Genomic DNA, 72,089 nt, shown 5'->3' on the forward strand with positions numbered 1-72,089 from the left:
TATATCAATATCAATATCAATGATTCCATAACCCAACCCTACGACGAATAGAAACACACCATATGCCACATAGAACGAACCACATAACTTGAACACCACCCATGAATTACACAAGCCATAAATAATCATACCAAGAAACCATTGAACTTGAAAGGCATATATAGCCGTGCATCCAAAACCTTGAATACTTAATTAAACCACGATTGCATATATACACGTACGTTGTTTTCCGGCTTTTAACTTCCAAAAGAGTACGCTTTTAAATTGTTAGGGAACATGATACGTTAGTTAATTGTCTACAAACTTTTCTACAAACTTAACACAATCTATAAGCTCGGTAACAGCAGGATATATTCAAGCAATAATATTATTCAGAAATTTCAAAGACAGCTAGTTCTTAAACATCTTTTTTTTTTTTTTTCCTTTTCTTTTAAACCTATCCAGATTAATGTTCATAATTAAACACTATCATCTCCAAATAAGATAAACCAAATATGGAAAACTTACAAGCTAGACTACTCGTGGGTACCTCACAATTGAGCCCTTATGTTTTTTGAAAATCTCGATCATAGCTTCATGATATGGCGCAGCCTCTTCTTTATCGTGTTTATCATAATCAATCTCATGATCATTGATAAACCTATCATAATTTCCATCATCGGGAAGATGATCATTTTCTGTTAAAAATAAAGTTACCCCTTTCATGACGTACCCTGAAACCGGCAATTCCAACAAGGGGGGGGGGGGGGGGGGGGGGGGGGGGTAACACTGACTCACCCTAGCTATCAAGAAATTTTACAGGTTTCGAGTTTCTCAACTCATCAATTTTTTCACGACCGTTCACATAAACTCTGCCACAATTACCCGAATCCGTAATGCATATCTTTTCTAACAATGGAATATTAATTTTAGTGATATGCGACAAGACCTTAACTCTCAAAACCGCATCTAGCAAACAACCCAAAGCAGATGAAACTTGCTTGGTGCCTCCACATTATGTTTATTTTCCTCATATAATAACAATCCTTAGTTATTTTTATCGTAAATTGAAGTTGGTGAAACAATAACAAAATAAACGGTCCCTTTGAGGCCCATCTTAACCTTCCAGTTGAACAAATAACTATTATTATGATCATGTGGAACCTGAATATATACAGATTTCAGTGATTTAAACTTGCTCATTGACATAGGCCAGACCTTAGTTAAATCTCTAACGGAATGAAACGCGCGAATGGTGTCGACTTGATGGACGATCGCAAAGAATCTTTTGGAAACGACTTGGCAAACGCATAACGTCTTCAAATCCATTACTTTGTTGAAAATTTCCAAAACGAGTTCGTCTGGTAAACAACTTATTGGTGAAAAATCAGCACCATCATGTGTTGTTTGATCCAATTTCTTCATATTTAAAACCCCTAAATCCGTCGCTCCCTCTGTCTGTCAACGGGGTGTCCTCGGAAACAAATTAAAGTGAAAATATTACGGATTGGAAACCCTTTTCCATATCAAACTACCATAGTTCGAAAATTTTGAGTTTTTTGCATGGATGGGACAAACTTTATACTCTTTGGTGTTTGTGGGAACTTCTTTAGAAAATTTTTTAAAACTAGGAAGACCGGTGTTTACAACACCAGCCTTGTCCAGCTAATTGAAGTACGGTCTCTACATTACCGTCTTTCACGTACGTGGCTGTAACCCTTTGACTGGTTGTGAGATTCGTTTATGTGTAAGGTAACTTGTAAGTCACATTTGAATGAAATGTTTGTGCATGAAAAGGGTGATAAGGTTGACTTTGCATCACAACATGTTTAATAAAACAAATCTTTGTATTTAGTACTGTATCACACTTTCAGGACATGTGTATATTTTATTACCACACCTTCAATCTCTACAAGCCACGTATATATATATCCACACCTTCAGTAATATGATTGCCACGTATTGAATCAGCCATACACGTTTTCTGACTACCATATATCGAAATAATTTTACTTATTTTGCTTATAAGAAACGAAAAATATTTACATTACAAAATTAGTGAATTAAATTCCAAAAATGTTTCACTCTCTCTCTCTCTTTGTAGTTCTCTTCCATGAATACACAATCACACAAAGTAACATATTGTTTAAGAAAAAGAAGAAAAAACAAAAGTTTTAGAAATTTAGGATGTACAAATAAAGACAGAGTGTTCAAGATGATGTTAAAATGATGTGTAAAGGTCAACTCATTCTAGAAAGACAACATTTGAAGGTAAGTACTCATATATGATACGACAAAGTGAGTGTGACGTTCGTCACCAAAATCGGTAAATTTATTGTAGCCTCCAATTTGAATTTCTAAATTCTTGACTAGTGAATGCGTCTACATAGTATAACAAGCATAGAGATATGTTGATTATTTCAATATGTAACTCCTATTACTTGAATTTTAACATCTTAAGAGTTAGTCACTTTATATTCATCAACTTAAACGGTTATAATTATTTCCGTTATCTCTAGTCGTGTAGCTATTCGTCATATTTATTTCTAGACATTTATAAACCTGTATACACTACTTAGTGGTGATTTAAAGTTTATAAAAAACTAGATTAGTCATAATAATAATAATTATTGATGAAATAAACTCAAATTAACATAATACTAAAATATAAGATAATTAGTAACCAAATTAGAAGTTACCATGAATTAATATAAATGTAAGTGAAATACAAATAAACGAGTTGTAGTCCAACTCCAGCAAGTTCAAAAACTCACAAACTTGTGAGGAATTAATATTCCATTAAAACTCTTGCTAGATTATAAACTATTATATCCTAACTATAAACTAAATCAAATACTTATCTCTACCTTATATGGATTATTAGTTATAAAAAAACAAAAAAAAAAACAAAACAAACTTCTCCTTGTTTGCTCCTGCCGTCGACTAAGCACATCACCAAGGCAAAGTTTTATAAACCTTATTTTCAAAGCATTCATCCGAGAGAATTCCTGGATTTGGTGAGTCTAAATTAACTATTATTATTATTATTATTATTATTATTATTATTATTATTATTATTGATTTAAAAGAATCTTATTATATAAAAATCTACGGTTAAAATTCTTATAGATTATATTTTATTTTGTCAAGGTATTTAAGGAGTGATCATCAATCTTGGGGTAAAATTTCTTATCTTTTCTTTTCACATATATATATATATGCATATTTTTTTTATTTATTAATCTTTATTTATAAGTAACCTATGTTGATGAATATATATATTATGGCAAAATTTATAATAATGAATGAAAGGGTTTTTTTTTAGGGTTAAATCAAAAGCTTGAAGTATAAATCATATTAATGTTAAAAGTTTAAGTATTTAATATAGCATAATAATTAATGTAATAAAAGAAATCCAATTATGAAGGCATAGAAATCATAATAACAGATTTAAATAGGTGTTGGAAATATTTGAAAGTATATACATAAATATAAGTTGTAGTAGTCTTTAGAACAGTAAGTTTTGGTTATTTCAGAATCTGGACAGATTCGAGTTGTTAACTTTGAAAGGTCGTATCATGGTCATGGAAGATGGTTAAGTCACGTTTTTGGTGTCTAAAATTAATTTCAGGAAGTCTACTTTCTGGTGGAAGTGGTTTCGGGTCAAAATACGAAGTTTAAGGTTGTCAAACTAATTTTATAACAAAACTGCGCAAAGCTGAGTTTTCCGAACAGATTTAGGTCGACTTCAAATAGTCATATCTTGGTCGATTTTATGAACTGGAAGATTATTTTTTTCCAGAAACATTTTTAAGATGTTAAGAGTGTACAGTAAAAATTTGGATTTTTTTTAAGCTTCGAAGGCCCTTAAATTTTATAAAACTTTTCTGCGCGCAAACAGTGAATTTTCTGACTAGTCTGTGATTATGGAATTTTTTAAAAATAGTTAATGTGCGAAATAAATTAAGCAAAAATTCATGTAAGTTTATAACACTCTAAGGTTACAGTAGTTAAGATTTGAAAACTTGAATTGTTCGTCTCATCCTAATAAAAAAAATATAAAGTTACCAAAAATTTCAGTAAATAAGAGCTTGTAGAATTAAATCATAAATCATTAAAACAAATATTCTATATTAAGTTATGTGACTTGTAACTTAATAATATATGACAAATCAGTTGGGAATATTTTTAAAGTAGCCACATATATATATATCATCAAATACGGGTTATAATGGACGGTTCTTGACCATGTCCATAATTGTAACTTGTTCATATATACGTTGTGTAGATTCTGGCGACCTTGTTGGACTTTGCACAACTGCTTGCTGATTGAGGTGAGTTTCGTGGCCCCTTTTTATTTTATTTGTTTGGGGGAAAATGATGCTCAAAACACTTTTCATTTCTTTAGTAGTTGTGCCAAAACTTTTTTGTTTTCTTGGACAAATACGTGTAATTATGAAATGTGTATGCTAGCTTGTTTGTGTTGATTCTATGATGCAATAGATGTCTGTTGATATCTATTGAAGACTATTTGAAATCTATCGACCAACTATATACTACAGCTGGTAGTTGTTGGTATTACAGTGTGTGATTGAGTTGTTGGCAGGAGTGATAGGGATTGTGTTGTTGGATAACTATGATGGCATTGATCAGTATTTGGATTGCATACAGGATGCTACATGTTTATATTTACACTATTGTCCAAACCTCATATATCATGCACAACAAACTCATTTGTATTCCTTTAAACCTACGAACTCACCAACATTATGTTGACATTTTTGAGCATTCATTTTCAGGTAATAATAATGTTTAAGGAGACTGAGCATATGGGCTTTAGGAAGACCAATAAAGAGATCCTTCATGGATTCCTAGTTTGCATTTGAACATTGAACGCTATTTGTTATTTGTTACATTTTTTTTTCTATTTGAGGCGTGTTGCCTAGACTTATCTCGCTTGTGGAAATCACAATTATTTGGATTTCATTTAGTATGACTCTATTATAAAGTCCATGTGCTATTGCTATATCTTTTCGTCATATCCTACGATTCCGCCTAAGGTGGGGTGTGACAGTGAGCTCTTGGAAAAACAGAGGAAACAATATTGCGACAGGAAAAAGAGAAAAAAAATATAGGACAAGTTCGGTGTTCATACAACCGGACTTCAAAAACCCAACCTTAGACCGGCGTCGATATTACCGGACTTCAAAAATCCAACACTAGTCCGGTAGCTACATCACCGTACTACCTTTTCAGAGTACCACGTAGGACAAGTTCGGTGTCCAAGACACCGGACTTCCTAGTTTTACAAATCCTTTGAGTCAAGTTCCTAATTACACCAATTGAGTCCAAAAAAGTCCTATCCGTACAAATTTTTTGAAAATTTTGGATATATCCCTTTTTTGAAAATTTTGGATATATCCCACTATTTCAGCCCAATTTTTTTTTCAATTCCCTCTTTTGTCAAATCGATTGAACTTTTAAATTTGAACCAAAATAATAACTTTTGATATATTTGGGCCCATTAAACATTCTATCATATAGCTTCTTATTAGAGCAGTTAATTAAAGTAGGTAATTTGTTTCTTATTGCTAAAAGGATTTGCTAATTAGTGTCTTTAGTGCACTAGTTAAAAGGGATTTGTTAAGGAGGAGAGGAGTCATGCCTCTCAAAATTTCATCCCTCCTAAATCCCACCAATCAAATACCTCCAACTCAATTTTCCTTTTCAACTCTCCCAACCATCCCTCCCAACCATTTTTAATGGCATTCATGACCTTCTCAACCCTCCCAAATTTTATTTTTTTCTTTTTCATTTAATTTAATCAAACAATTAAAAAAAATATATCATTTAACTAAATTACGAAAGAATTATATATTTATTGAAAGAAATATATGTTACAACTAATATATTACGAATACTAGTAATCTTAACTCTTAAGTATACTGTATTTTGTGTAGAGTGCCATTTGTAAAACTAGTAAAATATCAGCAGTAAAGATAAGATAGCTGTGTCCCCACACTAACATTTCACATATAAAACCACTTCATCTTCTCCAACAAATCTCGACCTCCAATAGTACCCGCCGGAAAAAAAGGTCGTTCTTATTTCATCTTCAAAACACACATACTCGCCGGGTAAGATAACCCACAATAAATCACCACTCCTGCCTGATCTCCGACTATGGAAGATCGCCTGAAATCCGGTGCTACATAGAACCTGAAACTATATATCGATCTTCTTATTTTTTTTTAAGCATCAAATGGTCAAAAAAGTGGGCTGGACCCCACCACCTGCACGCTCCCCCATCTCCTCAACGTCTCTTTTCTTCTTAACCCTCGCAGGGCTTCAAGCCCGTCGACCTCCATGCCGCCGGGATGCCGTCTTGCTGGCGGTGGTGTTTGTTCAGCGGGCTAAGCATGTCGCCACCATGCCGATGACCACTCCTCTCCCCCTAAGAAGCATTTAATGAACTTGTTATTTCCTTATTAATCAAAAATTATATTTAATATGTATTAATTTAACCTAACAATTTCTATTTTTAAATGAATAATTAATACATATTTTCATATTTTAAAAAGGTTGGATTTCATTAAATGGTTCATTAAATGTTAATTAACTGATGCATTAAGAGCACTAGTTAATAAATCCCTTGTTAAAATCTAAAGGAACCACAGATATACCAACAGATTCATCTCGGATGTTTGTATATATAACCAAAAATGCATGCATGTTAAAGCAAGTCTTTCTTCAAAGGTGTTCTAAAACAATGGCAATAAGAAAGCCATTGAGCATAAACAAAGTCCTACTATTTGTGGATTTTTATGAAATTCTTATATTCGTTCTCATCGTACTTAATTTTATGTTTTTTTTTTAAAACGAGATATGTCACGTGAGTTTTATCACGAGAGACATGACATATACAGTAAGATGTACGGAGTAAAATTTAAGGTTGATTCCCGCACATTATTAAGGTTGATCGAATTTCCTAAGCAAAACTACACATGAACAATTATATAGATTGACCAAGTCGATAAAGAATTCTCCAATTTAGTTTAACATAAGATATAACTATTATTTATTTAGATCGATTGTATGAATAATTGAAAGATTAATTTTTTTAAAAAAAGATGCTAATGCAACAATTATATATAATTAAAAAAATATAACACAAAGGAAAGCATGTCAAAATAGGAGAAAAAAATAAATGAAAACATACTAACATAGTAACATTACTATTAAGGAGGGGATTACTCTCGTCAAGGGAAAATCAAATGTCAAACTTCAAAAATAATCTTTTAATTTTAGTTTTTGATTTTCATTCAATGGTTAAGATTTTTTCAATTTGACTCAAGCTGAAAATTAACTTCAGGGAATTCCTTCCATTACTATTATAAGTAAATAAGTGAGTTAGCGGTGTCACATAATCGTTAATTTTTACCTGGTCAGTCAGTAGTTTCATAGCTTTTATAAGTTAATTACATTGTATAAATCTTCACATGATATAAACATTCATTCATAAATTGTTTCACTCACAAATAATAATTCTTACAAAATATTACTCGTAGTAGCTACTAGCTAATAAATTCTTTATTCTAAATCAAAACTAAAATAATACGAGTATACAGTATGGATTTTTTTTTTACAAAAAAAAAAAAAAAAGAAATTGAAAAAATTTAATACGAACGAAAACAGAGGTCAAAACTCAAAAGGGGCAACACGTGAGTCACTAATTCACGGTGTACGAACTAGAAAGTCGAGCTTCCTGTCCACACACACACACACAGTCACACACGATAGGCATCACCAAGAATGTATGTGGCACAACATCCATCCGAGGTTAATTGTGCCATGGAGATCTACCGACATTCATTCTCCAATTAATGGTAGCTAGGAGCTAAAATATAATAATAATAATAATATCTCACCCACTTTTCAACAACAAACACTCACCAATGATGAAGTGTTTATCCTCCTCCTCCTCCTCAAGTATATTCTTGTCTACAACAGCACCAATAACAAACATTAAAAGACGATACAACACAAATATGATGCTGATGAGGTTGTCTTCTTGTTGTTGTTCAATAAAAGTAGACTCATCATCAAAAACTAATGTTTGTAATTACCAAAAATTCATTCAATTTGCTTTACATGAAACCAAACTCTCCACTTCCCACGTCATTCCTTCCCCCTTGCAGGTACTCCGTTATTCTTTCCTTGTCTTCTTTATTAATTAATTAATTAATTGTTTCAGATTTTTATTTCTTTTCCTCTTTTAGTTTTTATCAACTCCCAAATGTTTGATATTTACTTTTATTTTTTACGAGTAAATTTGTCATTCGTTCAACTTACTTCTATTAGTTTAGAAGATTTTGATTGGTCAGATACTGACAATTGTAATTCTAAAAGTTGGATACATAACCTTGTTAAAGTTCGTTATATAGTTTGAGGGATACATTTCTAGACATTTGACCTCAAACAAGTGAATTTTGCCTGCATTTTATTTTCTTGTCTCCAAGACTAATAAGACTGTTGGTTAACAGGAGGATTTTAGCACATTGAAGGCATTGGATGGGAAGACAGAGCTTAAGATGTGTTCCTTTCAAGCTCCTAAGATTAGGCTTCTTCGCAGCCTTTCTATCGACTCAACTGATGATGGTATGCAGGTAATGTCTTCTGGCAATATTGATTAAATAATGGTAATATGTGATTATCTGACATAATTCTGTAGTCCTCAATAGGAAGATACCTGTTGTCCTCTAGTATTTTGAGTTATTCGACTTCAATATTGATTTGAGGCATACAACTTGGTTTGAATTTGTTGTCGGTGTTCGTTTTGTTTCAGTCCTTTTGATCACATTTTTTCCTAATAGAACTGATACTTAAGCTATCACGATGAGGATGAACAACCTGTAAGCCCAATGCTTTTCAATTTAAATAATAAAGGCATGGGTTTGCATTTAACAATTCGAATCTAAGCCAATGGGGTCTCCCATCTACTCTACCTACTCCACGTGCAACATGTTCTAAATGAGCCACTGGGATGTCCTGCTCTAACTGAATGTCACAATATGGGCTAGCTAAGTTGGCATCATTAAGTGTCTCCGGGTTACCGGTCCGCCACTTGTGCCTTCCACATCTGGGTTACGACCTGGCTCAACACATAAGCCCAATGAGGTTCAACTATAAAAATCAATTAGTTTTTTTACATTCATTTGCCAACGTGGATAAAAAATGGGATTTTACAAACCATGTGTTATTGTACCATTAGAGTTATTGAAGATTCATGAAATTTATGATACTGTTAGTATTGCATCACATTCCACTATGATAATTAGTTCGTATCTAACTGAACTTTGTGATTTGATATCTACACCCTGTTCCCTAATGCTGATTTGGGCACTATAATCTGCTTGCAGGTGCTAGATTTTGCTGTCTTCCCAGAAGCAAAATATGACCTCCCAATATTTTGTGCCAATTTTTTCACCTCAGTTAACACAAACATTGTTGTATTGTAAGTCTCTGTTAGGAGATTACTGATAACAATTATTTACATGTTTAATATACGCTTTGGCTTAGTTAGATCAATCATGCCTCAAAATGCATATTGGTATAAACTATAAACCTTGGTGAACCAAGTCTTAATATATTAGCAATGCCTCATGTAGCAGTTAAATACCTAAGGGAGTTTCTGAGCTGATGCTTATATATTCTATGGAGTAGTCATAGTAACGTTGATATGACTATTTTGTTCAAATTATGTGAACTTATAATGTGCAGAGAAAATCATTGCTGGTTTATTTAAGCATTCGGGAAATAAAAGTAAATTTCTCTGGCCCATAACAGGGACCTCAATCCTTTGCATGATGTCATGGATGAAACACATTACAAGGAGAAGTATTATAAAAGCTTGATTCCTCTTGGCCTGAAGTATGCCGAGGTGTGCTGTCTTTCATCCTCTTTGAAAGTATCATTTATATGATTTTCTTTTCTAAATTCATGGTGTGCCTACTTAACCACAGATTGCATGCAGCTTTTACCCTGGGGAGGAAAACTCACTAGCGAGTCTTTAAAATTTTTCTCACCAATAGTCATATGGACCAAATTTTCATCGAGCCATGAAAAGCACGATATTTTGTTTTCTGCATTCAAGGACTACTACAAGGTATCCAGTGGAAATTTTTTTGTGTGCATGTATATACGGGTTTTGTAATGAAGATAATCCAATTAGACAAGCTTGAATCTGTTTTATTTTATTTTCACTCTTAACTTTTAACTATAAACTGGCAGGCCTGGCTCAGTCTAATGGATCAGGCAACAGAGGAGACAAATGCTTCTCAAATAACTTTGAATCTTGAGGCACAACATAGATATCTAACTTGGAGAGCCCAAAAGGTATGTCATGTTTTCTTTATACTTGTTCAGAAGCATATACAATTGATATTATTTGGAGGTGACATAATGGCCGGGTTGGGTACCAGGTCAAAATGGATAAAATCTTTATACTGGGCAGGTTGGGTTTTCTCAATACACTTTATGTCCAGGACTGTAAATAATTAGTGTGGCCAATTTGTTTACAATTTCAATAATGATACAAATATTCTGAATACAAGGATTTTGAGAATTTATGCATATACATATACTATGGGCAACTTTCGATTGCTTTGACAGTTTGACCCTTTTGACACACTTCCAATCCAGCTAATCTGCTTATTTGTTTGACCCGTTTGAGATAGAAAACAACAATTCGACATCTTCATAAGTGAATAACATTGAGATTGTGACCACTATCATTGCATAATCTGCTTATGATAGTTACAATATACTGTTATATTTGATATGCACAAAATGCCATCTTTATGGATATATTATTAAACGCAACGGTCAGTTATTGTGTAATTTTGAGGTCAGCTACAAATTTTGATGAAGTTTTTATAGCACATGCTTCTCAATTATTTTTCATTTTATAGATGTGAATCTGAGTTAAGATGCCAAATCACTTCCCAGATTCCTGTAAGTCTTTATTTACTGATTTGATACTTATTACTAGTTACTCAGACTGGTTTATTCCAACTTTTTCTGTGGATTTACTGCTCATTGTTGCTGTGCTCTTTCTGATCCGTAATATTCATCTATGGTGAAATTTTGGATAAGTCGGCCATGGTTGGTGACTTTATTGGCGAAACAAGCATACAAAAACCTACCTTATGCATGTGGATCGTTAAAACTGTGTCTCCTTAATTGTTACATGTTAAATACTAGTAGTTAGATATTGGTTTAGCAAGTAGTTAATAATAGAAGGGTCGAAGTATAACAATTGTTGAGATCTTTACACAATTTATTAGGAGGTTATAACCATTAACCCTGATCTATATTAACTAAGAAGCTAATAGCATGTATGCTTGATTTGATACATATTCTCTCTTCTTTAGTATTATACTATTACTCTGCATCGACACTTGACCACATTTTGTGCCATGGCTACTTACAACGTTGATTTCTAATACTACCCTTGTTGCCTTAGGATCCAGGTTACCATCTTCTCAAAAGACTAATTGGGGAGAGTCTTGCAAAGGTATCATTCTTTGATATTTCAGGTCACATATTTTCCTAACAAAGTGACCACATCTCATTTCCTTATAATGACTACTTTGTGCATTTTTGTTTCTTATAATGCCACTTCATCAATGACTATGCAGGATGTGGTAAAGGAGTTCCTCTTCAACGGAGTGAATGAGCTTGGAAACAAAACATTTCTGGATTACTTTCCAGAGTATGAGCGTGAAGATGGTTCGATAAATGAAAAAAGAAGCATCGTTGGTAAGTCTTTTGAGAACCGGCCTTGGGATGCTAGAGGGGTATTTATTGGGGGATCCTTGCAGTAAGCCTCGTAATGCAACCATGGTAAACACTGGGTATGCTTGTTGTACTACACCCCAAACATCCATTTATCGTTTAGCAAGACATGTTATTTAAGGCTTTAGTTTCAGCACAATTTTTTGTTGTTTGAGGATGATTTCTTGTAACGGTGCAAGCAGAAGTAGAAGTAATATTGTATTATTGATATTGATATCCAGTTCAGGATTGGATATTTGTTGTTGGAGGTATTGATGTATAATTCATGAATTTAGAGTAGTACTTGGCATGTTTTTAACTCGCTACGTAATAACCCTAGTTTAGTTTTTGATAGTGCGACAACTTCTCTTGTTTACTATTAATTTAACTTTTTAAAATAATATTTGTGATATTAACTATATTAATGTGAGAGTGAGACAATTATTTACCTTCCTTTTAAAAGTATATTTCATTCACAACTCAACTACTCCGCATCTACAGAGTAGTAATACAATTACAAGGAGTATTAGATTACATTGAAATTATTCCAATTCTCTCAAAAAAATAGGTCGTTTTTCAATATACTTCTATACCAAAGAAAACCGATTGCTTTAACATCCAAAAAGACTTTGTCACTACAAAACCTATTCTCAAAAATCCTTTTGTTTCTTACTTTCCAAAGAAATCTAACACGTAACAAAAGTAATGCCTATAAACACCTTGCTTTCTTTCTTTTCCCAAACTGACTTTCTTGTGTAGCTTGACAAGTTCACGAACAGAGGCGAAGAAATGAGTTCCAACTTTACACCAAATACCAATTTGATTCCAGACCGCAATCGAGCAAGGACAGGAACATAGCAAATGATCAATAGTCTCATCCCATACTTCACATAAACCACATAGTGTACATCCAAAGGTAGAGTTACGAACTTGAAGAGCTTTGACGTTGGAACCCGGTTCATAGCAGCCCGCCAAACAACGATGTTACATTTCTTTTTACTCCCGAAGCCCACTTGAATACAAATCGTCCACTGTAGTCCATATCGCTTCTAAGAAAATCCTTAACACTCTTAACCGAAAAAGAATTGTGTGAATTCCCTAACCATACCCACCGATCATCTGCCTCAGTTAATCTTACTTCATCCAGCAAATTTCGAAAACCCTCCCATTCATTAATGAACACTGGCGACATAGGTGTAGAATACCATAATTGATTACCTGTGAATCTCTTTGTGTCCATGCAAAACCTAGTCGAACCAAAAACTTCTTATCACTCTCAATGCTAAAAATTATTAACTCATTTCATTTTTTTTTAAACAATTTATAATACTTTTGAGGACCTAAAAAGAACATTTGGATTCTTCTGGTTATTTAGTTTATAATTTTTTGGGATATTTTACTCTTTTTTTTTCTTTTTTTTTTTAACATTGGGATAGTACGGTCGGTAGAGTAAATAGTTAAATACCAAAATTATTTATCAACTTTTCATCCTGGTAGGCTTTTTATAAAAAAATATAACCATATCTTGTTTGCAATCTATTCCTAAGATTTTAGTAGCCCAATCTTTAATTTTGGCCCACTTAAGTAATCGAGATTCAGAGCCCATATACTCAAGTTTATTAACAAATAATAACAAGAAGAAAGACCCATTAAAGGGAAAAGGGGGAAAAAAACACCCAGGAAAACTCACCAAAAATTAAGAAACTTCAAACTTGGATACACCATTTACGAATTTACACTCTGATCTTCCAAAGTTTCTTTGTTTTACACTACCGTTACACCAAAGAGGACTAGTGGTGAGGCCTTCTTTTGATGTCCATACAAGTGTCTCGTTCGAACTTTCCTATATGAATATCATGGGGGTAATTAGAACTTTAGAAGGGTTCGAAAATGATCACAGAAATAATGATATAACCTTTTTTCTGTTTTCTTTCTATAAACATTCCTTACCATTAAATCAATACACTTCACAAAATCACTGTGAAATCTAAAATAAAATAAATCTCACATGTCAAAATGTTATGATGTCAAATAAATTTTAAAAGGGGACTTTATAAGACCGGTGTCATTGTACTTCCTAGTTAGCTTAAGTGGTTGAGCACCTGCCTTATAAGCAGGAGGTCTTGGGTTCAAGACTTGGGAAGTACATAGGAAGTCTTTCTATGAAGACTTGGCTTGGTATACACAGGTTCAAGTCTAAGGAGGCAGGGTTTACCCCTATTGATCGTCGTGCCTTCGGGCGGGTTAGGGGTTTTCCCCAATCGGGTATTTGAAATAGGCATTTCTACTTCGAGGGGGCTCTCTAACGGGGACCCGGTTAAGACAACGTATGTTAGACCTCCCGCTGTCAAAGCGCGACACAAAGTTCTCAAGCGAAATTCACCTTTCCAAAAAAATAATAATAATAAGACCGGTGCCATCAACAAACAACAATTTCGGTTACGTGTCTCTTCAGTTTACCGACGACGTTGGCACAACTTCTTTAGTTGGGCTCTTCAGTTTGTTTCGTTCAATTAAGCGACGAGCAAAGAGACAAAAGCGTGTAGTGTATATACGTATATATATGTGTCACCGTAAAATAAAGTGATAAAAGAAATAAAGATCTTTTGTCAGGGGTGTGTCAATTGATGTATCTGTTTAAAAATGTTAATGTAGCGTTGACACAACGAAGTAAAAAAGTGAAAAATACATTGTTGAAAGTTATCTACAGATAAATCAAGTTTCAATATTAAATATAAAATAAAATAAATAAATAAAAATCATGTTTCTAGATCTTGAATAGTATCCGTTGATATTTTCAATGGCATATTTGATTTCTATATAAAACAATTATATTTATAGTTATTTATACGTTAAAACGTTATCAACACCTTCACCCTCTATTCTATGTAGTTCATAGTTCACATGTACAAGGCAAACTTTTCATTCTGACCTAGTCATACGTACGTTGCATCAGCAACATAAATGAAAAGGAAAGAGAAATGGGATATGATAAATCAAACCAACTTATACTTTTAAAAATCAACCTAAAAGGTTAAGAATTAAACTTATTAATACGTGAATTTCGTTAATTCCATTTATTAATCTTATCTCTTATCTTTTCCATATATCATCATTCTAAAGTTAGGTTGATTTTAGTTATTTAAGTTGAGTTAATTTATTATCATCTAGAAAAATTAGCCAACATGGAAATAAAATACTAATCTAAACACGATACCTGTCATATCAATCCATTTGTATTAAGTTAATAATGTTAAATTCTCAAGGTAGCATTTTTTTTTTATGTTAGATGATTTCTTAATTTCTTGAAGGAGTGAAGACTTTCGGATCGATATAGAGTTACCATTCATGAGTTACCATTCATCATTATGAAATCCCAATTTGTTGTTCCATGATGGGTGTTATAAAACAATTACACGAAGAACAAGCATCATCTAAGACAATTACTGACTATAGCTACCAAGTCTTCTTGAGCTTCAGGGGCAAAGATACTCGTCTTAGTTTCACTGATCATCTTCACAAGGCTTTGGTACAAGCAGGTATCGATACTTTCCTAGATGATGAAGGAATTGAAACTGGGGAGGATCTGAAACCAGATTTGGAAAGAGCAATCAAGCAGTCCCGGGCATCAATCATTGTGTTGTCAAAGAATTACGCATCTTCTACATGGTGCCTTGATGAATTGATAATGATTCTCGAGGAGCATACAAACTCGGGAATGATTGTTTTGCCTATATTCTATCACGTTGACCCATCCCATGTCCGGAAACAACATGGCAGTTTTGAAGATGCATTTAGAAATCATGAGATGGACATACAAGAAGAAACGGATTTGGAGAAGAAAATGCACAGGACTCATAAGTTCAAGTTATGGAAAGAGGCACTTACAAAAGTTGCTAATTTGAAAGGAAAAGATATTACAGGATGGTAAGAACCACTTGGCATTTAGTAATCTACTACAATTACCGTTTCATCTTAATCCCTTGTATCGATTTCAGGCCTGTATAGTACTTGTTCATGAGGTTCATTTGCTCCAGCTGCAAAGTGGGAAAAAAGAAAAGCTTATAATTCACATTAGTTAAAAAGCTGGAAAGTGAAATAATGGGAACAAAACAGATGTGATTATTAGCTATGTAAAAGAAAACTAAACCTTTACAAAGTCAAGATAAATACATAACCATTTGTCAAGTTTCATAAACCTTGAGTTAATGTCCATTATTTGCAGTGGCAAAGACAGACTCCCAATCTATCAAGCAACATAATACATAATTGTTACATAATCAAATACAATTTTTCAATAGATCCATACGCATAAACAAAAAGGAGGTCAGATTTAGTAGGAACCCTTCGTGTCCAGCAAACACAAAAAACAAAATACGTGCCTCGCTGAAAACATAAGAAGATTCAGCCATTACCGGCAAAGAATGAAAGTTATGTATTATGTACTTTTCCACGCAAACGGATATGGTTTCTACACTAACTAGTCCAAGAGAGCACTTACCAACCTTTCATCAAAAGCATAAGAATGATTTAATTCTCCTAATCCATGTCAAAGGACCTAATGTTTATGTTTTGTGGTAGTTAGATACCTCCTTAATATGTATCAAACTTCTGTCAAACGCTACTTTTCTGAGTAACTAGTTTAATTCATAAAATAACTCGGTTTACCATAGTTCTTCCATTTGTTAAACTTATAATTGTGTCTCAGGAAGATGAAATTTCAAATTTTCTAGTCTGTTTCAATGTTTAAACCAAAATTTTCATTCATGATCCATTTTCAGGCACGAGACAGCATTCATTCAGCAAATTGTGACTGAGATAGACGGTCGGCTAGGCAATAAGATCTTGGGTACTTCCCAAGACTTCATTGGTAGGTCATTCCAAGTAGGAGATATTAATTCATGGCTGCAAGATAGATCTATGGAAGGTATAGACTTTCTCACTATCTGTGGGATGGGAGGAATTGGAAAGACAACGTTGGCCAAATTTGTTTATGATGAAAATTTCAGGCTCTTCGAATGCAGTTGCTTTCTAGAGAACATTGGGAAGATTTCTACTTCCATAATACCTGATGGTATACTTTGCTTGCAAAAACAACTGCTGAAGGACTTAAAAGGGAAACAAGACATATCTGGGATTGATGAGGGAACTACCATGATTGAAAAAGCGTTGATGAATAAACAAGTACTTCTTGTACTTGATGATGTTGATAATGTTGATCAATTAGATGCATTGCTTGGGAAAAAAGGATTCCTTACAGGAAGCAAGATCATAATAACAACCAGGGATAGGTTGTTGCCTAAAAAATGTGAAGTTTGGAACACGGCATATTCATTCAGGAACTATACCGAGCACCTACTGGAAGGCCTGGAGATATGTGAATCCTTAGAGCTTCTAAGTCGCCATGCCTTTAGGTGCGATAGTCCCAAAGAAGGTTATGAGAAGCCATCAAGAAAGGCGGCACAATATTGTGGAGGACATCCATTAGCACTTAAAGTTTTGGGTAGTTCTTTGTTTCAAAGAGATGTATCTGCATGGGAAGATACATTGAAATTGTTGGAGAAAGAAAGTAATTTGGAAATTCATAGTGTGCTACAAATAACCTTTGACTCTTTAAGTTCAGAAAATGACAAAAAATTATTCAAGCACATTGCTTGTTTCTTTGTTGGGAAAGATACTGATTACATAGAACAAATATTGAAGGCGTGTAATATTAGAACATCATCTGGGATACCTAATCTCATAGATAAATGTCTTCTCACCATTGACAACTTCAAATGTGTTAAGATGCATCAATTGCTTCAGGAGATGGGCCGACATATGATCCATCAAGAATCACTGACAAAACCCTGGAAGCGTAGCATCTTGTGCTGTCATGAAGAATCTTTCAATGTGCTAAAAGAAGACAGGGTAACTGAAATCACATACTTACAATTCTTTTATGTAATTCCGTTTTTTATTCACTTGGAGGTCAATAGTCCTATTTCTAATAACATTGGCTAACTGAGACCTACAATCGTTTCTTCTAAATCTCCTAAGGACATATAAATTGACTAAATGATGATGATAAATTTCATGAAAGCAATTTGCATACTGGAAGATAGTAAATATTCCTGTTCTTTTTGTTTTTCTTAAGGGCACAGGTAAAACTCATGGTCTCCTCCTGGGCATAGAAATGGTAGAAAAGAAGTTTGGTGGGTATTGTAGTACCAAAGCAGAAAACTGTGATGATGATACCCGCAAGAACTTAAGAACATTAGCACTGCTGGGTTGGTTTCAGACATTCATCTCAAGATTTTGGTGGCTATTCATATGGCTTTTCAATTTGTATTCCAAATTTCGACCAGGCAAAGGAGAGCTGGAGACGGAAGCATTCACAAAGATGAAGAATCTAGCACTGCTCCAGGTCAACTATGTAGAAATAAGAGGATCCTACGGGAAATTCCCAAAACGTTTAAGATGGCTATGCTGGCATGGATTTCCTTTACAATATATACCACTAGACTTACCTATGGCTAACTTGGTTGCTCTAGACATGTCACATAGCAAGTTGGAACATCTTATAAAATTGCCTAAGGTAATTACTTATTCCTTTACGATATATACCACTAGACTTACCTATTTGGTTTAATTAATATAACAACCTTGAAAACGTGCACTACTGAGTACTGACACTTTGTTTAATTCAGCAGTCGCTTACCTTGTTGAAGTTTCTTGATCTAAGTAGTTCTGTGAAGCTTAGAACAGTAAATTTCTCAGGACTTCCTAATCTCGAGCGGCTGATACTGGCAAAATGTAGTAGATTGGTTGAGATTTGTGCATCAATTGGAGAGCTTCAAGGACTTCTTTTACTTGACCTCAGCTATTGTGCAATGCTAGAAAAGCTCCCCGGAAACATGAACAGGCTGAAAAAGATAAAAACATTAGTGTTAGAAGGTTGTCCTAATCTGTTTAAACCACTGGCTTACCAATCAAGGACCACGGAGGTTGTACCACAAAGTCCAAAATCCTCTTGGTTGTTGCCACATTCCATTGTGAACCTAACGCTTTCAAATAATGATCTATCTAACAAGTCTTTTCCCATTGATTTCAGCAGCTTATCATCGCTGGTGACATTGGACATAAGTAACAATCCAATAGATTCACTTCCTGATTGTGTTAGAAGTCTTGTTAAGATTGACAAACTTACTACGCGGGACTGTAACAACCTCAAATCAGTCCTAAAACTTCCAAATACTATAACAGTCTTGGATGTGTGTGGATGTGAGTCCCTGGAAAAAATTACACTTCATTCAGCACATTCCAGACCACCATATATTTATACTCTTTTTTGTTATGACCTGGTGGAAGCCCAAGGAATTTTTAAGGTTGTAGCTACCCAAAAAATTCTTACGGATAGGTTGGGCTGGTATGATATAGGTTTTCTGGAAAAGCAGAAGTTTGTTGCCAACTATACCTTCCCTCCGCCAATGATAATGTTGTATGAGTATGGTATATTCAGCACATTTTCATGGGATGATAAAGTTCCAGACTGGTTCACTCATAAAATCAATGGGCCCATTATATACTTTGATGTGCCTCCATCTCCCAACAATTTTAGGATCCGAGGATTAAATGTGTGCTTTGTGCAGACAATTTCTGAAATTGATTCCTACCATTTTCTTATGGCCAGCCCCTCAGCAACTAAAATCAACAACATGACCAAAAATCTCACATGGACATATATAAATCATTGGAAGGGAGATATCACTGTGATTAATCATTTGATGTTTCAGAATAATGAGTTGGAGGAAGGTGATGTAATCTGTGTTTCTATAAAAGTAGACAACTTCTGTAGTATAGAAGTAAAGGAGTGTGGGATTTGCCTTGTGTATGATGAGAATAATAATGATTCAGAAGCAATCAAAACGGAGCCGCCTTTAGATTACTACAAGTCATGGAAGCAGATCATTGGTGGTGATATCTCTCGTTTTATGTCGCTTTATGATGATAATTCTTACCTCCTAGAAACATCCTCCATGGCTTACCCCCCACCAGAGCTTGATACTTACACATACCTAGAAGATTATGTTTCAAGTTTGGTAAACCCATCAGAGTTTGAAGGTAGTACTCCTAGACTTCTAGTTTTCAAATTAATTCTTATTTGATCTATATATGGACATTGCATAATAATGATATTTATACTATACAGCAATTTCTAGCTAAGTTATGATTCATGCTTTCAAAATCAACAGATTGAGATCCTCATGTTCATTCCAACGTGATAGATTATGTTATGAGAAGATGATAAAGAAGTGGGACCATTATTTTAGTTAGTGGTAGGTCCTGTTTTTTGTTGATCATCTCAGATTGGTCAGCATGACCTATCTTATTGAAATGAGCATATGAGAGGATTCCAATCCAAAATAAACATACTAGAGTCGATAATTTTCAAAAAACTTCACTTGAAACGGAAGGTAGTTAGCATGGTAAAAATCCTAAAACTAAAGTATGACCTTTAAATTACTCTGCAAAAAACAAGTAAATCTTGGATTGTTGGAAAATGGATATATGAATCTTACATTGTTGCAAAATGAGTATGTGAGACCTTGAGTTTTTACTAATCTTGGCAATTGAGCTAAAAATAGTGTCCTATACCAGTACAACCTACAAAGCTACTTCAATAAGTTGACTTGGTGTATTCAATGGCATATTTTGCCTGTCAATCCTTTACTAGTTTGTGAGGGTAACTACACTCTATGATAGAGATGCAATCAAAACCGATCATTTGGGTTACTACAAGTCATGGACGCATATCATTCGTAGTCACACATCTTTATTCTTTTTGTGGTTAACCAATGATAATTCTCTTTCTTTTTGTAAAGGAACCGATGATAGTTCTCATCTCCAAGAAACATCCTTCACAGAAAAAGTTGTTGGTTGGAAAGACCCATTCGATTGGCCTGCAAGTTTCTTTGACCCAAATTATAAAGGTACTGCTTCTACACTTTAAGTTTTCAAACTAAAGGCTATCTTATCTATATAAAGAAATCGCATAACCAATATTATATTTATATATAAGTATAAATTCTTTGATCCAATTAATCCGCGGTTCATTGACTTCATTCCAGTCTTAGATCATCACTAATTAGCATTAGTTCATCTATATGTATATGTATCCTTCAAGGGTAAACTTCAAACAGCATAATTGCTATAAAGTATTGGTGAGACAAGCAGTAGAAAAAAGAATAGATAGCTCTTACATGTCTAAACGAAAGATGAGATTAATGCGATAGACAAAATCTAGAAGCCTAATTGCCATCCCATGGAGGTTTAAAAAGAAAAAGAAAACTTGAATCAAAAGTCAAGTATCAAATAAACCACAACTTACTAAAGGGTCTATCAGCTAACAAGTCTTTAAAAGATAATCCATCTCATGTTAAATCTCATATCTTCGATTTTTTTATATGTTTCCAGGAATGAGATCGTGGAGAAGAAAAAATTTCATCGATATATCACTTGTAATAACTTTTAAAGTAACTCCTAGGATCAAAATCAAGGTCTTGAGAGGCCATTTGAGGACAAGAAGATATAAACTATGGACTAGTTGTGTGGTTGACAAAAACATTCGAAACAAAAAGAGCACATCTGATGCTAAAACCGCTTTTCGGGACAAGGAATGGTGGCCGATTTAGCAGCACTTGCAGACTGTATAATTCATGACAAATTTTTGTACAATTGCTTAATCCTAATATCTTATCTACCTACATAAACTCTCACTTGCAGAAGCCCTCCCCTGTATCACTATTTCATATTAAACCCCATACTTTTGGCAATCTACTGTTTTAGCCCTCTTACCATCTTCTCACTGTGAACTTTAAAACTGGTTCTATTATTAAAGTTTAATCCTCGAAGGCTTTGATGCTTGACTTTTTTTTAAAAATGATTTATTAAATATCTCGACAAGAAGCACGAACATTATAAACCTAATAATAAAATCAGGTAATCATCTTATCAACTAATAACGATAATAATGATATAATATCTTATAGATATATGCAGTTATTGGGTTTGATTTATGAAAAGTAGGTGTAAGGAGGATTTTATAGCTACAATGTATTCAGTTAAATGTATGAGTATGAAATAACGCAGTTGAATATAGAGACAGCGAAAGAAGTACCTGCTACAGGTGTTGAGTGTGAGTGACGGTAGCAAATTAGGGCGCGCGAAACTAGAATTAGGGGGAAATGAATTTTGCTAATCGAACCCAATATATAAACAATTCCAATTCCATTCCCAATTCCCATTATCAAAGTTATATTTAAAAATTTAAATTTTTAAATTAACTAATCATAAGTTCAGTTTACTCTATATTTTGCTTCTAAAAATCTTTACAATAAACTAAATTCAATTGATCAACAGTTGAAGTTTCTTATTTTGACAGTATCTACAATTTATCAAATTTAATCTGTATAAATTAAATTAATATAAAATAAAAAGTATATATTTATCAAAGTCTACTCCTAAATTTATTGTTAAAATATACAATTATTTATGCACGATACTCGTTATTAACAAAACCCCAAATATATTTTTCATATACAAAAGTTCAATTAACCTCCAAATATAAAACTTACCTAAAAATAATTAAACTAATTAAAACGTATATACATATTAAAATATTATTATTATTATAGAATATTATATAATTCAACAACTTAATATAAATTATCTATATCTATACTCCATATTAAAGCATTTGGCATATTTTTTTTTCAACTAATCTATCCTTGAAATATCTATTATACCCTCCTACAAACAACTATCTCTTTCACTTTTAAGTGATTTTCCTGTACTACCCTTCCATTTATTTTCCAATGCCTATCCCTAATCCCCTCATCTCTTGCTCTCGCCGGAAGCCCAATATAAAAATTAGTTTCATCTCGACGGCAACCATCACCAACCCACAAAAAGATTGGTTTCATCTCTCCCTCGCTTAGTCTGTTTAACTAAACCACAACCACCACCCAAATCACCATTCTTTACGAGCTCTCCAAGATACATTTAACCATCACCTTTTCAAAGGTACCGTCGCATCGTGCGGGTACCCATCTAGTCCACATATATACACAGATTAAAATCAATTTTTAATATTTTGATAATTATTTTCACATGTTTTGTTACTTTTGTTAAGCACTTAGTTACAATAGTTAATCGAATTCAAATTCTTTAGAACTTTTAGAGTTTATCTGATACTTAAAAATTATAAATGAAAATGACATCATTTTTTCCTGTTTGGTACATCAAAATAATAAAAATAAAAACAAGAAATTAAAATCTCCAGAGTTTACTTTGTATGTATTTTGATTTGGATTTGTTTTATTTTTTAAGAAAAGTATAGGACACCTATTCTGCATTACGGAGTAGTAAAAGTTACAATCGAGTCAAGTTACAACATTAAACTTGTTTTAATTAGCCAAACTAAAATCCCTTTTTTTTATGTCTACATTTGTACCACAATAAACTAAACGTTTTAATCTCTTTGATTTACTAACTAAATTTTTTTCTTATTCAAAAGCTAAAAATACAAATTAACTTCAAATTAAAAATAACAATAATAAATAGACATGGTCAAGTGATCACATTACAAACAAAACATATCAAGTTTTCAAAATCATATGAAATTTTAAACCTTGACAACCTAAATAGAGCATCCATCATGTGTTATTTAAAAAATAAAAAATTAAAAGATTTTATTTTTTAATCTCTTTTCTTTACCCACTTTAGTTTAGGATTGTCACGTACTCACACATAACATCAATTTATTCATTTATTCATTTTTTTAGTTTAGTAATCGAACAACAAATTTTCATATATGTAAAAATCATTAGTTTTTCTTATTTATTTATTTATCAAATGTGGACTTAGAGTCCCGAATCAAAATTATATACTCATAATTCAACCTAAGTTTCATTTCTTTACCTTGGTTAACCAAGTGACGAAATTTATTAATTTATTTTTTTTTAAAGATTTTTCTAGATACTTCTTATCATTATCAAACAAAGATAATTATTTAGTTTCTCAGCCAACTTCATTTGTTTACATTTATTTATTTACTTCGTTTAATTTCACCGAGTTTCTTCTTATCAAACGTGACTAATATATAAAATATCAAGCACCTATCTAAATGATTTAGGTTATCCATACAAGAGTAAGTAAGTAAGTAAGTAATTGTTCAGTGTCGCCTTCCACGGGTTTTGAGCCCCAATACCTCGATGGTGTATGGGGGAAGTTAAGATGTAGGCAGACCTTACATCTACCTAAGTAGAGAGACTGCTTCTAGTTTCTACCTAAATGGTAGAAAAGGCCCTCCAACCTTTGCATGAAATGAGGATCGAACCCATGACCTCTGTCTCCAAAAACAAAAGTGTTTACCACTGATCTAACCATGTTACATTTATTCATGCAAGAGTCTCGATTGCAAACCACATAAAGTGATCATGTTAATAATGACTAAGGAAAAAACATTGGCATATGATCAACTAGCTACAATAGACTAGGTTTAGATATGATATACTCATCAAATTCATCCTTATTCATCGTTTTAAAAACTTTAATTTAGTTATTATGAAAAACATAAAAATAAAAAATAGCCCTAATTATATAAAAACACGCATAATAATAACCTAATCGTATAAAATAACTAGCACGATACCTGGACAATACGGCGGGAACGAAAGAGGTTTGGTGATGGCGACAACGGGTGGTGATCATGGTGACGTCGATGTTGATTGGTGAGTAGGATCTTTAAGTTGATGTAAATATATTTGACGTAAAGGAGTTAGCGGAGATATTTTATTGGATAAGAGTTTATGGTGTAGATTAGTAAAGATAAAAGTTTAAAAGGTAAATTTGATGATTTATTATAATTTTTTTTTTCAAATGGAGTTATTAAAGGTTATTCTTAAATAATTTTCTTTAAGCTATTTTTATAAATCTTTACACCTATGTGCTGATTTTTGATACCCGAGCTGCTGACTCAATTACCTCCCCAAACTCTTCATCACAAATCACTGATTTCCCAAATCACCACTCACTCGGACCGCCCCAATTTCTGATTTTAAAACCCTACCACTAAACTCGTTTCTTCCCAATTAAAGCTTGAAAGCCAGTTATCATTTAAGGTATGTTAATTAATACTAATGTTCATATATCCGTTTTCATATGTCTGCCTGTCTGTGCCTATATAATGAAAAGTGTCGCGGCTTTGGATCATATGCAATTTAAAATGTTACATATTTTCGGAATGTGTTTGATAAAATGTCTGAAAGAAATAAAATTTTCATTTCTGTTTTGGTTTCTGAATTCCGAATACATAGTGATAGTAGTAGTAGTATATATCAGTAGTATAAGAAGAAAAACTCTCATGGTTAATATAAGTTTTAATAGTTTCCAGTAAACTTCCCCGTTACTTCAGTCACTTTCGTGTTTAATAAACACTAGATAGATTACATAATAAGGTAGGCATTGCGTTTCTTCGCCTTAATAAAAATACTAGCAAACACCCTCATCATGGAAAGTGGCTATGGAAGTTGGTAGTAGAACTAATCTCTGCACGGATTTTATGTTTTCAGTTTGACTTCATTTGAATATATGTTTTTATGACGACGGTTACTTAGTCTTCTTATTCCGTGTCAAGTAGTTTGATTCATAGAAAATATTAACAATCTGATTCCTCTTGCCTGAAACTGTTATTCTTTTCTTTTAATTCTTATTTTTATGCTTTTCATGTTCAACTATAGGTGGGATTACTTCAATCTGAGTTGGGATACAGTTTAGAAAAGGACGGGGTTTGCGTAAGTATCCAGTATCCGTGTGTGTGTTTCTGATGGAATTGATCGCATATCACCTCAATCAAGTTCTGCTTTCATCAGTCAGTGAGTTGGGATGAAGTTCGTAAAAGTCAGGTTTGGTTAAGTATCTGTAGGTAGTCGTGTGTCTTTCTGGTGGAGTTGATCGTATATCACCTCAATCAACTTCTGATTTCACTTTCACCATTCAGTGAGTTGGGATAAAGTTTGAAGAAGGCAGGTTGATTAGTTTTGTATCTGTATATAGTCGTGTGTGTTTCTGGTGGAATTGATCATATATCACCTCAAATCAAGTTCTGATTTCATCGGTCAGTAAGTTGGGATTAAGTTTGAAAAAGACGGGTTTGGTTAGGTATCCGTAGCGTAGCCAGTCGTGTGTGTTTCTAGTGGAATTGATCATATATCACTTCAATCAAGTTTTGATTTCAGCATTCAGATCTATTAATTCTTGATTTGGCAATTATATTTCTCTTGACAACAAGTTTACAAGCACATGGAAACAATCTCCCGAAGTTTGTCGGAAATCTGTTTACGTTTAAAGGTTAGCATCTTTGGGAGTAGAGCATCAGATAAGCCGATCACATGTGCAGGAGACAACCAATACCCTTCATCGTCACGTGAAGTCATGTCTGACGATGACCTTTTAACAGAAATCTTACTCCGATTGCCGATTATCTCAACTCTTCAATTCAAATCTGTGTCCAAACGTTGGTTATCTTTAATCACAGACCCTAGTTTCACCCTGCTCTGGAGCAAAATCCATGACGTCTACACTCCGTCTGGTCTCTTTATTCAGAAACCTCCACCGTCTCCATCTGTTCGAAGTGTTTCCTTTGATTATGATTATGTGCCGTTGGAAATCAGAATTTTTCCTAAGTTAATCACCGCCTTCCCGTTTGGCTCCCAGGGGAACATTGAGATTTTGCAGTCATGCAATGGGTTATTACTATGTTAGTGGGGCTTTGCTTTACAAGTTGGATGTAGAACGTCTACTGGTTACAAGCATACCAACCCCTTTAACCTTTGATGTGGAGTCGCATCCTCTTGATTACAAGTTGTTCGCATCCGGTGATTCTTTGTTTTTGGTTTGTATTGTTCAGAGACTCGAATTTATCTATTCCCGGTACTTGGAGGTTTACAAGATGAGGAACGGGTATTCTGAGTGGTCTTTGAAGTACGAAGTAAGTCTCGAGAGCATTACAAGGAAATTCACCAAAACCTGGAAGGTGTTTACTAAGTGGCTTGATTCCGATCTTTTGGCAATTGTTGCGGGAGAAAGAGAAGAGGACTCGTTTCTTGTGATGCGATTATCTGGAAAGGTGGTAAAATACATGTTTGTGTTGAAGACCCTCCATGTCCTCTCTTGCTTTGGATCAGTTCCTCGTTCTTCTGGCATCGAATCAGCTTCTTGCTTTCCTTTTATTGCTTCTTTTGCTGCTGTGTGATTATGTTTACTGTTTCAACATTCAAGTAAGATTTTTTTATACCTTATGTACCGCTGTCACTTCATCAATTGTGTGCTCAAATAGCTTGTGATCTATTTATCACTCTTTTAGTGGGAATATATTAGGTTTAAATAAGTTTTTAAAAAAATAAAAATAAAAATACAAGGTTTAAATGAATATGATGACTGTAAAAGCACCTACATGCTTACGTAACTTTATTCCAACTCTGATGTTTATTACTCCACGAATTTACTGCAAATGTTTATAAAAGGCCAGGGTACTCTAAGCTTATCTATTACGCGCGTATAAGTTCTGGAACGCTAAGATACATGCAATAGAGAACATAAAAGACCTGCACTTTTTGGTTATTTTCTTCTCTTGGTCGAGTACACCAGTGTTTAGTAATTCATGAATCATGATATATGGTTCGTGCAGAGTGTGCTTCTATGTACATAATAGATAATTGTCTATGATACTCTCAAAATGCTTTCTCTTTGAAGTGAGATGTTGATTTGCCATGATCTTATAATTTAGACTAATCTTCTAGGTTATGTACTTAATAGATGTCATGTTACATTTGCATATTAAATCTTGAATAGATTAGAAAACAAGTTTGTGAGGATGGTGATGAAAGGATAGCCCTCTGGAAAAAAAAATAGGATGATTTACAGGTCGGGTAATTGTTCAAAATGGTACCTTCCCGACCCCCCTGCTTGAACTACTTAGTAAATCAATGGTAAATTCTTGATAGGTAAAGGTAAACAAACATGAGGGTGCTGGAGCATTTGAAGATGAAAACCTGACAATTGACAAAGTCAATAAAGAAAACAAGGAGAACATTTCATTGGATGTCTTGCCAAAGGTAAAGGGAAATGGTATTGTAGAAGATAATGTAGCTGAGTCTCTGCAGAGAGATATGGATGTAGCGGAGCAGGGATATGAGGCTGTTATGACGAGATGTGGATTCAGGTTGGAAAATGGTGTTACACGAGGAAAGTAATTTATATTATTATTGGAACGTCGTGACCGGTGAAACATGGGAAGTTCCTGCCGTTTTGGCCCATGGATATGAAGCAGCCTTTGATCTTAAATCTGGTCCAGAAGTTGAAGAAACACTTGTAACATCTGCTGACACAGAACCAAATAATGGATCCACAAATAGTATGGTTATTGATCGCTGGTCTTAGATCTGAATCCAAAGTGCATGATGAAAAGTATACTAGTATCATGGCAAATGATAAAGTCTTGGTTAACCATGTTAATATATTTGATGCCGGAAAGATGTCGAGTTCCATTGGTGTTTATTATGATTCATCAGATGGGGTTTTTGCAGACCATTTTAATGATGCTTTGAGTAATATGGGAACCCACTGTACCAATTCCAATATTCAAGGTATGAGTAGTCACTTGTATCAGGAGACAGTTGGTGACCGGTCTTCAGATTCTTTCCGTCTTGGCAACTTGGTGAAAGTCTTTCAAAATATCATTCCAAGGGTGCAATGACCAGATACCGAAGTTGTTGTTTGAGCTTGATCTAAGACTTGCAGACATTAAATCACTAGTACCTTACGGTTCATCATTGCTTCCTTTTTGGCTGCATTCTGAAAATCAGCTGAAAAAGCTAGAAGCTGCTGTCGACAATGAATTCTAAATTTTTTTCATTTTGCAAATATTGGTGAAACGAACACGACAGAAAACAATTTACAGGAGAATATCTGTGGAGCAAGTGCAAATAATGCTGCATCTACTTGCTTGGAGTTTGACGCTTCTGATTTTGCTCCTGGTGCTCCCACAGCGGATTCTACTCTTGTTGATGGCACTGACCATGAAAATGCAAGTCCAGCAGATATCCCAACATGGACCCCCATTTTGTGGAATGTGGACATATGGAAGTTGAAGAGAGAGAAATTTCTTTTGGAGATGATTCGGCGGTCCAAGACTAGTCCCAACCATCTCAATCTGCTGCACTAATCCCACAAGACAACACGAGCCTCGTGGATCTGCAGAACCTGAGCTTCCACCTCTGCCCAGTGATGTGTAGGTTCTTCACCACCACCAGTTGAGGAACCTATACCTTCACCACCTCCAGATGAGCCTCTTGAATCCCGGCTCCCACCACTGACGTCGGAGATTCAGACATCACAGCTTACACCTATGGAGAACAATATAGTTTTTCATACCCAGGGTCTGGTGTTGAATACTATGGCCAAACAAACACAGAAAATGCTAGTAATCAATATTACATAGATGCTAATGGATGTCAAGTTGCTGTTTCTCTTCCAGCCGTTTATTATACATCAGTACCGAACCCGTATTCAGATGCTACTTCAGTGATAAATCATGGAAAACATGTGGCATACTACACCCTACAAGATGGGTCGGTATACCAGTCGTTGGCAGTGTAGAAACTTGTGATCAAACCAAATCAACTACAGTGCTTCCTTCGATTTCGGCCCCTACTGTTGCTCTGAAGATTGCTCCAACATGCGGTTCCTAAGGTTCAACCTAAAGGTAATATCTGATGAACCCAATGATTTCATGTACCACCAAGGATTGTATTGATAAATAGATTTTTACTGTAGGAAGGCTGTTAACCAAGAATTGCATGAAGATGAAGAAGATGAACTTGAAAATGCTTATGAGGTTGTCTAACTTCCATTTCTTTGTTATTTATTTATAATTATTCAATTTGGTATATGATATCATCTTTAGTAAGACTGCTTATGTTATTCTGTTTGCTATGTTGCAGCAATGGATTGCTCAACAGATTGTAACTGGTGAAGCCAAAGACACTGCCAACTTTCAGCCACTGAGTAGAAAAGAACGTAGATATCTATATACTTATTCAAACAATAGGAATCCGAATGATCCTAGAGGTCCTACAACTCAAACCTATTTTATAATATCGACCCATAAGCCTTAATCCTATATGGCATTTTTATAATTTTTTGCCAATAATTTAATTATGTAAAAAAATGAAATAAAACTAAAAATCCAAGATATTATTTAACGTGAGATATTTGTTTTCTTTGGCAAATATTTTGTTTCCCTCCTCTAATTATTTTAGTATTAATTTGATATTAATCATATATCTATGAATGTGATATTAGCTACTCAAAGAAACACACTTTTGAAGTTTCGTATGAGATATGCAAATTCCGTTTTTATTTATTTTTGATTCTTTTTCTATACCTTATTCATCATCCTCATCTTCATCATCGTCTAAGTTGGTTTTTTCTCCTATCAACATCTTTATGATTTTTTTTATTTCTCATTTCAGCTTTGTATTAACGCTTCTATTTGTGAACTCGAGTTTTACCTTTCTAGATGTCATTTATTTGGTTATTTTTATCTCAATATGAACAATTTCTTTTTTAGATAAATGTTGTTGTGTTAGCATTCTGATTTAATCTTGATTGACATAAACTTTATATTCCAATGTCACCATTTTTATACTATTTGTTTTTGCAAGTGATTTTGAGTTTTAAATTACTATAAGGTGATTTTACTTTTTCGAAAAAATAAACATGAAGACATTTTGAATTTAACTTAAATTTGAACAATAGATTTGTTTTTTATAATCTAATTGTAATTTTAATTTGGTTTATCTTTAAAGCTTTTCATCTTTTACGAATTTCATTATTTGATGACTTAAATTGTACTAAAGTATTTTATTTTGAATGAATGTGATGAAATTCTAATGGATTACATATCAGTTTGCAAAAATAATACGAGTAATTGTTATGGTCTTGCCTTACATTACATTTTAATTTAATTTCATGTTTATTAACATTGCATGAAGTATAATATGTGGTATTAAATATGAATATTTGATGATAACACGTTAGTGTCCTAAAAGGCTGGTATAACTTATAATCGACTAATTAATAGTTAAATAATAACAGTTCTATTTTGGATTTATATATTTCATTATATATAAATATTTCCATTACCGATAAATATAGATTTGTATATACCTGCTTAAAATACAAGTTATAATTGTTACAAATTGTTATCTATACTCATATAACTAAACAACATGAACAACTTTTTTAAATAGCCGCACATCGTGCGGGTAAAAGACCTAGTTTAATATATTTCTTTGCGCATATAGTAAGATTCTGAATATTTATGTTATTTCAGGGTTTGGATAAAATTCAAGGTCTCCTATTGGACATGAAAATGCTAGAAAAGAAGAATTTGAATGATTCTAATAAATTCCAAAGAGAAAAAAATCGTCAAGATTGCAAGAATATTTGTAGTGCTAGGTTGGATTCAATAGATATGTAAATTTATTGATGTATATTTTTAAGAACGATATACTTAACTTCTTTGCTTATTATCACTAATATGTACATTTATTTATTTATTAGTTTTTAGAACGACATGAAATCCTAGACTTTTGAAAACCCCCAAATAATCCACCTTCACAAATGTGGACAGTTGGATCCTCTCAATATTTAAGACCAAACCAAAGAGCCACCAGCTTCATTGGTTGCAATTATATGTAAACTGATAGTTAATTTGGTTTTGTTAACCTACCACTCCTCAAACTATGCATTTCTCACTCGATTATATATTTATATTTAGGGGAAAATTTAAGTAAAACATGTTGTACCTAACTTAGGTAAAGAAGGGTGATTATGTAAAATTCAGAGGGAGGTTATGTAAAATTCCAAAGGGGATATGTATGTTTATCAAATTCAAAGGTTTTATTTGTAACTTTTTTTAAAGTAGCAGTACCTAAGCTTAGGTAAAATCTGCAATACGGATCATTTTTCCTTATATACTTCAATCCAACCATCTCTTGTGTTGCTGAATTTTTTTTTTTCTCAGTGATTCTGCTAAGCTTATTAGGACAGGGGATCTCTCAGGACTTCTTAACCTTGAGCAGTTGATACTTGCAAGATGTAGTAGTTTGGTCGAAATATGTCAGTCAATTAGGAAACTTCCGTGTCTTGCTTGTCTGAAATGACCTACACGAGTCCTTTCTCATGGATATTAGTAGTCTCTCATCATCGGTGACACTAGATTTTAAGTCAAAACCCAATGAATTCGCTTCCTGATTGTGTCAGAACACTTGTTAAGATCGAAAATCTTGATATGAGGATGTGTGAATACCTCAAATCAGTCCTAGACCTTCCCGGTACTATAAGAAGCATGAGCGTGCATGGATGCGAGTCTCTGTAAAAAACTACATTTCTACCAGCTCAATTGAAATTACCAGCAATTGGAAATATTTCATGTAATGAGTTGATGGAAGCTCAAGGTTTCTTTAGATTTGAAACTATTAAAGAGCTCAGTAACAAGATAATAGAGATTTTTGACTAGTTGCTGTTAATGACTTGATGCGAACACCTTGCAGAAGGGCGACCTCAAATTGACTCAAAACACATTTTGAAACTGAGATGATATTTGCCTAGTTAATTAATTTTGACTTTTACAACAGAGTGTAATAACTCTGAAATTTAAAGGGTAGTGTAATGTAGTCTAATTAACTGGGTACTACATTAACATTTGAAAAAGAATAGCTGCCCAGCATTGTTAGATAAAGAAAGCAAAATCTCTATAAAAGTTTGCTCAAGTGTAATTAGTAGCATTTCTTACTAAAAAAAGAAAGGTTCCCAAATATTCATCGTCACTTGTTGGTAACTAACGAACTGTCATTGATGAAGTTCAAACTAAGGCTTTTGAAGTGATCTCGTGAATATTGCCTTGATGCTTTCCTCCAATCTGTACCAGCTTTCATCATAGCAACAAACTCCTCGTAACTAATGCGTCCATCCTGATTTATTGAAAAAGGAGGCAAATTTATTAATAGCACTAATATTGATAAATTAGTAAATTACCATCAAACACACCACTAATTAAGTTCCAAAATCATATGAATCATTCTCATCATGAAAAGGGGGTGACAATTGTCATTTCCGCTTAGTTTCAGTCAGGATTTAGTAACCATCATAACCAATAAAATAATACAGTGGACATGGAAATGGAAGTGGGCATATGGGTCTATATTTCTGGCCTAACTTTGTAGGTGGATATGGAGGAATCCAAATCTCATGGGTATCATCCTAATTCCATCAAACTGATTCCCAATAATCCAAAAGTACACAAAAACTGCGGAACCCTTGCACCCATTCCAAACACCCTCAAAGTTAAAGTTAAAAGACGTACTCATAATACATTTATCTCCAACAATCAGCTTTTTTTGAACAGATTACATGCACGTTTATCCGAATCTGATTATTTATAAGGAAAAGAGATAATCACACCTAAATACTAGAAATTGATTATCAATTTATCATGACCTCGATGTAAATGCTCATCCAAACACACTATTTAAAAAGAGAAAAGGGGTAAATTTTGTATAATATTAATTGGCGTCATAGATTTACTCATTAACAAGACAGGGGCAAAGTAATCCTTAATTGCGCAAAATTACACAGCATAGAAACATATTGACTAACCTTATCTGTGTCAACTTCATGCATAATCGCATTGATTACATCATCAATACCGTCGATATTCTCATCATCACTTAAGGCATTACGTAACTCATCGACTTCTATATAGCCATCATGGTTTTGATCAAAGCAGGCAAATGCTTTGTGTAGGTGCTCATCGTTCACAATTCTATGAAGATGCACACCAACAGCCACAAACTGAGCATAATCTATGGTACCGTCTTCATCAGGATCAACCTAAAAAGCATGATTCCTTTTTCAGTAAATGGCTGCAAAAACCTTAGCATTTCACACAAACTTGAATGACAGTATCTAGCACATACTTGGAATCTAGACTCATTTACTTAGGAGCGTATCGATTCTAGTTATCTTTTACACTTGACATTTTTTTGGTCAAATTGGTAAAGAACAAGTTCAGACAAATGGGTCAAATGGGTCGAACAAGTGAATCAGGCAAAAAGTCCAAATTGTATTTTTCACGCATACAACCTTAGTAAATACCTTTATTCAATAAATAACCTATTTACTTTTGTTTGGGTAAAGAAGATCATATGTATAAAAGAGTCGGGCTTTTTCCCCCGTTTTTTTTCCATCACAAAAGCAATAAACAAAATTTAGTGACACTATATTTATTTATCTTCGTTACTAAAGAACATGTAGACTATAACTAATACCCTTCTTTTTTAAGCCTTTTGTTAATGGAATATACTTAGCCATTCAAAACAAAAAAAAAAAAATACCCTTTCTTTTCTTCTAATTTATTTTCTCCAAAAATCTAGAGCAAAGCAGGGTAAAATCTGCAAGTCTTAATCGATAAGTTGTGCGAGTATATGATAGAACTTACAGTTTCCAGTATTACTTGAAGATCTGCATCATTTATTAGTTGTCCGAGTTTCTGTAAACCACTCCGGAGTTGTTCAATACTTATCTTGCCTTTCTTGTCCATATCCATAAGATCAAAGCGCTCCTTTATCCCAGCTACTTCCTCAACCGATAAAAGTTCAGCTATCACCTGTGCATATCACAAATAATCACATTACATTCAAATTGAAGTTGAGAACTTTCGATAAATTTGGTTGGTGGTTCGACTGGTGGGTCCCAGAATGGTTGATGGTGATTAGGTTTGGTGGTGACCATTCTGAGTGGTCTTACATACGATTCAAATGGTTTGTAAGGGTTACCCAAATTCTCACAAGGCTAAATTCTAACAGTAGATATACAGATTTACATAAATGAAAATGTGTTGACAGTTTCTAAACAATGAAAATAGAAAATCTGACACGGTTAAATGGAAAAAAAGGGAAGAGAGTAACTCTTATAGATTTGTTGATTTTGTTCGCCTAGGTTTTGTTTGCAATGATAAGTTTTCTACCGAAGGCTCGATTTTGAGGGGAAAAAAACAATGAAATTTACTTGGGGCTTAAATTAATAAACTTGTTCTGAACTCCTAAACATAGGAAGTATTAGTAATAAGATTCTGGATAAATAAAGTAGATAGTGAATCTTACCCTCAAAGCTTTCTTTTTTAGCTTGTTCATCACCGCGAACTGTTTAAGTCTTGACCTCACAACCTCACCCAATGAAACATTTGGAGCCGCCTTTGCATTAAATAACCATGGGTGTTCTGCAATCACATTGAAGCAAGAAATTGAGCTAAATTAGCTCACTCTTTTATAAAAGGTGACTTGTATCTATATTATGAAACATTACCCAGGACTTGTTGAGCTGTAAGCCGACGCTTTGGGTCAGGATCAAGCATTTTCTTCACAAGATCTTTGGCATTTTCAGAAACTTTAGGCCATGGATCTCTCTCAAGATTATATTCTGAGCGAATAATTGCTTGAGCGACTCCTTGTTCATTTTCTGATGAGAGAATATAAGTTACTATCAGAAACCACCTTGAATAAGCACATAAATGAGTATCATGCACAATCACAACTCACAAGCATCATACTGACACAGGAAGAATAGACAAAGACATCATTTTGCTTTTACCCCTTGCTCCATTATATACTGATGTGAACAACTTACCCGTTGGATGGAAAACTTGTTGATTGGCCCAAAGGTGCTAAACACCATTCTTTGATAATACTTGATAAAAGCGTATGTGATAAAAAAAAATATATAAAATAAAGAAACGCCTACCTGCCCAAAAAGGTGGAACACCACAAAGCAAAATGTACATGATAACACCAGCACTCCATACATCAATCTCGGGCCCATAATTGCGCTTTAGAACTTCTGGGGCCATATACCAAGGACTTCCAACTATCTCATTAAAGACTTGACCTGAAAAGACAGATAGTTAGGGAAATTTGTAATGTATGTGCAGATATTCCATTATAACCAGAGGGTTGTAGCTAAATGAATAACAAGGTGCATTGAAATCACATACCAGGTTTAAAGAAAACCGACAGGCCAAAATCAATGGACTTTAAAGCGGCCGTTTCTTTCTTGTTTGCGAAAAGAAAATTCTCAGGTTTGAGATCACGATGCATAACTCCATGCATATGACATACCTACAAAAATAGAATATAAAGTCAGTCAAGGACAGACCTCATACTTCATAACAATAGCATGTACGCGTATAATACAAAGTTTGATAGTGTAGAACATTGACAGGTTGTGTGTAAGCATATATGAGAACAGTTTCTAGATCAGATTAAAAATTGGGTGTTTGAATGTATGGTGGAATATACCTGAACAACTTCGACTATTGTCCTCATAATAGCAGCTGCAGCACGTTCTGTGTAATGCCCACGAGCAACAATCCGATCAAATAACTCTCCGCCTTCACATAATTCCATCACTATGTGAACAGCATTATCATCCTCATATGTGTCCATCAGAGTCACAATATTTGGATGTATAGGCAAATGCTTCATGATGTCAACTTCTCTCCTCACATCTTCAATATCAACTGAAGTCCTAAGTTTATTCTTCATTATCGATTTGCAGGCAAACTTTCCACCAGTTTTCAAATCTGTACACAAATATGTTACCCCAAATTCACCCCTTCCTAGCTCCCTTCCTAGAGTGTATCTCTGTGTGATGTCATGACCCGTTGGGTTTTTTAATACATAAAACTTCAACCCCGGTCCAGTTTGTGGTCTGGGACTATAGGCAGTTGAGAACGGGTTTGGTTTGTCCTTTTTATTCACTTTCTTAGCAGATTTAGCAGGAGTAAAACAACAGATTCCCATTATTTAAATAATCAATCTTCAGATTCTGTAAATTAAAATTATAATCAGATCACAAAATCTTGAAACTTTCAGACACATAGTTCAAATCAGTAAACACAGGGCATATCAAAAAAGAAAATGAAAGCTATTTCTACAAGAATAGTCTTGACCCATTTCAGGATATGCATGCTAAATAAACATCGTCCACGAAAAGGTTTATCGTGGGGACCCATGGTTCTTTGAACCCAACTGACCCCTCCTCCAAAAACTACCCCCATGCAATGTTCTCCCTATCTCATGGGCTTAAGGCTATGGACGAAAGAGTCGTACTGGGATCGAACCAGAGATCTATTTTCAAAGAAGTTTATCTTGAGCAGATCAAACGGTCATTTTCGGGTCAACTGATCAGAATTTCTATGGAGCTAACTAAAAACCATGATCATAACTCAAGAAAACATCTTGAAATGAATAAAAAGGTAAATCTTAACAAGTTGATACACTAACAGGCTAAAAAGAACAATTTGATCAAAGATTAAGTAATACAGTAGTACAAAGAAACATACCTCTGAGACCAATTTTTTCTACATGGGTTTTGGTTTGTGTGTCTTTAAATGTGTTTATAAGGAAACAAAAACTCAAAAAGTTAAAATCTTTTTACAAAATATAATCAAGAAAGTGAAGAAACAATAAATCTTGACAAAATTAGATAAAACCAAGCTCAAAAATAGCAAGTTGATCAAGGATAAAATTAAAAAGGCCAAATTTTCAACATGGGTTTTAACTTTTAAGAAGTGATGATTCTTGATTTGGTGTGTTTGGAATAAAAAGTCAAAACCTTTAAATAAATGATGAAGGTAGGTTTGTGTTTGGTTGTATTTCATCATCATGATGTGAATACGCCATGGATTACATAATGAATTTGACTGAAACTTCTTTCTTTCTATAGACTTTTCTTTTTCCATAATTATATCGAGTATTTTTCTGAAGTTTATTTTCCAAATCTTTTGGAAAATTAGGGGGTCATATGGTTTACTTTTAGTTTAGGAATTGATTTATAAAATTTGATGTCGATATGACACCGGGAATTTCGGGTTAAAGACTTTTAGTTCACGGAACCTCACCGTGTCCTTCTGGAAACACAGAAAGACCAAAAGATGTCATCAGATTTTGACTTTGTATTTATTTATTTTATAATGGAAAAAATATTATTAAAAAAAGTTTTGAAACCAATTTTTAAAAAGAAAACTGCTTCAGTCTTTTTCATTTTAACATAAGACGATTTTTTTAACCCACTACTTTTAAAGCTAATAAAATATGATTAATGAGACTAACCTTTAGTCTATATCTATATCTATCTATCTATCTATACTCCCTTATAAAAAGTATTGAATTTCTTAAATTCAACATTTTTTTTTCTCAAAATACCCCTACTTAAACATAATACCCTTATATACCATCCTTTTCCCCATTCTCTCTAATCATTACACACTTTCATCGACTTTCTATCACCCTCTTCCGCCGCTGCTCTCCTTCTCCACCGCCTACCTCGCTCTCCACCACCGCTTCCCTTTTATATTGTCATCACTTTCTAGCCGCAACAACACGCGGGCACTATGCTCATAATACTGTAAAGAGAATTAAGATTAGGAGATTAAACATATTTTTTTTCTTCCCAAAATACCCCTACTTAAACATAAAATCCTTATATACCCCCATTTCTCTCATTTTATCTAATCATTACACACTCTCATCAACTAACTATCACCCTCCGTCGTTGCCCTCATTCTCCACCGTCACCCTCGATCTCCACCACCGTCTCCCTTTTATATTGTCCTTACCTTCTAGCGGTCGTAACGCACGAGCATGCTCGTATATATTAAAAAAAAAAACCTTAATTCAAATTTAAAAAAGTGTGAGTCATACATTATATTTTACCTTTTATTTTTCACCATTAGATTTCTTTGATTACATAATCATTGACTCAAAAATTAATTAATAATATTTTTAGTCTCATACTTTACTTATTACAATTTGCTTTTATTTATTTTAGTTTAGTAAATAATCTAATTAAATATCACTCAAATATGTTATTAACTAAAACTTTATAATAATGGTACTCTTTATTCTTTAAATTTATAACTTATAAAAAATTTTATTTATTTATATTTTCATGCATACAAAGTTTTATATATTGTATTTTTATATTTCTAATGTCGTATAATAAAATTTATGACAAAAGTTCAATTTAAAATAGGTTAGTAAATTAAATATAATATTTAAGTTTTGATAAAAGTCTTTGATAAATTTATTATATGCTTATTTATGTGTTAACCTATATCATTTACTTCATTACCTTTTGGTAAAAAATATTAGTTGTATGATTAATTTAATTATTTTAGGTTTTTTTTTTTTTTACTTTTTTAGTGTTTAGTTATTATAAAACGTTAAAAATATTATATTGTTACGAGAAATTTTAGTGATATTTTATTTCTATTAATAACGTTTTATTTTAGTGACACTACAAATATTTAACAAAAATCTTTATATTGCATGGTTTTTTTTATGTGATTGCTTAAATACATGAATTAAAATAACACATTTGGTATCCTATTACCCTTAATAAGAGTAGAGGTATAGTTACAACTTAGTGTTAATAAAAATATCTATTTAATATTTCATGTCTATAACTTAATTTTATGGTTGAAAACATGATTTGTTAACATTTTTTCTTGACAATGAATATGATATTATAATTGGTGTTCAAAAGTATGTAAATATCTATTTAGATGTTAATAGTTTGCTATTAAAAGTTATTTAATGCGAAAAAATATACAAACTCTGTGTGTTACGCGGGTTATAAGCTAGTTTGTATGATTAAAGATAGACTAAAAATAAGATCAAGTTATGTGGCAAGATGAAAATAAATGAAAAATATATATCAGGTAATGTATAAAGTAGGTCTATCTTTAAGTACTGTTTAACTAAAACTTTTAAAAGTAGAAAAATTTTAAAAAATATATATGTAATTTTTGTTATTGATATATTATAACTTGGTTTGGAGATATTAAATTGACTAACATAAGTTATATATACGAGGTTGGTATCCGCGCGTTACGACGGTTAAACAGTGATAATAATACAAAACAGTGGGGGAATCGATATGCGTGTGTGTAAATAGGAATGAGAGAAATAAGTGATTGTGTGTTAGATCTTGGTAATGTGTTTGTCTGATTGTGTTTAGAGGTGTAGAATTAGAGGTAACGTGTGAATTAGGGACAATATGAGGATATTGAATAGATCGTTGAATTTCTAAAATAGAGAGTCCAATATATTTTATAAGGGATTATAGATATATGGGTACCTATTGCATTAACAAAACATAAAAATATTTTTAAATAATTATATAAATTTAAAATAAATATTTAATGAACAATTTATCTTTTAAAATATTCAATATTAAATATGACATCATAAATAAAATAAAAAATTTTAGAAAAATATATAAACATGCCACATAATGTTGTTTTCTAAAAATAGTTTTGTAAGACAATTTTCTTTTATTATAGATAAAGATATGAATTAAGTAAATGTATCATTATCCTAAAAATATATATATTTGTTATTTGTCATCACCTATATCTGCCACATTATATATATAACAATCCGAATTACAACTACTAGAGTACGGCTTGGTTGGCTGATTGTCGACTTAGTTGGCTTAGTTGGTACATGGTACAACTTATACTACATGGATCACAACTTCTGAATCAAAGAATTGGTACAGCTTTTTCTGGTACATGCAAAGTCTTTGTACAAATGTTTAAACATAAAGTACAGGTTTATTTTTCAACTCATCATTAAGAACAACAAAATTAAGAAAATAATATTTGTCATTGTCATCAGCAGTGGTTGCGTTTCGGCCGGAAAACAAGTGTTGGAAAACAACAGCCGAGATGGTGGAGGACTTTTTGCTTAATCAAACCTAAAAAAATAAATGTTAATTAAGATGATGTTGTTTAATCAAAGTGATAAGATAATAAACGTTTAATACAAAGCAACTAGATAAAACACAACAACATCATACCTGTTGTGACGCTGCCGTCGTTTCTGTTTCCGTTGTCATAAATACTGTCGGGAAATTTTTTTGGCTTGCTCTCTATACTCTTTCATCTTTTCGATAGTCACTTAAAAGTCAAAAGCATTCTAGCTAGATGTGTATTTCTATCTTTTCTTACTACTTTTATAGCTCTAAATTTCTATATATCTGAAATATATATATGTATGTATATATATATAAATCCATGCTCTTGATTGATGATTTAAAATCATCGTCGTTGTCCCTCCTCCCATCATTGCCGCCGCCGTACCTTCTCTACTTGCCACCGTAACGTTGTCCTTCTTAATTCATCAACGTCACTGTTGGGGTTTTTTGGTGAGTCGAGGTCAATCTCGGGTTGAACATTCGAGTGTAGATGGATAGTTTTTTACTTTTTAGACCTTTCATGCTCTTGATTAACGGTTTTGTAGGGTTTTCTTATATTGTTTGTATATAAGTGGTGAATTTAGATATGGTGTCTTTTAGAGTCTAGATACAAAAATGAATTCAAACGTGATGTTAGATTACATCTTTTTTCCAATAATATTGTTTGTGTAGTGGGGATGAAGAAATGACATATACAGTGATATTATAAAATGATAAACCAACCCACAGATAAGTGAGTAGTTTTACATGTTGATGTGGCTAGGTGTGGAGGAATATTACTCCACGTGGAGTAAAAACAAATATCTTTTTCACTATGTATTGACAACTTTCATTAGATTGTAAACCAATTTTTAGTGGAAATAAAAATTTGCAAAAATAAATAAAAAAGAAGCTCATATGAGGTAAACAAGAAGTTGCGTATGAATTTCTAAACAAGTTTTAATTAATTAAAAGTCGTAATAAAGTAAAACGAAATAAATAAGTTAATTAAATAGTGTCAAAATAGTGATGTTAATAAAAATAAATAAATATTAGCATGGTATCCACACAAATACGACAACGATGACATCAGTGTGATGGTGGCAATCAACGGTGATTCAATTCATTAAGAGTAGTTTGGTTTATTCGTGTGTTCCATTTTTCTTGACTTTTAACATGAGGTTATAATTTTTATATAATAATATAGAAGTATAGATAAAACAAAAGAAATTAAGGGTATATAAAGCGTTATGCATCATTTTGATATGGGTTTTTATGACGTTCAAAAAACATAAGAGAGACGCAAAAACTTTGGCCCCGGGCAACGCCGGGGGACTTCTAACTAGTTCAAATTAATCACCAACGAAAGTCAACGGTACAACTTAAAAACATTACATTCTTCTTATTCTTAAATGAGAAATACCAATAGTGTCATTTTCATGAAGAAATATTTTTCTTTGAAGAATTGATATAATTTTACTTGATTTTTTCTCAATAAATAATATTTTTTAGTCTAACTTTCTTGCTTTCAACATACGAATTTTAAAACTAGTTCTCAATAAACCAAAAATTGACAGAGGTTAAAGCCCGCCAAAATATGTTATTAGATCGAAACATGTCCATGTGTCCAACCAACGATTTTACTCGCGGACTCCCGCAAAAATAATTTATACTTTTATTATGAGTATCAATATCAATTTCTTTGATATACACATCGACGTTTTAATCTGTATTTTATCAAAAGTATTAAACGTAAAAATCAACTACCTTGCAAGTCAAAGGCACGGGAAAATGATCATTTTAAGGTTTCAATACGTAAAATTTATTTTCGCACTTACCGCCTTCAAATTTTATTTTTTATTTTTGGATTACAAAACTATTACTTTTACCTACTACGAGGAAGTTCAATGCCCGCGTTGCAGGCTGCAATAATCGTGGATGCGCAACGTTACGGGTAAATAAATATATATTTATTTAGGAGCAATGTCAAAACCACGTTCAAAAATATCACTCGATAGGAAAAATAAGAGTTAAAAAGCAAAAATCTGCCAAAAGAAATAGAATTACATTTAAACAATTAAAACATAAATTATAAAATAAAACAAATTGTTAAAAAAATATATTTAAAAAAAAGGAAATCAAAGGTTTAAAAAACGGATGCAAAAGCAAAAACATTTAAAAAATATATATATATAAACAATTAAATAAGATTAAAATTGATAAAAAAAAAATTATAAAAGAACAAAATTTTAAAGGTAGAAAAGGTTTTAGAAAATATATGTTAAAAAGAAAAAAAATATATAATTTAAAGGGTCGAAAGAATAAAAAACAAAAGAGAAGGGACTGGAAAGAAAAAAGGAAAAGAAGAGTGTGTGCGTGGGGTGGCATTTTAAAAAGAAAATGGACAAAATTAAGGAAAAATGTTATATGATGTTAATATTTTAGTGATGCACTCACATAAATGATGTTAATATCATATAAGTTATCTCCAAAAATTAATTTGTGAGGGTGTTTTGAACCGACGAACTCTGCTTCAAAGGTGTAGGTCTCAACCACTCCACCAACTTTGGTTTTAGGTTAATATATGACATGATACGTTACCCGGCAGGGATGGCAAAAAGACCCGTACCCGATGGAAAAACCGAAATCCGACATTTTTGGGCCGGTTTCGGGTCCGGGTACGCGGGTCTAGGGGCGGGTATGGGGATAATTATATTTTTTTTTGCGGATCCGGGTCCGGGCCCGGGTATGGTTTTGTATTAAAACCTGCATAACCGAAACCCACCTCAAACCCGTATACCTGACCCATATATATATATATATAACATTACATTTGTATAAATATTTCTATTTCCAATATGTAATTAAAGGAATGCAATGCCAAATAAGTTAACACACTGAATAATCACAAATATAGTATGAAAATTATTAATTCTTCATTTTAATAGCTTGATCGTGAATGATAGTGTCATTTTACCTACAATTCCAAATTTTTACATTTGGTTAGCTTACTATACTAAACTACAATCTTAAATACATTGATATTTCAATCTTGATCAATTCATTCAAAAAACAATAAATATATTAAGGGGTCCCCAATTACTCGTGGGGAAACTTGTTACTCGACAGTTGGTAAATAAATGGATACCCATCGGGTTATGGTCTGGGTTTGGGACAGTGATATTTAATCGGGTCCGGGTTCGGAATTACATATACCCGGATCATACCCGACACGTTGTCATCCCTATTACCCGGGGGTTACCCCAGGGGACATTATATTTATTGTGTTCCGTACCATGTAAAAATTATTATATGCTTTTAGAAACATTATATAGCTCAAAACCTGAGTTGATATTGATTTTTTAATGAGTAAGCAATTATAATTTTAAAAAAATCGACAGTATAACGTTATATTAGATTAATATATTATATAAATTCTAAAAGATAATAAGTATGAAAGTAGAATATTTAAAATAAAAATACAAAATAATAATGCAAACATAATTAAAGCTAATTTCCCAAATCATTGAAAATAGAAAGTGAAACAAAAATAATCCATAATAATAAAAGATCAACCGAAATAACATTGAAACTAATAAATATTGCAAACAAATTTTTCGGAGATTTTTAGATGTATATATTCAAAACATACACCCTATTGTTATGTGTATATATATTATGTAATAGTTCACTTGTAATAAGATGAGATAATCTTAAAAATGTTACAAACTTAAAAAATAATAATATGCAATTAAAATAAGTGATCTTTTGTAAACAAATTTGAAACAATTTAAATATCAAAATATAAATTGTCAAGCCCAAAATTAAGAATATAAGATGGGTCTAAAAGAAAATGAAGTGGCTCATTAAGAAAATAAAAATGGACCCAAATAAATAAAATGACCCGTTACTATTCTTTGCACGTATTTTTGTACCTTTGTTTTTAATATATACATTAATGTGCAGAAAAAGTAAAAAATAACACTGTTCATAACCATGAACATTGTTATTATTGTAATTAGACATACTTTTAAGAATATTTATCATTATTCATTAGAAATTATATATTTGGAATTACAGTGGGTTTGAGGCATACGGTTTATTAATTTAAGGATTAAATATGATTTTGATTTGACATCAAGAATTTTGAGTAAATTATACAATTTGTTCTCGAAACTTTGTTTAAAGGAATAATGGCACGGGAGTGTAACCAATTATAACCAAAAGGTTATGTAATGTAACCAATTACTCGACTAGCTATGTATTGTAACCAACTTTGTTTTTTGGGTTATGCAATGTAAGCAACTGGATACAAAACAAGTTGTCGGTTACCTCTTTTATTTTTATTGGATAATGGCATCGGAGTGTAACCAACTATGACCAAAATGTTATGTAATATAACCAACAACTCCACTAGCTATGTAGTGTAACCAGCTTTGTTTGTTGGGTTATGTAATGTAAGCAACTGGATGGAAAACAAGTTGTCGGTTACCACTTTCATTTTTATTTATTTTTTATTAAAAAAAGGGGCCATGTGTCACATATATTAAAAATACATATATTTCTAATTATTTATATATAAACAATAATATATATACACACTTATTTTTTCTATCAAATGCACCACATTGATCATGGTGGCGACGATTTTAATTTTGAAGATTCTGGCAATAAGCGACCTCTTTTTCTATCAGTTTAAATCTGAATATTTGTAGGTTTTATCGAGAAATCAAATATGTGTGTAAATGGTTATATTAATAGATGGATATTTATCGAGTAGATGGTGAATGACAACAGTGAAGAAAACCAGATTCCGTCGATAGTGAAGAACAACATCAGATTCCGGCAACAGTGAAGAACATAAGCAGATTCCGACGACATGATCAGACTTTTTTTGAGCTTTTGCATCCTTCATTGAGCCATTGTCCTTCGAATCTTTAACGATAGTTGTGGAATCCAATAAAGCAAAACCCATGTATCTGATCATACTATAGTGTGGTGTTTATATTATAGAATGAATCGGCGTGGTGAAACCATTTGTGTACGACGACGAAAGAGAAATTTATATAGATATATAGAAATAGATAGAAGAGAATATATTGATTGATGATGATATGATAAATTGGGTGAGTTAATATATTTGGGTTTAAATTCTCATTTTGGGTTATGTTGCGTAGTCCGTGTGATAAAATGAAGAAAATAAAAGAAGCAAAAGAAATGAATAATTCTATAACTTACAAAGGTGGAATTACAAAGGTGGTTACACTATATAGCTAGTCGAGTATTTCACTACATTACATAACCTTTTGGTCATAGTTGGTTACACTCCGGTGCCATTATCCCTAACTTATTTTTGGCTTAATCGGATGGAAACTTGAAGTAGCCGGTAACTTACATGACATAATCCAAAAAACAAAGGTGGTTACACTACATATCTAGTCGAGTAGTTAGTTACATTACATAACATTTTGGTCATAGTTAACTACACTCCGGTGCCATTATCCATTGTTTAAATAGATGAGATTTATCATCTAGTTTATCAAATGGGTCATTTTCCACAATTTTATCGGACAACAATGTTTTTTTACCGAGTTTCAAACTTGAAATAATACTAGAGCATTTTGACGGTGGTTATAGCTTCATGTTTGAATAAGAGAAGACAAAGAAGTTGTTTTGTTTTGACCTTTTATTTTTAAGAAAATATTAAGGCTGTATTTAACGTGCATAAAAATAGTTGTACTTTTCATATTACAAGTTTGTCCCTGATTTTCATGTTAAATGTACGAACAAAAGCAATATGATTTTTGTGATTATTTGCAACATATTCCTAAATGGTAAAATTTTGTCTATGTGGTATTATAAATCATTTTTATATTATAGATAGAGATAACAATTCACGTTTATTTGGTTACATTGACTAAAAGTATGCATGTATATCAGTGTATGCATCAAGTATTTTTCAGATTGTGAAGCAGTTGCAAATATATTTTGTTTTCACCTATTTGATTATTTCATCTCTACCACATGATTAAAATCTACCTCCTTCCTCTAATCCTCCTTCACCTCTACATAAAACTCCACAATTCGTTTATATTTTCATATCTTAATTTATACAATACTTTGAGGGTTTTGTGGAATAGAAAAAAATCGGTTTTTGGTATCAATAATGAGTGACTAATGCAGGCTTCATACTCATACAAATACTCAAAATGTTATGTAATTTGTCACTATCAACTCCTTCTTATGATAAATTTCACTTCTCAATTTCAAGAAAAGTTTTTTGATGATACATGATACCTATTCTGTTTTGGTAAAAGAAAAGGATTGTCTTCTCGCTTCAGTAATAGCAATCTTTATAATTTTGCTATCCACGATCTATTTTCTATACCTTTTTTAATGCAAGTGTGATATTTTTTTTTTGGTAGGATTAAATAGTGGGATTTTCCCCCTCAAATCATTTCCCATTATTCGATGGACCATTGATTAATTATCATGTGATATGTTGTTATATGTATGGTTTTAGTCATGGAAAACACATCTAAAACTTTGGAGAGGTAGTATTTGGTATTTGGTATTGTGCTAGTTCATTAAATTGTTGTAGTATGTGACATCGAGCGATCAACCTTCATCAATCATTCAATTGTAACATTTTAAGTCTACATTAGGATATTGATCGATCTATAATATTATAAAATGTTAATTAATACCTTGCAATGCATATGACTCTTCCCATATTTTCAACAATAAGGAGTCGATATCTCAAAATGCCTTCTTAAATTGTTAACAAAATCTAAATAATATCCACTCAAAACCCCAATAGTACCCATCTATATACCAAATAAATACATACTGACATACATTACCCATTTATAACAAATTAACAATTAACTTTACATCGATTAATTATGTATATAACTTGTCGACGCCTTCATCGCACAACCGTTGTCGCCGAACTGCGTAGTAACAGTTAGTTACTAATATATGCGATCATCAATTTTAGTCTACTTTGTAAGTCTAAAACGTGTATGTTGGTTTGTCCCCTTCTCAAAAATTACGCCTCCCATGATTTAAACTTTATGTTAGAATGAAAAAGTTTGTATGTTATTAGAAAACTAACTTGTATGTTACTATTACGAGAGTAAGTACCCGCGCGTTGCGGCGGTGAGATGGTGAGGGTGATAGGTCATAAAGTGTGATAGTCAAATGTCTTAACCGTACGGGTTCCGCCATCGGATTTAAAAGTTCGTCGAAAGTATATCGAATGACATCTCTAATGAAAGAGCATGAAATTTTAAGAATACCTATATAATTTTTATAATTTATCGATGTACGGTTTGTGAGATAAAAGATTTTGAATGAATTTGAGTGATAAATGATTTATGGATGAGAGAAAAAAAAATATGATTGGTTGAGATTTGAGGAGAGAGAAAAAAATGAATGATTGAGATTTAAGGGTATTATAGATATATTAGGTAGAAATGTTTAAATTAGTGAATAAAGAAGATAAGTAATTTAGGTAGTTCAAATCCTTAATAAAAATTTAAAAAATGACAAAATGTTTTATAAGATACTATAGATTATTACTTTTTAAACAACCAACGAACAGATCGTTTAGGCATTCAAGACGGAGTAACCCATTGGCGCTTATATCCGAGAAAATTCCAATAACTTGGATGTATTAATTTCAACTATGTATTGATTATGTATATATTGACTTCATCGATCCAACGGTAACTTTAGAAACAATTTTTTCACATGTTAGCAGCGTTATTTGACGTAATCTCCATAACTGGATAAGATACTTTTAAACCTTCACTTTCTTACAAGCTTTTAAGGCATTGTAAGTTATTACATGAAATGATCACCAAAAATCGCTATTTATATAAGGGGTATGCAAAAACTTTTATGAATGTTTTTGATACCGAGATTAAAAACGAGCCTATAGAGGATGGCACAGCTTAAGGAGGAGTCGTGACTCTCAATTTTTTCAACATATCAAATCTCATAAAATAAATATTTTTAAGTCATTTTACCTTTCTAACCGTTTTTGATATCAGATTTTTCTAACTCTTTCAAATTATTTTATTCTCAATTCAAGGACGGAACTATGTTGGGGCAGGGAGGGGTCCTTGCCCCCCCAAAAGTTCGAATTATATAAACAGTTTCGAAAGATGATAACAACTGCTGGTTTAGATCAGCTGGTTAACGTAAATAATGTACGGATGCTTGCAAATGAGGTTGCCAGTTTGATTCTCTGGTTTCGCATTTTTGTTTAACTTTTACTTTTTATTTGTAAGTGAAAGTGTACTTGTCTACTTATAATCTATTTAATCTACCTATATGTTTGTTACATTAAGTTTTAACTTGTTAATAATTATCCAGTAAGCTACGTACATGTTTAAGAACTATATATTTGTTTTTTTTGGGTAAAACTTAAGAACTATATTTTTGATATTAAAGAAATTGTAACAGACCATATTTAAATATCACTTTATGGATAAGGTTTGTTATTTATACATTAATATACCATTGCTTAACACCTATGTTAATTAGAAGATTTGATATTCTATGTTAAATAAGTCTAGCTTGAGATCACTCAATTTAAGATGTTAATGAAGAATTTACTTACGCTTTGTAATAAATAGATTGAATTTACTTACGCTTCCTTACGAGTATATATTTTGTATGCTTGATCAAACTTCACATACTTTGTGATCTTTAATTTTATATAGTCACATTTTACGAGTATATATTTTGTATGCTTGATTAAACTTCACATACTTCGTGATCTTTAATTTTAAATAGTCACATTTCTAAATTTTCTTGCCATAGTCGAATGAGAACATATAAAATTTAATCTTTTCTTGACATATAATAGAAATTAATAAAACTTTAAGCTTGTCCCTCCAAAAAATTATTCAAGTTCCGCCACGGTCTCAATTTCATTTAATTTAATCAAACATACGGATTAGGACTCATTGCTTGTGTTAATTGATTGGTGGGTGGGGGGTCGAACTTGTAGTGAGAGGTTAACAACTTTTTTGGTTTTTTATTGTATCCATGGAATCAAATGTGAAAGTATAATATGTGGTGATGTAGAAAAAGTTATGCACCAATAGGTGAAATACAAGGGTGAAATTTTTTAAGAAGTTTGTGTATTCTTGTTTTTGTTTTCAATACATCGATTGATCAGATTATACACCTTTTTTTTTTTTTTTATGCATGAATGAAAACTAAATATTGGAAAATAGAAAAAAGAAAAAAAAGGACAACTAATAACATGTCACGATGTGGGGGGATGAGATTCGTGGAGGACCACACTTTTTTCATTTATATTCACCGCTTCACTCGCTCCCTCCCCTCGCTTCTATTTCCCATTTTCTTCCATTATTATTATTTTGCAAACCCCCCTCTTTTTTTTTTCTTCATTTCATTTTCATTAATCAAAAAGACAAGGAAGAAAAATGGCAGATCAATTGACCGATGATCAGATCTCTGAATTCAAAGAAGCTTTCAGCCTATTCGATAAGGATGGCGATGGTCAGCCCCTCTCTCCCCCTTTTTCAATCAATATCCATCCATTCAATCTATTTATTTATTTTTCTTTATACTTATGCCTTATATATGTATTCATTCGACATATAATAATTATATATAATCGAATGCTTTATACTTAACAATCGTTTCTTGGATTCGTTATATTGTATCTGATAATTTCCTGATTTTAGATCTGATTGTTGACTTTTCGTACATGTGCTGTTTGACTTTTATGCTCAATTATAAGTTTTGTAGATAATATTGTTTTGTGAATCATTCTATATATTATGAATTAAATCATGTAGGAAAAGTTATATGTGTGTATTTATTTTAGATCTGTTTGGTATTTTTTTAAGGGCTATTTTTTTGTTGATTCAAATAAAATTGCTTATTATGATTCTAGTGCCTTTGATAAATAAAATGATTATATTTTATAGAATAATGAGAACCTTGTGTGTAGTTATATGATTTATTTCTATTGTAACAAAACCTGTATTGGATCCGAAATGTCGTTTGTTGTTTATTATACTATTAATAAATTTCGTATGATTTGAAGCCTATTTAGAGCCACCAATCCGTTAGTTATAACTTAACAGTTTCTGTCTACCGTATGGTTGCGACTTGCAGTTACTAATAATTTTTACAATGTTGACTTAAGTTGTTTGAAGACGATTCGGTCCATTTGCTGACTATTGGTTTCAGCTGTGTGTGTGTGTGTGTTACAACTTGAAATTTGGTTCACGCTTTTTCCAATAGGAATATTTACTTACACACGAAGTCGAGAAATAAACATGAATTGGTTTTGGTTACACTTGCATTGTCGATTGTCAATGATTGGTTTTGGTGATTTGGAAAGAAGCCAGCACATCCCACCTATCTTGCCACCTTTATGTATAATCACAACAATGATTGGGTGGGTTGTGCTGGCTCATGAAGTATGTTATTCCTGTTGTATAAATCATTAATGTATTAGTATAACAAACACAATAAAATTACCTGTAATTATTTGAATACAAAAAGCAGAAAGCTGTATGCATTAGAATTAGGTTTCTTAGGCGACTTTCAGATCCGTTTTACCTGTTACACAAATTTGCAATTATTTTTTGATTTGGCCTGCCAAAAGATGGAATACATCCCAAATCAACGTGTTCATAACAAAACGGTCGAAACTGCTTCCTCTAATTCTCAATGATATTTATGCAGGTTGTATCACCACCAAGGAACTTGGAACAGTTATGAGGTCTCTTGGACAGAACCCGACTGAGGCTGAACTTCAAGATATGATCAACGAGGTGGATGCTGATGGCAACGGGACTATTGATTTTCCCGAGTTTCTTAACTTGATGGCCCGCAAAATGAAAGACACTGATTCTGAGGAGGAACTTAAGGAGGCTTTCAGGGTATTTGATAAGGACCAAAATGGTTTCATTTCTGCAGCTGAGCTTCGCCATGTTATGACTAATCTTGGTGAGAAGCTGACAGATGAGGAAGTTGATGAGATGATTCGTGAGGCTGATGTGGATGGTGATGGCCAGATCAACTATGAGGAATTCGTCAAAGTCATGATGGCTAAGTGAGGATCCTTAATCTGAATATTGTTGAACTTAAAAAGAGTAAAAAAGAAGGATATTCTATGTTTTGATGCATTTGCGATCTTTAGTGTTTGTTGGGTGCTTTTCGGTTTTCTCCTATTTGCATTTATTTGTAGTGCCGAAATATTAACTACTGCTTTCCTCTGTATTTTTGTTTAGTAGCTTGAGTAGTCTTGTTTTCTTCTTATTGGCTATAAACATAGAACAATTTGGAGTATTTGTTTCCCTTTGATCAATTGAAGTGTCAGCCTTTTTTGCTATTTCATGGTGCACTCAATGTTCTTTTGCAACTTCTTTGTTGGTTTGAACCGGAGAACAGAATCAGTTCTTCAAGGTATGCATGTTCTCATTCGGTCTATCTACATGTCATTGCCGTGTTCAAGCTAGCATTTTAAACTAGTATATGTTTTTGTATGTGGTGTCTGGTGTCATCATGAAATTAGGGTAGATATGTACCATGACATTTAAAACACTACCGGTATTTGTAAGAACGTGTGCATGAGTTAAACAAGTACGTCCAGCTTTGGGAGTTTGATTGGTTGGCTGGTTTCATACAACTCGAGTAATAACAATGGTTAAGAGAACAACGCTACACTAAAATTCTAAAGCCAAATATACTAGTAGAGTAGTGAGTGATCTTTGTCTCACTTTACCGGTCTAAAACCGGCCTCTATTGATGTACCACCAGTATATATTGAATTAGATTAGATGTCTTGATCATCCTACACTATCTTAGAAATTTCCTTCGCTTTTCAAGTCAAACTTCTCTCGCGAGATACCCACATAACATATAGAACAGTTCAAACGCCACTTTGTTTTGTTTGACTCCAACCATATGTACCAATTAACTTGCCATTGATTAAAAAAAAAAGAAAAAAAAGGAAACAAAAAAATACTTGCACTTAATCAAAACAGATGACAACAGCTCCGCCCCAAGATTTGGCCAAAAGTTGACCTAAATACTCGGGTGTAAATGCTTAGAATAATGATTATTATGATCAGTGCATTGTTTGGTTAATTTATCTTTCAGTAGGTTTTTTTACATTCAGTCCAGTCCCTAACCTTATCGAGTTGAATTGAGTTTTGTTCGACTCCACAGATCCAATGATCTTGGGTTAAAGACCTCTCGCCAACAAGCTTGACAAGTTTATTTTTCATTACGCCTAATGGTACAAACTTATTAAACTATCAATTATGTTTGCATGTTTTAGTATTGTTAATGAAGATAACAGAAAAAATTGAAACCCACAAAAAGCATAGGTAGATTGAGAAACTGTAAAGTTCACCTACATGCATGGATATTTATACACAGCTTCAGTAAAAAAAAATTATAACAAAAACCTGCTTATCAGACAACTCCCAACCAGCCACTGTCTCCTTTTTTTTTGGCATTTTCTTTTAATAGAATGATTTCACTACATCAGCCCGTCATTCATTGTGGGTGCCTTCTTCTCCTTAACCTCCTACCAATAGTGTCACTGCCATCTGAAAGCTGAGCACAAACACTTTGAGCTTTACTACCACCTCCACCACTGCTATATCCATCTTCAGAAGTAACCATTGTCTTCAAAATCTCTGACTGCAGTGCAGGGTGGTTAGCTTTGAGATACTCAAACCCATCTGATCGCATAACAGCTGCAATTAATAAGTCTTAGCGAACCAGTTTTTTGTACTCATTCAATTGTAATTGTGTGTAAAAATAAAACCAACCCAAATCGATTTGTTCACAAGTACACTGACTCAACGGATAATAACAACCAAATGTACAAGGACACACATACCTGCAAGATTTTCAGAAGCGAATTTAAGGCATATGCTTTTCAATTCCATAGCATGATTACCATCTGCCAGTGCTAGAATTCGGCCAAAAGAGTCTACAGATATATCCTTGCACAGATAAGACTCACATATCCGTCTGAGTCTGCACAGATCATACTGATCAGCAGCAACTAACAGCTTGGACACTAACGTATCAGACACATCAGCTTCAGAAGATGAACTAGAAGCCACCAACTCATCTTCATTAAGTTCATCTGTGTAAATGAAGTGAAGCATAGCCTGTTGCACATTAAATAATCTCAGAAACCAAAGTGAAGGAAAACTTTTTCTAGCCAAAAAACATGTTTTTTTTCCAGCACAAACCCAAAACAAGAAATGTTCCACACATAAGATAGTTGTGAAAATGTGTAAGTTCTTTGGGAATATATAACAACCTAATCGAGTACCTACTGTATAATTAATTATCAAGAAAGCCTTGAACTGGTAAGATGGACAGGCCGGAGAACCCACAACCCGACATCAGGTTGAAAAAAGTTACTCTTCAGTAAAAATCTGAGAGGCTGGGGTGACCCACAGACACCAATTATGTGTATTTAACATTTTTTCTATAAACCACTAACGAGTTAATTATGCTTACAAAAAGAAACTGTTACTTTTAAATCTTCGAACAAAAAAGACATACGCGTTGCATACCTGTACGCATTAAAAATACTCTTTGGGCAAGTTATACCCGTTGGACCCATTCCCTTTTAGGCTGCACCTTTATTATTTGACCCATATGAGATTAAATCTAACCCAAATTGACCCATTTAGAATGAGCCACTCTAGGAAGCGACAATGGAATTATTAGCAAACAACGACATCATTAATCACTCTATCTACACATTTGTTTCTACCTTTATAGCTTTCAGATACTACTCGACATGAAACGCTTAACAGAGGAATCCTTCTGTTGAGAAATGAAACCATAAATTGGTACACTGGAAACCAGATTGGTTTTAAACACACACAACTACACTGGCCACAGTATTGCAATCTCATGTATAGTGTATTTACCTTAAATACTTTGGGTTCCATATCAGCGATGACAATCTCATGATCAGCTTTTTCTTGTCCAAAACCATTAGAACGGAAGACAGGGGATCTAGCAGCCAGTACCAACTTATGAGCATGAAATTTTTCACCAGCCACATTGAAGATAACATCTGAGCCTTCCATATTTTCGAGCAACATACCAAAGTTCAACCCAATATCAGATTCTGGGACCTGAATTGTAGGTGGCCTAGGGCAAATTGTAGCAGAAACCACCACCCCCACAGTGCAATTAATTTTCAAACAATCATCCTTGAGATAATCTGAAGCTTCAAGCAATGCACGCCTATAAAAACGCTTGTATCCCCTGACACAGCATGCATGATATCAGTTATTTATGAAACAAAAGTTGTACCAAGCACATGAGAACTTTATATAAAAATGCAACACGGGAAAATTAATTTGAAACTTGTTGGGTATTAATCATTTCATACAGTATAATTGAGACAAAGCATATGAAAAGAAAAGATAGATAGCCCAAATTCAAGGCTGTAATTTGAAATGAGTTCATTTGATCATTATAAATCTACTCAGTAATTTATATTTTCCACTGTAGTTCTTTTTTTGTCGCAAACAATCAATCAGTTACCTCATATCAGATAAAAACAGTTAAGCATGCTTAAAGTGTCAACCCACACACAAATAGCATATTTAGTTATCAGTTTTCTTTCATGTAAATCTTCTTCTAATTATGCAGCATACATGAAGCAGTACCATTTAATATCTGACATCTACTTCAAACTTTCTTTTATCTTTTTCATGGCATTACTACAAGACATATAAACACCAACACTCACCAACTTGCCACTACTCCAGAAAATCAAGGCTGAGCACCCCCAACCAACCATCAAGTTATACAAGTTAAAGTTTCTGCCCTTACCACAATCTATAATAATTGGACTAAAAGCCGTCCTCTATAGTACTTTGAACTAGGAAAAACACCCAATGCACCTTTAATACTTGTGTAGACCACTTATATGTGCTAATCAAGTCCTATGGCATCTAAAACCTACCCAGTACCCATTAATGTGTGTACACAAACCAAGCCAATACTTACATTAAGAGGGTATAAAGTATAAACTAATAATGCAAACTTGCATATATTCTACGAGTGGATGGTGAAGATGTAATTTCTTCCAAAAACATCCCCTAAACTGTTTTGTCACCAAAATGCATCTTACCAAAACGCTTTCATCCCTTAATAAAAAACGAATCCTAGCATAGCCAGCCAAAACAAGAAAAATGATATACATTCATGCTAAACCACATAAATCCAAAAAATTTAAACCATTAACACAGGCCATGCAAATAATCAATAGAATATGCAATATTGATACTTAACTAACACAAAGGCAAAGTATTTGGGAATATAATACGAAAAGTAAGCTTTGGTGATACGTGATATCACAAATTGTTAAGTGACAGCAAAAGATGACCATTTACAACCAAATCAATCTATAGATGAGCATGCACAAAGGCGACATGCTCTCATCGAAATCAATCTTACCCAAACGTCAAAGAGTTAGTCCTAATGTCCTAATGGCGACCCTGCATTACTTCCCAGCCATCATTTCTTCCCCCAACCTACTATACTAGTCTAGCAAAACGCAATATTATAATATACACAAACAATAGCCATATGTGAAGAAACAATGACGATATGAATCCCCAATCATTTCAATAAACTATACGACAATAGACCAGATATCGCAACTTCTAATTCATCAAAAACTCTCGCAATATTAACAATTCTATTCAATAAGCAGGCAGAATACTGCAAAAGCAAAATGTAATTCTATAGTCACCAAAATGCCACAAAATCGCATAACCATAACGCATACATTTCAGAGACGCTATATCTAACTACGTCGCACTAACTCGTAACAAAAGCAAACAACACAACAGATTTTAGCACAAAAACAACGAATCATAACACGAATACAAAAACCTGCATTGCACAACAAGAAATCAATAGATTTAAATAATAAAAAAAAGGATAAAGAATAACTACCACATGCTGCCGCGGTATTTCAACGTATACGGACCGCTCTCCAACGAGCGATCAAAATGACTATGAACCTTATGCTTCTCTTTCCCACTCTGGTCAACAAGTGTCAACTCAAACAACGCCCTAACATCCGTGCCTTCACTCGTGAGAGCGATAAACAGCGAAACGTAAGTCGAATTATCCTCAGGGTTTTTACCGTCAGGGTAAAAATAAACCGCCCATTGGAAACCGCCAACTGTAAAATTATCACTAGCTATGTGTTTTCCTATCCCCATGCCTTTGGCTAACGAATAGCCTTCGATAACGAACTCGTGTGAGCCGTTAACGGTTTCTGTTATCGATCGTGATGTTGTTGGTGAATTAACTAACGGAAGTTTTTCGGTTTCTGACATTTTTTAGGGTTTTTGAAATTGGGGGTTTGAAATGAGATGATTTGGATTTGAAGAAAATGAAAATTGATTTTGAAGAGAGATTTGATTTGGGAATTATTATTATTATTTATATATGCTCAAAATGGTGAAAAATCTTTTTTTTTCTTTTGTTTTGGTATTGTTCGGCGAAATGCGATTTTTACTATTTTTGTAGACTTGATGCTCTTCCGGGGTAACTGCCTATTATGCTTGAAATCAGGGGAGGAGGTTAGGTGAATTGGGTCGCGTTCGGGTTTACAGGTTTAAAATACGAGTTGAAAATTTCTCGTATGCTTGTGAATACGGTTTATATAGTTCAAACACTTAAATAAATGACGTAGAGTGACAAAATTTTTAATTAGATGTATGTAGTTTATCTGAGATAACTTGATGTTTTTTTTCGAACTTTTTTTTAGGCATTATTAAGATGTTATATGGAAATTTCAGAAATGTATGAGTGGATCATGAGTGCAGATTCATTGCAGAAGGTAGGCTACTTCAGAAATGTATGAGTGGATCAAAAAAATTAATGCTTAAAATTAGAAGAGCTAAAAAGAAGGTAGTCATCCCAGGTGACGAAAAATGAAATATATGACTTGCTATGTAATTTGATAAATTCTGATATTACTGTTGAAGCATCCATAGTGCACAACGCTATCAAATTGTAAACCATTCTTTCTGCGGCTACCCAACAAGAGTAATGTGCGAAAAAAAGAAGAAAGGTGGTGAATATGTGTGCAAATCCAGTGTAGAAAATGAGTATAGAACTATAGGGGTTGCTCTACTTAAGCATAGAGGTTTGAATAATTTGGAGTCGATTTCAAATACAAGGCTGCTTTTACGAGATATACTAACGAACAACCTAAAACAACCACATTCATTGTGCACAGAAAACCCATACCATCAGATATAATCCAGAAAACATGAAACATCATTCCCCATTAGTATCTCCAAAACTAGCCAAACATAATTCAACCAAGATAAACACAAATATGCACCAACTGTGAATTCACTGAATTAGGGAAATGTCTAATGACACGACACAAAACCCAAATGAAATTTGGTACTAATTTCCTACTTTCTACATTTGGTAGGTAGCACAAATTACACTTCTACTTCCACAAAATAAGTTGAAACCAGTCACTATTTTAGTGTCTCCCTGAGACTGCCATCTAGGGAGAACAAACTAGGATTGTCCATCAATCCTTTTGGCACAAGCTTTTCAATTAACTTAAGTAGAGACCTACCTACTGATCCAGCTGCAATTTGATCTATTAGCAACGATAAAGTCGTAACATCAAGGGAATAACCTTTTTCATCCATTGCTTGTAAAAGGAATTCTATATCATCAAAGTGTTGGTTATTCAGATATCCTTGGAGAAGAACACAGTAATTAACACTATTTGGGGAGCAACCACTCTCTTCCATTTTCAGAAACATCTGCTTTGCATCCCCCGGTGAACCTTCCCGACACAAACAGCTGATCATCACATTATATGTCCGAACTGATGGTTGCAAACCTTTAACCATTAGGTCCGTGAAAAGGTCCCTTGCAATATCGAATTTTTGGCATTTGCTTGCACCATGAATAAGAGTATTGTATACAACAACATCTGAATTTAGCTTGCTATTACCCATTAATTTGAACAAAGAGATTGCATCTTCTACCAGATTGTTGTTGCAAAGACCGTCTAGAATAATGCCATAAGTCAATACATTTGGAAGTTGACCTTGTGTTTGCATCTCACCAAAGAGTTTATGTGCTTCACCACAACGTCCAACCTTAAACAATCCTTGTAACATGGTGTTGTAAGTGACTACATTGGGTTTCAAACCATTTCTTTTCATTTCACTAAACATATGCTTGGCCTCTTCTATTTTTGAACTCTTGCAATACCCATTCAATAAACTGTTGTAAGTAACAACATCAGGGAGGATACCTTTAAACACCGCCGAATCAAAAAGTTTCTTTGCTTTGGTCATTTCACCTTGCAAACAATAACCATCTATAAGTGAGCTGTATGTCACTATGTTCGGTTCCATACCTTTCTCAACCATGATGTTGATAACACTTTGTGCTTCTTCTGTCTTACCTTCCTTGCAGAATGCATCAACTAATCCTCCATTTCTGTTAGCATCTTACACACCTCATCCCACTGACTTACTTTACATAGGCCGGAAATCAAAGTGTTGTATGTGATGACATCAGGTGCAATGTGTTTTTGAAAGACCATCTCTTTGAACAGCTTGAAGGCATCATCAATCAGAGCGTCCTTGCAAAGACTATCAATGATTGTGCTGCATGAAACAACATTAGGTTTAAGATCCTTTTGATCCATGAGCCTAAGCAAAGAAATGGCAGTTTCGTTATTTCCGAACTTGCAAAGGCCTTTGATCATTGTGTTAAACATACAACATTAGGTTCACAGAGTTTGAGTTTGATGAGTTTCTTGAAGAAGATCTCAGCCTCAAGAATCCTATCTTCCAAGACTAGCCCGTGTAAAAGTGTAGACATTAGGTACAATAGCTCGTCTAAAAAAAAAATCTAGTAGTGCAAAACCATCATTGGTTCGATGCAGATGACAACAACTCTTGATGGCAATGTTGGTAGTGTAGTGATTAACAGGAACACGAATTGCACACATTCGTTTGAAGAGATCAATGGAATGCGAATAATGATTCATTTTGGTAACGGAATTCAAGAGCTGGGTAAAGTAAAATACAGATGGAAGAGGAATTCTGTGAGTCATTTCATCAAATAGGCGGAGGGCAACTTCCAAACTGGTAACTTTTTGATATTTAGTAACATGATGATTTGAAGAAGAAAAGAAGTGTAGAAATGAAGGTATAACAGTTGGGTGATTTGGACAACCGAAGTCTCCTAGACGTAAATGAAAGAAATGGTAAATGGAGTTGGTGGTGGCAGTAAATATGTTACGGGTAGAATTACTGAAACTGAACAAGAGGAAACATTATTATTAACAGCAGCAGCTGCTGCTATATTTTCTGTGCGATTCCTAATCATCATCCTCAGCAAGCAAGAAAAAAGAAATGGCCAAAGAAGATGAATTGATAAGTGTTCATACAATGTATTTTAACACTATGTACAAGTATTATTGCAGACTGTACAAATATTAACTGCATAGATGTTATAAAATAATCAAATAATTTGGTACTAATATCGATTCTTAAAAAAAAAAAAACAATGTATTGCCAAACTGAGACCTTTAACTTTGCTCTTTTTATAAATCGCTTTTCTTCTAGGGATATGTGTTATATATTTCTTCCGAGTATAACCACTAAAATATGATTATTTAGTGTTTTTACTATATATAGGCACTCGGTCAGCTTATAAAATATTTGCCTATTTGGACAACAGGGCATCGGTAAAGACCGATTCCATCATGTTCGTCGGCCATCGCTAGCCCACTCACTGAAACTAGATGACCAATGATAATCTTTGTCTATGTTGGGAATACCACCTAGACGCCCGAAAAGTTGGTTTTAAAATTTCCAGAAATTAACAAACATACAGATGCGATCCTACAAAAACAAAAAGCCTACCAAACTCTAGTGATTTTACTTTTTGTAGAATAAACTTACAAAAGAAAGTCCGGCTACATTGTTCATAGCAGTCAATCATCATCTAATACAAAATCATGGAAGAAAACATTGAAGTTACAATTGCATTACTACACATACAGCCGATGGACTTTGAGCAAACATCTAAAGAGCTATTGGGATATTACGCGGCCCAATTCAAAGTCTGCCAAAAACATAGGCCTGGTTCATTGTCTTTTCCATCCAACATGCTCCATGACCCTGTGAAAAACATTTAACCAGAAGCATTTATATGGCATCAAGAAGAATACGATGTTCATAATGAATCAGGATCGAGAGAGGCTTATTGCACGATCCGCCCAACCCAGCTAAGCTAATAAATGCTGCATAAGATAAGAGAGTGGGAGGCCGGCCCCCGCCCATCTGGAGGTGCACACCCATTTATGAACATATACAAAGGGCTAAAGAGAGAAGTCCATGGAGAACTACCAAATCCATGGATGATTCATTATGAATATAATATCATTCTGACAAAAATACATATATTATGGGACAAGGAAAAAAAATGCATTGTGCAAACATTCAATTTCTGATAAATTTTACAGATGCAAGTGCAATGGCATTTGTCCGGAGTACGTATACCAGTTTTTTGTATGCAACAGCCCTGCATTCCAAAGGCTTTGTGTTATTGTGTTTTAGTTATTTTCGTCTATCTTGTATGTTTCATCTAGTTACCAATACTTATACCAGAGCTAACTGAGATCATACCTTACTCAAGGCAACGAAGAACCATTCTCCATATTAATATCGAGATTCCAGCCACTACAGTAAAAAATAGATGGTTAGTGTTCCAACTGGTAACCAAAACTTGATAAACTGTGGAGTGACAACTTGATACCTCTCAACAGCTTCTGCTTTTAATTGTTCAAGATAGCTTTCAATCTGGACACATGCAGCTTCAATTGCTATGTTCTTCTGGCAAAGTTCCTTCCATTGTGCAGATAAAGCATTTAACTCGTATGCTGTGTTTTGCTGTTCAGAAGCAGAAAACGCATGTGAAACTATTTTTACAAGTCTATTATCAGATGATTTGCTAGACACACCAGATAATATACCTGATGATATTTACGTTCCCGGTTAACAATTTCTATCTTTTCATTTAACTCGGCTGCTTGTGCTTGCATTCTGTCAAAACATGAACAAAACACCTGAGTATAATAAAAAAAAAGGTAGAACCAAGAGATTTTCCAAGTGTCATGGCATCATACTGTTGACTGTCATAAATAACCAATAGACCTTGAAAAAATTATACATCATTGAACTATGTATATTAGCCTCTAGTTAACACAATTTTTTTGGAAAGAGAATTGGTGAATTGTCAAAATCTCCCAATTCAGCACACAACAACCACTTAAATTTCACAAACAGTTGGACTAAAACTGTACATGATTTAGGGAATAAAACAGAGAAAAAAAGGCTATTTGTTCATCTTCATGTATTGCAATAGTTTATGTATTGATCTAGTTAGATTGACAAACTTTAGAAACCAAAATGCATCACTTTTTCAACGAGTTTTAATTAGTTTTTTCAGGGAGTTTTAGGCCTGCTGGTGTCTCTCGGCTCGACTCCAGACCAGTCTCTTCTGACCAACTTTTTTCTTTATGAACATAGAGAATAGTTGACAACAATTGGTTTTATAAGTTCTATACAATAACTTAATCCACAGATTATCTATAACATATGCATTATATCTTAAGCAGAAGTAGCCTTCAAACATATTAGTGATACTAGAGTACGGAAGAGATTATCTATCTTCGTTTTTCACTTTTTCCTCTACCAATGGACAATTTCAGTCGGAAATATATAACTGCTTGGATCACTTATGCAGAAAATGATGTATCATGCATATAAAATGGACATGGCTGTCTTATTTATCTAGTTAGATAACTCTAAGCTTCAACTCCAGTTGATTACAACGCATCATTTTTTTTCTCCTTGAAAAGTAACCGTAAATTCAATTTTGCAACCTAAAGATATGGCATATGAACATTGATCCTAATCATCAATAGTTTATATTTTGCTGATTCAAGAACTTGGCTTGCAGCTAAACTTAAGTTGGGATAGAGTGGATTTATTAATTCATACAAATTGGTATACAGGTTAAATACACACATGCATCTCGCATCTAAATATAAATACAACTTAAATCCTACAAATAACTGGCATTGACAGAGCTTTATTGAGAAAGGCTGGACCGAGGCTGCTCCTTAGCAGGGGTTGAACCAAACATTGACCTAGTCTGACCATGTGACCACAATGTAGCCCATGACAGGGCTTGGGTTTAGGTGGAATTCACCCACGTCTAAGTTCTAATTGCACACTCACACACGATAGGCGGTAATTAGTTTGATTAGGCAAGTATCTTTCACTGTCTTACAATAGATAAGCTATAACTAATCTATCCTCTGGATGGTACTTAAAAAAAGTTGTTCTAAAGAATTCCTACTTAAAACGCTTAGAGACCTCTGTGTCATAAAGCATTTCCAGAGATAGGCTATAACTGGTCTATCCTCTAAGGCTCTAAATGGTACCTAAATATAGATGTTCTAAAGAATTCCTACTTTAAAGACGCTTAGAGACCTCTGTGTCATAAAGCATTTCCATTGCCTCTTATTTAGAAAATCTGAAGTTAAGTAGCCCTTACCAAGCTTTGGTTAGTAACTTATCATAGAGAACAGATACAAACCAAAACCAATTTTCACAGCTCACTATTATAGAAACCAACTTTTCATAACTAATTCTGATAGATCAACAATAGAACTTGTTATTCAGACATGTAACCATATAAAAGAAAAATATCTACTTTTATTGTACTTAAATGTTAAACACAACCTAAAAAGTCACCTCTATTTAGTTAAATGAACCACTTAGTCTTCCACCTAAGGGTCCACAGGTTCCCACAAAAGAAAGTGAACACAAGGTCCCTCTTTGGTAAAGGTTACGTCAGCTTTCATAATAACACACATAACATGGTAGTATAAGGATAAATAAATAGTTCATTAAAGGAAGTAACTCTACACTAAGTTAGTCATCCTGGCAAATAACGATATCAAGGGGTTGGTAGTGCATACATGTCACCAACCATTATTCTAACCTTCAAACTACAGCTTTGCATATAAAAATGCTAAAAGAACTTGACTATAAATTGTATGACTGTACCTCTACACTAAGTTAATCTGGCAAATAACGATATTCACGGGTTGGTAGTGCATGCATGTCACCAACCATTATTCTAACTTTCAAATTACAGCTTTGCATATTAACATGCTAAAAGAACTTGACTATAAATTGTATGACAGTTAGAATAATAAGGAGAAATGCTACAAAATCAAGACGAATAAATTTACAATGTATCAAGACTTTTCTAAATTCTAATTAGGACATTGACATTCTGATATAGAGTAGCATATTGTGCTTTACTAAAATCACATAAGATAGAAACAAAGGACTTTCACAACCTATTAGTTAGTTGTCCTGGTTAAATACAACATCCAAAATAATGATAACAAAGTTGCATCTATTGTTAGGGAAACGGAAAATCAAAATTAAAACTAAAAAGCAAAAAACCGTCAATCCTATTGGACTTTGTTGAGCGTTACTATTTCGCCATGTTAAACTTTGATGCAGATGTATATATATATTTTAAGTTTACATACTACAATAAGAGTTAACTAGAAATAAAACCCACGATAGACATCAGATAAAGATGACAAAAAACATTTCCACATACATAGAAACATATCCAAATGATATCAAAGAGAAGGGAGGTTAACTACACTCACCTTGATAAGAATGCTTCTAGTCTTTGATTGTGTTGTTTCCATACATCAGCCCCATATTTCGACATCAGATCCAAATTTTCCAGCCTAGATATTACACAGAGAATGGTACAAACACTAGATCAAGATGCGAAAACTAAAGAATCGTCAACAACTAGATGGAAACACAGCCTTTGTAAAACCACTTTCAATATTAACATGCGCTGATGCAGTCTGATAAACATCACTCTAATACCTCATTGAATCAAATACAGATTATACCTTAGTATATCAGAGAAAGAACACACTGATACAGATGATAAATGCATCATTGTATAGGAAGTATATGTATTAATGAGTTTAGCATAGTTTATATTGAAGTCACTACTAGTCATATCTATATTATATGCAGAAGTCATGCTAACACAGTTCATCGCAAGCTACATTCAATATAAAAGGATCACAATACGAGTCCTTAACTATCTTCCATCGACTTAAAAGTTATATGGATATGAAAAAACTCATTTGTATGAGCTATTGTAATCTGTAACTTGTAGAATTTAGATCTATTAATCTTGAGACACTAAAATACAACAAAAAACATTTTCAAAAGTCAAAGATACAACTAAGAAAACCTGATAACTTGATGCTGCAATAAACGTTGAGATTTCTGAAGTGCCTGCTTCCAAGCAGTTTCGTCATTCCGTTTATTCGCAGATGGAACATCGAGCCCGTATCTTGACATATCTAAAGGCACCATAGGTTTCCCAGCTCTCACCCTTTCATACTCCCTACCAAGCATTGGATAATTCTGTACACATAATTATACATTATACATACATACAACAAAAAACACCAAATACATCACAAGATACAGATATAAAGCAGAAAATATGGGTAAATGTAGGAGGATTTCCATGTTCATGTTGCCAGGGGATAATGAATCTTTTTTACTTGGGACATCTCCAATGGTGGTTGATGGAAGACATATTTTGGAGAAAACGTCTTTACAAAACGTTGATACCATTGAGTTAAATGACTTATTTGATCAATAGGTTGAGAAACCTCAACCTTTTGAGCAAAAGCTTTTTCCTATTTTAGTCGTAAAAAAGATATAGAAAATGCTTTATCATTGAAGTAATAGCTTTTCAATTAGGTTAAAGGTAATGGAACAATTATGTGGCAAAAAAAATAAGTCATTAAGACTTATTATCATTGTGGATGCTCTTATATGTACACGAACTAACTGAGGTATCCCCGTGACGTTTTCCAACCATTTCCATGGCCAACCCCAAAACGCTTACCTATAGAGGTTTCGAAATTGAGACCTCTTGAGCGGAAAAAGGGATACCTAACCACTAAGACACCTTGTGAGGAAAGCACACTACACACACATATTAACTCAGTGGTTATGGTGTATAAATTAGTTTAACCAAATTAGACACACATATATACACTTACAAAAACACGGGGGCATTAACCGAATTCAGGACCTAAAGCCAGCTGATGAAATACGGCCTTATCGATTACATAATTTACATACCAATAGTCGACTATACTAGGGATTATACGAACTTTTTTTTTATCTTATTTGCTTAACACTTGTCTCAATAGATTTCTGAATGGGATTCAAAAACAAGCATACACACACACACACACATACATATATGCACACAAAAGTAGTTTATAAAATATCAGGAGTCTAACGCCCTAGCTTAACAGAGTGCAAAAACAGAAGCACATAAATAATTAATTAACTGAAAACCCTAGAAATTAAGAAAAGTGACCTCAAAGTTGAATTTGGCAACAGGAGGAAGGTCTTTAAGATAATCAGAAGGACGTTTGGAACTGCGACGCATTTCTTCTTCAATTAAACGGTCAACTTCAGCTTTGACTTTAGGGTCGCCGTATTCGTCATCGATGTAAGGCAATGCGTCGATTTGGGCGGCGCTGCTGGACCATGATGGCCGGGAAGATGGTGGCGCTTCTAATAGCAGTGGCGCGTTCCCGTTGTCGTTTGCCATTGTTTCGGAATCGGAGAAGGATTTTGGAAGTCGCTTTTATAATGTATGTATTAACTCGGAAACGTATTAAAGAAAAAGAGAGTGAAGTGTAGGCTTTTTGATATATTGGCCTTTGTGGGCAACAACCTATAGGTTTTTCAATATCAAAACCTACACCCAATGTTGTAACCGGGTCTTAAGATCGGATTGACGAAGAGAAGAGTCAGAATATTTTAGAAATTCGAGAATGAATCGGTGAATAATCGGATTGAGTTTTAAAAAAAATTCTAATTTTAAATACGAGAGCAAGTACCCGCGCGCTGTGGCGGTGAAATGGTGGGGTGATACCTAGGTCATAGAGTATGATAGGTTATAGGAGTTGATATGTCATAGAGTATGATAGTCAAATGTCTTAGCCGTACGGGCTCCGCCCTCATATTTAAAACTTTGTCGAAAGTATATCGAATGACATCTCTAATGAAAGAGCATGAAATTTTAAGAACACCCATACAATTTTTATAATTTATCGATGTACGGTTTTTGAGATAAACGATTTTGAATGAATTGGAGGAATAAATGATTTATGGAGGAGAGAGAAAAAAAATGATTAGTTGAGATTTGAGGAGAGAGAAAGGGTATTATAGTTATTTTAGATAAATATATAATAGACAGAGGCATTTTGGGAAAGTACTTAAAATCAATATTGAAAATTTCAAGTTCAATGTTGAAAATCTAGAGAAAATCTGCTTTTATAATATAGTATAGATATAGATATAGATAATCTTTTAAAAAAAATAACATAATAGTTCAAAATTTAAACAATTAATATTAACTTAAATCAATTTAAAACTATTTTAAAAATCATTTAAAAAAATGTTCAATATATAAAATAATAAAATTTGTGTAGGTCCATAATTCATTTAAATAATAAAAATGTTCAATATGTAGATGAGTATCATAAAAATTTAGTTATACAAAGTCTTATATAATATTTAGTTATTATCTAATTATTTGTAGTTAAGAATAAAATTGCAAATATAAATATGACATCATCAATAATGTATACTAAATTTATCCTAATATCAAATACATGGATGTTTTATAGCTGGTTGCAAATGTAAGTTAAGAGATAGTTCTAATTTATGAATGAAAAAAAGAGTTACTAATAATTATTTAGATAATTTTTAATTAACTAAAAAGTGAAAAATTAAAAATAAAAATAACATTTTGAGTTGAAAAAATTATGTTTCAAGTGTAAATAAATTAATGATATAAATTAGTAAGAATTTCTTATAAAAATATATATAATAATTATTGTGTGGGTCCATAAATTTTATTTTTAATGCAAAATTTTAATTTAATAGAACTAAGTCTTATTATTTGGTAATAAGCTATTACAATAGTTGTTTTTAGTACATATAAAAAAAATTTAAAGAAAATTGTGTACAAGACTTATTCAAACAACGACATGTCCCAAAAGTGTCAATACCTGGTTACTATTACATCAACGACTCAAATTTTCACGATGTAGAATTTATCCAAATACAAAAATATGACAATAGAGTTGACATATCGAGAGATATACATTAAAAGTTAAAAAAATATTTATCAAGTAAAAGTGTAAAACATAGTTTGCTAACCTTTAGATATTACTCGTACTAATTTTAACAAATTACACTGACATGTTATATTTGTATCTCATGTCAAGCAATGTTATGCCATAATTAAGCGGAAACATACTCTATAAAGAGGTCGTTATACTTGTTCTTATAGTGATAATGCAAGAAATATGTAGTATGCATGTGAATTGAAAATTCAAAAATCACGATAAGCATATAATTGTTTGAATAAAACGTACAAAAGGTTTTAGGGAAAAAAAGAAAAGAAAAGAAAAGAAGAGCTAATTATTATTACTCTATTAAAAAAAAGTAACTTAAAAAAAGTATATATATATCCAGAGACCAGAGTAAGTAATTAAAACTTCAACTACCGATGGAAATCAACAATAACTCGAATATGTTTATAACTAGCTACTTAATTTAGTACAAATAACACCACCACCACTCCAACTCCAAATATATTAATCGATCCTAGTAGCTTGTTGCTCTTGGATCAGGTTGTCGTCTTGTTGGATCGGATCATCCTCTTTTTGCGTTGAAGACATCATGTAGCTAGGTAATAATTCATAAAATATAATGTATAACAATATGAAGCTAGAGAATGCTCGGGTAACTCGTACCGCAATGAAATTGAACCTCATCCTGGGGGGCCCGACATCATCAAGATCATCAGTAGAGATGAAAAAAGAAGAAAGGTGAGATAGGGTCCCAACCAAGAGGGGTAAACCAAGTGATCCAGCGTAATAATGTATCTTCTTAACGAAAACGTCGTGGTCTGCTTCTGCTTCCGCTTGTTGTTGATGATAAGACTGGATATATGAAAACAATTCTTTCCAAACAAAAAAAGGTGCAAATGCCATCACATAGAAGACACATGCGACCAAGCAGAGAAGCGGCTGAGGAACATATACCACCACTACGGGAGACCAAGAGACGAGAATTAATGTCAAATAGCCACCATTTTTTTTTAAGACGGTGTAGATGTTCATCAGATTCTTCCGTCTCTCCATATATGAAATTTGCAGCAGCATGTAGTGGCTTGTAGAAATCATAATCATTGGGGTGAGCGTTACCATATATGTTGCAGCCATCACACAAAAATCGTCATTTTTAGTAAGACGAAGTTTTCCATTGTCCGTAGTGATTTCAACACTAAGTAGATATACTAGAGCCATCAAGAAACCACCCAAGACGTACAAAGAACCAAAGTAGATGAGAAACCGCCTGAAACGTCAAAACATGCTTGCAGATTAATCTATATACAGGTTCAATTCTGGTTAAAATAAAATAATATATAGGCCTAACAGTATCATTATGCCCAAAACATTCAATGGATGACACATTGATGTCACTCATTCTCTTTCCTAATTTCTACCTTCAACAAGTCATTTGTCATCACTAAATTTTTAGGCACCTTTAGGCCTATTATTTAGGCATATCAATCATTTTCCTACATGTATATATACTTACTCTTGTCTGGGGGAGAAGACAACATCAAGAGGAGAGGAATATTGTGATGACGGTTCATCTTTATTGCAGGCACCCACCTGCTGGCCGCTCATTCCTGTTCCGTTAGTAATAGCTGTTGAATCAATCGAATAATACGATAAAGTTTCGGATATATATTATATATATATATATATATATAGCTTTTGATGATTCTAAAACTAATTAAGCTTCTCGATCGATCCTCCTAGCAAAAACAAATGATTGAGATTCTGTTAAATTTCCATATTTAGTCGACCCCACTTTCAATTAGATAGGTTTCGATCTTAATCAAGATAGGTCAAGGGCGCGTCGGAACGGTCGGTAGCTACTTAGTCTCATCCGAGAGTATAATCTCCTTGTACTGCTTTTTTTATTTTTTAAAAGAAAAAAGGTCGATTTAGGCTCCTTCCCTTCCACCGCATAGCTGCGGTAGCAGGTACTACGAGCCCTCTGTCCCACGCATTTAACCGGCTCGCGTGGTTCACCGGTTCCACCGAAAACTCTCATTTGTTGAAGCGGAGCATAGTGCGCTTTAGGCGCCGAGCGAGAAAGGTCTCTTCTTTCGTTTCGGTTTATTCACTGATCTGAAACTTAGCACTTGTTTTCTTATTGATTCCAGGGGCGGCGGCGTTCTTGAATGAAGTCTATCCGAACCGAATTAGCACTTCTCAGATCAGGCGAGGCCTCTCCAGCGGAGCTGGGCGCCGGGGCCCTGGCTGCACTAGCGATTGGCGCATAGGGGAGTGGTTGCCCGGCTTTCTCGGCCTGGTATCCTGCACCTCGCGTTCATGATATCTACATTCAACTGTGCCCCGGAGACACGGTCGAAGCACGCCCGCCCAGTGTGCTTCTTTCACGACATGCTCTGGTCCCGGGTGTCTTCCAGTGGTCTTCTAGCGTTAGAAGAAGTCGTGTCCGTCCCGGACATCTGCAACGCCCTTCCCCGCCTTTTTTTTTTTAATCTGGGGTGAAGGAAAAGACTGACCCCTTCGGTGACTTTCGCGGTCGCCCTCACTGAACCAACTTGAATCTGAACTACGATTCAGATCAAGTCTTACCGAAATCGGATTTCCTTTTCGTGCCATATGCGCTTAGACTTTACTTTTTTTCCCTTTTTTATTCCCGGTCTAATATTAGTTCTCGAAGATCTTCGTTTCCGTGTAGAAGAAAACTCTCCAAATTAAGATTGTATGAAAGTGACTCCTTAAAGCCTTTCTTTTAATCGGATGGAAGTAAATTCCCTGACACTAAGAATGAAATATCTCCTACGGTAAATCTTAAACTATCATTTCCCTTTCTTTGTTTCAAGCTTTCAACCTCTCTTCCCCTCTTGAGTTGCGTTGAGGCAATCATTCATACAGTGAAAGAGTCTTCCTCTAGTCTTGCTTTGGCACCTATTTGTTTGGGACTTTTCCTTGTAGGCTTCTGTCTTAGATCCCTTTCTTCTCTCTTTTGTGCTTACTAAGTCTTTACCGAAGGGAGAGGGACGAAGTGACTCTTTATTCTGTCTGAGTCTAATTGAGTAGATACAGAAAGGTAACAGACAATTTATCCCTTAAAAAAGTGAATCTTCCGAAGTCATCACCCAGATAGACTCTGGTCTCAGACCTTTCGAAATGCATGTGTTAAGCATATAGCTAGCCTTACAGAGTTTGTAGTCTCAATCACAGATGATTCGATCTTAGGCGAACGAGGTTACCGGCTCTCCGGCGCCATTTCGGTGCACTATTGGTGATCTCATCTTGCTTGCTGGGAGAGAGGAAGCTTCCGGACCACCTTTTCCAGCCAGATAGCGAGCGATCACTCAGCAATGAACACTAACTGAAAGCGGCCGGGAATGAGTACCTATCCCTTACGGGAATCGAACCCGTGTCTTCGACATGAAAAGACGATGTCCTAACCACTGGACGAAAGGGACCAAAAAGCCATTCTTCATATACCGCTCCGTGGGCTCCGAGAATAGAAGTGGTTCGTTTTCTTTCTATACGAAATTAAAGATTTCGTTTGTGTTCATGTTGGCGATTTCAGATGTAAATTCGGCGGTTCGTCCCCCCTTCCTACGGGTTCCCCCACCCCCCTGAATAAGTAAGGCCCCGCTCTTTCTAATAAAAAAAGAGGGGCGAAGCGCCCGTTTGAAGTGGCGAAGGCCTTTGCTACAGTAAGAAAAAAAGTAGGTTTCGGTTACGAAGTCACTTAGTCGAACTATAAAGAAAGGGAGGCTAAGGTTACGAAGTAAGGTCAACTGGTTAAGGAAAGCTCAGGTTATGAAAAAGTTTAGCCGTTAATTAATTAAGTAGTAGTGAGACGTCGGTACGGAGTTGCGTCAGCTGTGGATATAGACTAGGCTAAGGGGCGGACTTCATCTCTTCTATTCTCTTCACTTACACCTTACACTTCTGCTGAGTCTAACGAGGCTCAGGCGCGGAGCCTTCCACTGTCACTGTGGACCGAGACTACGCAAAG

At 33.6% G+C, this 72,089-nt stretch overlaps 5 protein-coding genes, 1 long non-coding RNA gene, 1 other non-coding gene and 2 pseudogenes across 10 annotated transcripts; 3 read left to right on the top strand and 6 right to left on the bottom strand.

The window, feature by feature from the left end:
• Positions 1 to 7,726: 7,726 nt before the first annotated feature.
• Positions 7,727 to 12,133, top strand: LOC122599805 (phytochromobilin:ferredoxin oxidoreductase, chloroplastic). Its single transcript, XM_043772390.1, has 8 exons — positions 7,727 to 8,177; positions 8,523 to 8,645; positions 9,399 to 9,493; positions 9,826 to 9,919; positions 10,013 to 10,144; positions 10,270 to 10,374; positions 11,504 to 11,554; positions 11,679 to 12,133. Exons 1-8 carry the CDS (start codon positions 7,935 to 7,937, stop codon positions 11,862 to 11,864), a joined length of 1,029 nt encoding a protein of 342 aa, XP_043628325.1. The 5' UTR covers positions 7,727 to 7,934; the 3' UTR covers positions 11,865 to 12,133.
• Positions 12,134 to 15,148: 3,015 nt separating this feature from the next.
• LOC122602092 lies at positions 15,149 to 19,853 on the bottom strand. 2 transcript variants are annotated; one of them, XR_006324157.1, is made up of 5 exons: positions 19,271 to 19,290; positions 18,808 to 19,085; positions 18,515 to 18,719; positions 15,965 to 16,060; positions 15,149 to 15,851 (listed from the first exon to the last, which is right to left on the bottom strand). It is a non-coding gene; the product is annotated as an uncharacterized LOC122602092 (long non-coding RNA). The 2 variants fall into 2 exon arrangements; XR_006324156.1 differs by having other exon boundaries at positions 18,808 to 19,853.
• Positions 19,854 to 24,817: 4,964 nt separating this feature from the next.
• On the top strand, positions 24,818 to 31,491 carry LOC122599012 (annotated as a pseudogene).
• Positions 31,492 to 32,595: 1,104 nt separating this feature from the next.
• LOC122599478 (calcium-dependent protein kinase 7-like) lies at positions 32,596 to 37,507 on the bottom strand. Its single transcript, XM_043771994.1, has 9 exons — positions 37,322 to 37,507; positions 36,276 to 36,804; positions 35,972 to 36,095; positions 35,722 to 35,865; positions 35,287 to 35,439; positions 35,085 to 35,200; positions 34,421 to 34,588; positions 33,580 to 33,813; positions 32,596 to 32,894 (listed from the first exon to the last, which is right to left on the bottom strand). Exons 2-9 carry the CDS (start codon positions 36,777 to 36,779, stop codon positions 32,748 to 32,750), a joined length of 1,590 nt encoding a protein of 529 aa, XP_043627929.1. The 5' UTR covers positions 36,780 to 36,804; positions 37,322 to 37,507; the 3' UTR covers positions 32,596 to 32,747.
• Positions 37,508 to 50,077: 12,570 nt separating this feature from the next.
• LOC122599768 (calmodulin-7) lies at positions 50,078 to 52,108 on the top strand. Its single transcript, XM_043772334.1, has 2 exons — positions 50,078 to 50,259; positions 51,460 to 52,108. Exons 1-2 carry the CDS (start codon positions 50,184 to 50,186, stop codon positions 51,831 to 51,833), a joined length of 450 nt encoding a protein of 149 aa, XP_043628269.1. The 5' UTR covers positions 50,078 to 50,183; the 3' UTR covers positions 51,834 to 52,108.
• Positions 52,109 to 53,086: 978 nt separating this feature from the next.
• On the bottom strand, positions 53,087 to 57,191 carry LOC122599731 (BTB/POZ and MATH domain-containing protein 5-like). 3 transcript variants are annotated; one of them, XM_043772290.1, is made up of 4 exons: positions 56,731 to 57,191; positions 54,684 to 55,026; positions 53,630 to 53,906; positions 53,087 to 53,468 (listed from the first exon to the last, which is right to left on the bottom strand). In XM_043772290.1, the coding sequence occupies exons 1-4, from the start codon at positions 57,117 to 57,119 to the stop codon at positions 53,281 to 53,283; spliced, it is 1,197 nt and encodes a 398-aa protein (XP_043628225.1). In that variant the 5' UTR covers positions 57,120 to 57,191; the 3' UTR covers positions 53,087 to 53,280. The 3 variants fall into 3 exon arrangements, with proteins under 3 accessions (XP_043628225.1, XP_043628224.1, XP_043628226.1); XM_043772289.1 differs by having other exon boundaries at positions 53,087 to 53,483; XM_043772291.1 differs by having other exon boundaries at positions 53,299 to 53,427.
• A 927-nt stretch (positions 57,192 to 58,118) lies between these two features.
• LOC122602076 lies at positions 58,119 to 59,887 on the bottom strand (annotated as a pseudogene).
• Positions 59,888 to 60,698: 811 nt separating this feature from the next.
• LOC122600218 (pre-mRNA-splicing factor SPF27 homolog) lies at positions 60,699 to 66,717 on the bottom strand. Its single transcript, XM_043772898.1, has 7 exons — positions 66,304 to 66,717; positions 65,152 to 65,327; positions 64,541 to 64,624; positions 61,814 to 61,883; positions 61,597 to 61,730; positions 61,467 to 61,520; positions 60,699 to 60,959 (listed from the first exon to the last, which is right to left on the bottom strand). Exons 1-6 carry the CDS (start codon positions 66,538 to 66,540, stop codon positions 61,472 to 61,474), a joined length of 750 nt encoding a protein of 249 aa, XP_043628833.1. The 5' UTR covers positions 66,541 to 66,717; the 3' UTR covers positions 60,699 to 60,959; positions 61,467 to 61,471.
• Positions 66,718 to 71,472: 4,755 nt separating this feature from the next.
• TRNAE-UUC lies at positions 71,473 to 71,544 on the bottom strand. The gene has a single exon. It is a non-coding gene; the product is annotated as a tRNA-Glu (tRNA).
• Between the last annotated feature and the right edge of the window lie 545 nt (positions 71,545 to 72,089).

This window comes from Erigeron canadensis, chromosome 5 (assembly GCF_010389155.1).
Source record: "Erigeron canadensis isolate Cc75 chromosome 5, C_canadensis_v1, whole genome shotgun sequence".
Lineage (NCBI taxonomy): Eukaryota > Viridiplantae > Streptophyta > Magnoliopsida > Asterales > Asteraceae > Erigeron > Erigeron canadensis.

What these genes read in the sequence shown, in the direction of transcription:
- LOC122599805 (XM_043772390.1), top strand. Translation starts at nt 7,935, where the DNA reads ATGATGAAGTGTTTATCCTCCTCCTCCTCCTCAAGTATATTCTTGTCT. An exon ending in CATTCAAGGACTACTACAAG is followed by an intron (nt 10,145 to 10,269) that starts GTATCCAGTGGA and finishes ATAAACTGGCAG; the next exon opens with GCCTGGCTCAGTCTAATGGA. An exon ending in TTGGGGAGAGTCTTGCAAAG is followed by an intron (nt 11,555 to 11,678) that starts GTATCATTCTTT and finishes ATGACTATGCAG; the next exon opens with GATGTGGTAAAGGAGTTCCT.
- LOC122599478 (XM_043771994.1), bottom strand. Translation starts at nt 36,779, where the DNA reads ATGGGAATCTGTTGTTTTACTCCTGCTAAATCTGCTAAGAAAGTGAAT. An exon ending in TAAAAAAGAAAGCTTTGAGG is followed by an intron (nt 34,589 to 35,084) that starts GTAAGATTCACT and finishes TGATATGCACAG; the next exon opens with GTGATAGCTGAACTTTTATC. An exon ending in TTCAAGTAATACTGGAAACT is followed by an intron (nt 33,814 to 34,420) that starts GTAAGTTCTATC and finishes CATGCTTTTTAG; the next exon opens with GTTGATCCTGATGAAGACGG.
- LOC122599768 (XM_043772334.1), top strand. Translation starts at nt 50,184, where the DNA reads ATGGCAGATCAATTGACCGATGATCAGATCTCTGAATTCAAAGAAGCT. An exon ending in ATTCGATAAGGATGGCGATG is followed by an intron (nt 50,260 to 51,459) that starts GTCAGCCCCTCT and finishes ATATTTATGCAG; the next exon opens with GTTGTATCACCACCAAGGAA.
- LOC122599731 (XM_043772289.1), bottom strand. Translation starts at nt 57,119, where the DNA reads ATGTCAGAAACCGAAAAACTTCCGTTAGTTAATTCACCAACAACATCA. An exon ending in TGGAACCCAAAGTATTTAAG is followed by an intron (nt 53,907 to 54,683) that starts GTAAATACACTA and finishes AATGTGCAACAG; the next exon opens with GCTATGCTTCACTTCATTTA. An exon ending in CGCTTCTGAAAATCTTGCAG is followed by an intron (nt 53,484 to 53,629) that starts GTATGTGTGTCC and finishes TATTAATTGCAG; the next exon opens with CTGTTATGCGATCAGATGGG.
- LOC122600218 (XM_043772898.1), bottom strand. Translation starts at nt 66,540, where the DNA reads ATGGCAAACGACAACGGGAACGCGCCACTGCTATTAGAAGCGCCACCA. An exon ending in TTGCCAAATTCAACTTTGAG is followed by an intron (nt 65,328 to 66,303) that starts GTCACTTTTCTT and finishes TTATGTGTACAG; the next exon opens with AATTATCCAATGCTTGGTAG. An exon ending in GGGAACGTAAATATCATCAG is followed by an intron (nt 61,731 to 61,813) that starts GTATATTATCTG and finishes GCTTCTGAACAG; the next exon opens with CAAAACACAGCATACGAGTT.